Source organism: Periophthalmus magnuspinnatus, chromosome 24, assembly GCF_009829125.3.
Source record: "Periophthalmus magnuspinnatus isolate fPerMag1 chromosome 24, fPerMag1.2.pri, whole genome shotgun sequence".
NCBI classification, from domain to species: Eukaryota; Metazoa; Chordata; class Actinopteri; order Gobiiformes; family Gobiidae; genus Periophthalmus; species Periophthalmus magnuspinnatus.
In genome coordinates, this window is record NC_047149.1 from 26,070,306 (window position 1) to 26,133,972 (window position 63,667).

Below are 63,667 nucleotides of genomic sequence, written 5' to 3' on the forward strand. Positions count from 1 at the left end.
TATGTTATCTGTGAAGTTTAAACGTATTTAAGAGTGAATTATTACAGTTATTACAGTTTCCAAGTCATTTACTTCATAGAATTGAGACAGTCTGGAAATGTTTCGTTTTCATTCGCTGTATTTGTTGAGTATTTGTTGAGCCAAGCACTGGCCAAAACTGGAACTGTCCCCAAAAGTCACGCTCAGGCATTTTTACGCACGTCCTTTTACGCATACACTTTTACGCACGAACTTTTAAGGATGAACTTTTACGCAGGCCCTTTTAGGCACACACTTTTACGCAGGGACTTTTACGCAGACACTTTTACGCACACACTTTTACGCAGGCACTTTTACGCAGGCACTTTTACGCACACACTTTTACGCAGGCACTTTTACGCACGCAGGACACGCCACCCAAACGTCGTCAAATCGCCCACAATGAGTTAAATCCCGGCTGACAGTAAGTAGTCCTGCTCTTTCGGGGGACAGGCAGGTCGAGGGCTCGTGCGTGGATTAAACGGCTCGTGCTATCAGTCTAATTAGAACGAGACAGGAAACGTGAGGCGCGCGCTCAATCTGCCGGAGTGACCCTCAATTAGCGCCGCACGACACACGCTCCTAATGACCGCGTGGAGACTGGAAAAGTCACTCACACGTCTCCGGAGCGGTGTGTCAGGCCCAGAATGCACAGCGGGCCCGTGGAGGTCAAGTTTGGTCACGCGCTTTAGAAACAGGGGCGGGTTTTATGAACATATCAACATCAACGTGGATGAAATGGTCAGACAGGTTTTTACGCGCCATGATTCAGGACAAATGTAAGAATATAAAATGTAAATTGTGGGATTCCCTGTGAAATTATTAAAAATAGAATAAAAGTAACTCTGTAGGAGGCCTTTGAGGTTTTTGAATCACTGTCCTGTCTATGTTTAGCATCGTTGTCATAGCGATTGACAAATAAAATGATGAACCAAGCGTGAAACAGCCTGGCTCACCAAAAACAGCCACAATGTGAACTTGATCTCCTTTGACTAGCTCATAGTTCAGTTGTTTTATTGGTTCTAAATGGGCTAATATTTCAGTCTAAAGTTGGTCATGTGCGTAAAACACAAAAACACATCACACAAACGTCACATGCGTCTTAATCCGGGCAGATTTCAGCCTGTCACTCGTTTACCCGCGCGCACCAGGAGACACTGCATGATATTAAGTCAGTCTGAGGTCATAAAGATGTGGTTTCAACAGGTTCATGTTTCCTCAGAGCGCGGGTCCGAGTGGCACCATCCGGGTTTAATTAAGCACCAGCCCCTCCAGGGACATATGGGCCGGACAGACGCTGCGTAATCCCCCGGTCGCTTTTGAGGATGTTAAACAATAAAAGGGCCTCGGAGGTCTGCCCCGGGCCAAAGAAAAGAGCGCACATTCTGCACAGCTTTGCCCCGAGGCTGAGCATTCCCAAGCGGCTTCTCCCTGCGCCGCGGCCCGGGCTCCAAGCATCCCCCGCGGGCCATGAGGGAGGCCACACAGGGGGGGTCCCCGCGGAGCCCGCACCTGAGGGAGCGAGGGTCGTTACGTCATGAGGTGATTCTGCCGCAGCGCAAATGTGGAGTGATGCGTCAATCAGCTGTGTGCAAAGTGTGCGCCACTTCAGCAGCGTCAAACTGTAGAGCCACATTCTCCGAAGAGCAGGATACACGGTCATTGATTTTATTTAGATTTTTTTCATTTATTTCATGTCTCTTTATTTGTACAGGGACAGTCCAGTGAGTTTCATGAGTTCAGTTCAAACACAGAACAAAACAAAAACAAAAACAAACCAGTTAAAACATTAAAAACAGGAGCAGGTGTGAGTGTAAATCTCCACATTATTAAAGTCCTGCAGTGGCTCCAGTCTGTTCACTTTTACATGTCCTTCAAATGTTCCAGTTTTGGGAAGTAAATGAACCAAAAGTCGTCGTTTTTTTTCCCCAGTTCAGTTCTAGTGCGGTGAGTTTTCAGATGTAAACGATTACGAGATCTTGGATTAAAAGTTCTTTTCCACCTCTTCTCTTACCCCTCTCTCATCTCCTCGTTCTCTCTCCTCCACCCCTCCTCTCACTCCCTCTCTCCTCTCTCTTTATTGTTCAGTTTTTAACCGTAGACCATCATGAGATCTTGTATTAAAAGTTCCTGTTTCAAACTTCAACAAAAAGGTGAGATATTGAAAAACACATTTTTTAAACACATTTTTAAACACATTCAGTGTTGTTCTCGATGGCCGACCTGCTTTTCCACAGAGTGACGGTTTAAACTCATCTCCTGTTACAAAACAAAGACAACTAAACAAATGCTTTAAGTTTAATACAACACTGTGGGATTTTGTACAAAGCTATAACATCTCCATGGAAACAAGCAGGTGTGCCATCGGCCGGTGACCGCGACAACGCCAAGACGGTTCAAAAAGACTGAATAAAGCTCAGGGAAGATCAGACTCAAACTAACACAAACATTTAGGTTGAGAAAACGCTCCGTTCCACCTTGTGATGTCATCATGTGGCGATACAGGAAGTGCTCCGCTGTGTTTTTAAACTCCACACACCTTCATTTCTAGAATCATTTGGATCATTTCAGCCCAAGAATGGTCACTTATCTCGACTGAACTAAAGGTAAAAGGAGCTGTTAACATGAAAACTACCACCTGATGACATCACAAGGTGGAACAGAGCATTTTGAGCTTTGGAGATGTAACAGACTAATAATAAAGTGTGACTCAAACATGTGTGAATGAAACAAAACACAACTCCAGGTCTGTTTTGGAGAAGCTAACGACATTACAACATGGATTAACGCTACAATTTTCTTTAAAGTTTGTCTGGACGTGACATAATTCTGAAGGAACCAGTCGCGTTTAAAAAAAAAAGCGTTGGATAATCAGAACAAACTTATCTTTATCAAACCTGATTCACGTAAATGGACCGTCGCCGCTGAGAGTTTAACCGTAGACTATTGTTATGCAGAAGTGTGGCCTACATTCCCCGACCGCACGAAACAAAACACAACACCGAACGCAACACCAAACACATACATAATTCATAGACACTCACAATGGCGTTCTGTGCTCCTCAGACCGCCGTCTACCAGCGCGCCCACAGACCGTCTGAGATTTAAAGCAGCACGGTGGAACTTTTCTAGTGACGGCTCCTCGACGTCAACTTTGTTCTTTATCTTTGTTTTTACAGAGGAGCACCCAGACTCTCGTTTTCATGGGTGCTCTGTTTAAAATACAAGTGCAGGTGTGTGTAATTAGCATTTATTTGTTGTAACGCTAAAAATAAAAGCTTGAACGGGTTGTTGCTCCACAGATCTGACCCGTAACTTGGTCTGGTGGCCGCTTGTCTCCATGAAGGACTTTGTCACTTTTGTCTTGCCCCTGTGCCCTGTTCTACTACTTTATTATTACTTTTTTTTAAGTGTTAATGTCTATACAAACCAAAGGATACTTCCCACAGACACTAAGTAAGTGTGACTCCAATTCACTTTCTATTGAAAAACCCTGTGTCCTCTCTCTGTCCCTGCTGCTGTCAGACTCGTCATTTTAGTCTTAAATGTTCGTATTAACCCGCTCTACATTTTTTTTTTTCCGAGGGGTTTTTGTTTGTTTTTTTCTTTTGTTATTTTGAGGGTTTTTTATTTTCTTATTTTTTGGTTATTTTGAGTTGTGTTTTTTGTTATTTTGAGTTTTTTTTTTTTTTTTTGTTATTTTTATTATCATTTCTTTTACTTGTTTTGAGTTGGGGTTTTTTTTTTGTTTATTTTCTTTTTTCTTTTTTTTGTTATTTTGAGTTTTTTTTATTATTTTGAGTGTTTGTTTTTTTTACTGTCTCCTCTCTCTGTCTCTGCTGCTCAGACTCATTTTGGTCTTAAATGTTCGTATTAACCCTCTACATGATCCTGGGTTTTTTATTTCACTTTTGTGTCTGTAAATCAAGATCTGAACATTAAAAACAGACAAATCAGGTCCTTCTTTCCCCGAGGTCGCTCCTGTTAGCGTTAGCGACAGGTTTGATTGACAGCGTTGCTAAGTACCTGCTCCTTACTAAACTAACGGTGCAGGCAGGAAGGGGCGTTACCTTCAACAGCCTGGCTCCTGATTGGCTCTTTGGTTGCTATGATACTCTAAATCAGCCTCTACACCTGTAAGTTCTGCTGTTTTGGACAAGAACTAGGTGAACTTGTTTCTATCGCGTTTTACAATTAACAAAATGTAAAACTATTATCTCTGTTACACCTAATGTGAAGAAGCGCTATTCAAATAAACTCATCCAAAAACACATTATTCTGAAAATCACAAACACAACACAAATGGAGCTAACAGACGATTAGCACCAAAGCTAACACATGTTCAGATAATGACTTTTATGGCTTTGAGCTGAAGGTCTAGTTAATGTTTCTTGTGGCATTTGAGTTTTACAATCCGGGATTATTTCGATGGTGGAAACTCGGCCAAAAAACATCTCTGGGGTTTAAATGGGACCGGACCATTAGAGCAGGAATAATCTGACGAGGAAAGTGAACAGGACACGTTGTATTAACAGATTATATGTGTTTAAAGCCCGAATTTACCATAAGGTTAATGTGTAAAAGGGGGGAGGGATTACACAGACCACAGATTATCAAATTACTCTTCATCAAGTAACGATAGAAGTCAGATCATATAAGACGACATCGGGATTACAACAGATAAATAAACAGATGTATAATTTAGTTTTGAAGGTAAATGGAAAGTCAGGATTTTTGTATCGAATAAGACCAAAAATGTCTTGAACCAAAGCTTCAAATGAGGCTCATCAATGCTAGCAGTTATAGCAGCTAATCTGAAGTTTCATATTTTTAATTCTGAGCGCGAGTATCATAGCAACCAAAGAGCCAATCCAGAGCGAGACTGTTGGAGGTCACGCCCACACCACTGGTTTAAAATGGAGCGACCTCCGGGAAAGAAGGCGTCTGATTTGTCCTTTATTAATGTTCATATCTTGATTTACAGACACAATAGTGAAATAAAAACCCCAAGATCATGTAGAGGGTTAATACGAACATTTAAGACCAAAATGAGTCGATGGAGCAGCAGAGACAGAGAGAGAGGACAGATTTTTAAAAAACAAAACAAAAAATGTACTCAAAATAACAAAAAAAAACCAACAAAAAACAAAACTCAAAATAACAAAAAAAAATTAAAACAAAAAAAACAAACTCAAAATTAACTCAAAATAACACAAAAAAATTAAAACAAAAAAAACAAACTCAAAATTAACTCAAAATAACAAAAAAAACAACCCTCAAAATACCCCCCCACAAAAAAAAAAAAGTAAATAAAAAAACAAACTCAAAATAACTAAAAACAACTAAAAATATATATATATTTTTTAAATAAACTCAAAATAACTTAAAAAAAAACAACAACCCAGGATCATTAATACGAACATTTAAGACCAAAATGAGTCTGACAGCAGCAGAGACAGAGAGAGGACACAGTTTTTCAATAGAAAGTGAATTGGAGCCAGAAGTGCGCTGATGATCACTTCCTGTTCGGAACATAGCGGCTAGCAGGTTAGCTAAGTCCATTTATATAAACAGTCTACAGGGACAACTAACAAAAACTAACCTCCAACTGCTGTAGATTTTTTTCTGAGACGAGATTATAACTTGTTCAAAAGATCAATTAATATGTTTGTGTTGCGAGTGAACGCTCTTATTGTTCTCGGCCTCAAGCTGTGAAAATACAAAGGTCAAAGGTCAGGGGCCATACAGTGTCGTACAGTGGAGGAGTCGTCCATTCACAACTTCTGCGTTTGTTTTGTATTGATTAGTTGTGCCCTGGATACAAAACCACCAGTGCGACACTTTGAATAACAATCATAATTATTTCAAATAGAATCAGCTTCAGGTTCATGTTCTTATGCATATCTCTGACCTGAAGGGGGCGCTGGTGTAGTGGGATAAATGTCCATAAAGGAGTGTTTTTCCTGTGCATCAAGTCACTTTTCGGTCCAAATCCTGCTCGTCTCCATGAGGATGTTATCCTTTTTTGGGCAATTAAAACATCTGGTATTAAATGTCAGATAGATAAGTTTAATGCACATGTGTCAAACTCAAGGCCCGTGGGCAAAATGTGGCCCTCCGCATCATTTTATGTGGCCCTCAACAGGGTAAATTAAAGGTATGATGGTCTTAAAATGTGTCGTTTTAGCAGGAGATACACAGTTACACAGCCATATTTTTACATCTAGGCAAAAACATACGCAATATTTGTCACCTGAATAAGTAATAAATACAGAAACAGTTAATTAAAAAGTTAAAAAAGTACTTAGATTTATTTTACATCTGGCCTTTTGAGAGCAGCCATTTTGCTGATGTGGCCCTTGGTGAAAATGTGCTTGACACCCCTGGTTTAATGCCATGCTGTGGGACATTCCAGGCAAAGCAACATCTCTATGGAGACCAGGAAGTTACTGTATCTTTAGGAAAAAAAACAACAAAACACTGATTAACACTGTGAGAGTTGATCACAGAGCTCCACATTTGCCCCTAATAACTCAAAGAATGTGATTTATATTGATTTATTGTGATTCTAGGCCAGTGCCACATCCCGCCCCCCGTCATCCTCGTCCTCCTCCTCGTCCTCCTCCTCTTCGCCACACGCCTGACCACCTGCTCTGGGATTACAGCGCCATGTGGGTTACACGCGCCACAATGAAAACGAACGACCCACAACACGTACAAACAGATACACGTATATACACACACAACAGGATCTGACATGTAAATGGACAGAGCTAACCTGCTAGCCGCCGCGTTACAAACAGGAAGTGGTCATGGGCGCGCTTCCGGCTCCAGTTCAGACTCGTCATTTTGGTCTTAAATGTTCGTATTAACCCGCTCTACATGATCCTGGGGTTTTATTTCACTTTTGTGTCTGTAAATCAAGATATGAACATTAATAACAGACAAATCAGGCGCCTTCTTTCCCCGAGGTCGCTCCAGCTAGCGTTAGCAAATTGACAGCATTGCTACGTCCCTGTTAAACCAGTAGTGCTGGCGGGAAGGGGCGCTACCTTCAACAGCTTCGCTCCTGATTGGCTCTTTGTTGCTATGATACTCGCGGTCAGAATTCCAAATATATGAAACTCGGCTCCAGATTAGCCGCTATAACTGCTAGCCTCGATTAGCGTCATTTGCAGCTAAACACTGTGGGTGACGTCGCACTCACTCTGTCCACTTCTTTACACAGTCTATGGTCTAAACACTAAAACCATCTCCGCAGCTATATGACCCTCTGCGAGAAAAGTTCCGCAGTGTTGCTTTACCGTGATATCGCTGTGTGTGTTTAGTTACATCTGCTCGTCTTTGACCCATATCTGAGCCGCTGGCCTAGTTTTCACTCAAAACAAGACGCCAACGAGAGGTCGACTCTACGTTATGAACACGAGCACCTGCAGGTCGACAGTGACACAGACGCTCAACAGTCTGGAGTTTTTCTGAAATGCACAAGGCGGCCATCTTTAACTTTTAAAGGGCCAGTGTGACACTTTTCTCTGATCTGCTCTAATGTTTCCTCATCACAAACAGATCTGGGGTTGTGTTTCTTTGTTTCATTCACACATGTTTAACACAAACCTGCAGATTTAGGCTGAGTTCTTCTCTCAAACTGAAAACAAACTCTCTGTTCCACCTTGTGATGTCATCATGTGGTGATACAGTAAGTGCTCCACTGTGTTTTTAAACTCCACACACCTTCATTTCTAGAATCATTTGGATCATTTCAGTCCTGGAGTTGCCGCTTATCTCGACTGAACTAAAGGTAAAAGGAGCTGTTAACATGAAAACTACCACTTCATGACATCACAAGGTGGAAACAAGGAGGAAACAAGCAAAAGGTGGCGCCCCCTTTAGGCCAAACGAGAGGTCACAGTTTTTCAGTCTAATAAAAAAAAAAAAAAAAACATCCTCACTGTGTAAAAGTTACACTGTGTTTTTTAAAGTTTAGTCTGAGGTGAGTAAAGTTTGGAGACATAGACATATTTTGTGCTTCTACATGAGTAATATTACTTTAAAGTAGAAGTACTTTTACTCGAGTACAGGGTTTAGCTGCTGTGAGTTGATGCTTGTTGTGAAGTTGCCCTCATTTACCCCCTGGGCTGAGTCTAATGCCCCTCCTGTGGTGACCTGATTATGGAGGGTAAAGAGGGAACTGGTGGCACAATGAGGAGGAGGGGCTTGTAACGAGGGGGAGGGGCTTGTGTGGAGGGGGGAGGGGTTTGCACAAAGGAGGAGGGGCTTGTATAGAGGAGGAGCGGCTTATATCAAGGGGGAGGGGCAGGTCTTCTAAACAGCTCTTTGACAAATAAGGTTTTGTTTTTGGTGATTAACGGCTCTGAGGAGGAAGAGGAGGAGGAGAGGAAGAGAGGAAGAGGAGGAGGAGAGGAAGAGGAGGACAAGAAGAGGAGGAGGACAGGAAGAGGAGGAGGAGAGGAAGAGGGGAAGAGGAGGAGAGGAAGAGGAGGAGGAGAGGAAGAGGAGGAGAGGAAGAGGAGAGGAAGAGGAGGAGAGGAAGAGGAGGAGGAGAGGAAGAGGAAGAGGAGAGGAAGAGGAGGAGAGGAGAAGGGGAAGAGGAGGAGGCGAAGGAGAGGTTGCGTTGGAGAGGAAGAAGAGGAGAGTTCCACTTTTTAACTACATCTTAATTAACCTTAAAAAGACAAAAAGACATAAACAAAGTCAGAAAAGTTACGTAGTGCATCTTTAAATCTCCTTGGAGACAGTCAAGTGAAATGTCACACTCCCATTCAAATCAATAAGATCACTATGGAGACAAAAGTTACATAATAGAATAGAAGAATTGTAATTCTGCTTCCACAAATCTTTTTATTGGCCCTTTGTTTATTTTCTTGTGCTTTTTTAACATAATCTTTTACTGTTATTAATTGCATGCTGTTTTTAATAACCTGTCTGTTTTAATTATTTCGTTTGTCTTTGCTATGATTCACTGCTCCAGACTTAATGCTTTTCTACCTTTTTACCACACCTGTAAATGCACATTTATTTTTATTTTATTCTATGTCCTCTGTAAATTATTTAAATTTGCAAGGAGCCATCTGTACATCATGGCAACGGACAACAGATGAAAACCAGCCTCTTGGCTAATTCTGGCATGTTAAACAGTTACTGTTGGTCAACATTCATTCATTCATTCATTCATTCATACATACATTCATACATACATAAAATAATGCCACAATGTGGAATACTCCTGACACATCTCCATGGAGACTCCAATGAGCTCGAAACAACTTTAAAGTTTGTCCCAGCGGATTTGAACGACGGGTCAAGAAATGTGGCACAAAATAATAACCCCAGGACTCAGAAAGAGAGAGAGAGAGGGAAGAGAGAGAAAGAGAGAGGAAGAGAGAGAGAGAGAGAGAGAGGGAAGGAGAGAGAGCAGGAGAGAGGGAGAGAGAAAGAAGACACTGAGGGAGAGGGGAAGAGAGAGGGAGAGAGGAGAGAAAGAGACAGAGTGAGGGACAGAGAGTGGAGGAGAAAGAGTGAAGGATGGAGGGAAAGAAGGGGAGAGAGAACGAGATAGAGGGAGAGAGGGAGAGAGAGAGGCTGAGGGAGTGGAAAAGAGAGAGGGAGAGAGAAACAAGAGAAAGAGAGAGACGGAGAGCAGGAGAGAAAGAGAGAGGGAGAGAAAAGGAGAGGGAGATAGAGAGTGAGGGAGCAGTGTGGAGTCAGAAAAAGCCTGGGGTCATTCACGGCTTTCACTAATGGATCTGTCAACAAGACATTATTCAGATTAATGCAGAGAGGAAAGAGAGGAAGTGTGGAAAGAGGGAGGAGGGAGAGATAGGAGGAGGGGGGAGGAGGGAGAGAAAGAGGAGGAGTAGGAAGAGAGAAATAGATTATCATGAACATCATCAAACAGTGATAGAATCTGGGCTCATTTGTGATGTTTTCACCTTCACGATTTCCCCTCGTTTAGACCCAGATGTTAATTAAACTAAAACATTAATAAAAATAATTAAAGACGTGTAATGTGTCTCTGATCTGTCTGTGCTTCAGAGGGAGGAATATGGGACGGTTGCCGTGGCATTTGACAATATTGAACGGTAAAAAGTCCTCAAAATGTCACCTATAACAGGAAAACAAACATGAATCACCTTTTTCCCACTCGTTTGACCTGTGATATTTTTAAGACTGATTAAATAAGTTTAAGTACAAATATAAGTATTTACTGCAGAGAGGAGCAGAGTGACGCCTCCTCTGCGGCTCCTCTGCGGCTCCTCTCTGGCTCCTCTGCGGCTCCTCTGCGGCTCCTCTCTGGCTCCTCTGCGGCTCCTCTGCGGCTCCTCTCTGGCTCCTCTGCGGCTCCTCTGCGGCTCCTCTGCGGCTCCTCTCTGGCTCCTCTGCGGCTCCTCTGCGGCTCCTCTCTGGCTCCTCTGCGGCTCCTCTCTGGCTCCTCTGCGGCTCCTCTCTGGCTCCTCTGCGGCTCCTCTCTGGCTCCTCTGCGGCTCCTCTCTGGCTCCTCTGCAGCTCCTCTCTGGCTCCTCTGCGGCTCCTCTGCGGCTCCTCTGCGGCTCCTCTCTGGCTCCTCTGCGGCTCCTCTGCGGCTCCTCTGCGGCTCCTCTCTGGCTCCTCTGCGGCTCCTCGGCGGCTCCTGATAAAAAGAGTGTTTTCTGTCACAGCAGGAAACGAACGAGCCTCAGGATTAAACCTGAAGAGAAGAGTAACAGCTCAGACGGAGGAAAAGACACAGAATTATCTACAGAGAGAGAAAGAAGAGAGGGAGAGAGGGAGGAGAAGGGGAGGGAGAGAGAGAAGAGAGGGAGAGAGGGAGGGGAAGGGGTGGGAGTGAAAGAAGAGGGGGGAGAGAGGGAGGAGAGGGAGGAGAAGGGGAGAGGGGGGGAGAGGGGGGAGAGAGAGGGATGAGAGGGAGGGAGAGAGAGAAGAGGGGGGAGAGAAAGAGGAGAGGGAGGGAGAGAAAGAAGAGGGGGGAGAGAAAGAGGAGGGGGGGAGAGGGAGGAGAAGGGGAGGGAGAGAGAGAAGAGAGGGGAGAGAAAGAGGACAGGAGGGAGAGAGGGAGGGAGGGGGAGAGAGAGAAAGAGGAGAGGAGGGAGAGAGGGAGGGGGAGAGAGAAAGAGGAGAGGGGGAAGAGGAGAGGCAGAGAGGTAGCGAGAGAAAGAGAGGAAAGGAGAGTGAGAAAGAAAGGGAGAGAGCGAGAAAGAGAGAAGAGAGGAGGAGAGAGAGGAGGGAGAGGAGGAGGGAGAGGAGGAGGGAGAGAGAGAGGAGGGAGGGATGGAGAGGGAAAGTTTTGACCTGGGCTCTTTCTCTAAGACTTTGTGAAGTTCAAATGGACATGACTAATAAAATACTCGAGTACAAGAGTGAGTACTGCTGCCAAAATTGTACTTAAGTAAAATCATTTAGTGGTTTTTAAATCTGTGTATTCTCTGAGCTCTGGACAAACGGCGCAGATCCAGTGCAGTTAAAGGAGCTTAGACTGTACAATTTGGCTTAGATTTGAAATAGAACTAATTACAAGTACGTGCTTAGAAAAATATGCTCAAAAAAGTACAACTACCCCAAATATCGAGTTATTTTTTACAATAACGTGAGTATTATTAGTTACTTTCCACCTCTGCTTACAACCAAATCCATGTTTGCATCTATCCATGTCCATCTGTTTTGTTTGACTCAACTACAAGTGTTTCTATTGCTTAAAAATTGCCATCAAAAACATCCTTTCTGAGCGCGAGGTCGCCTCTCCACAGATCTGACCTGTAACTTGACCCGGTGGCGTCGCCTGGTGGTCTCTATGGACATGCGTAGATACTTTTAATGCCATACAGTGGATTGTTGCAAGGAAAACAATCACACGTCTGAATCGGAAACGAGCAGGTGACTCTACCAGGCCGAGATACAGGTCAGATCTGTGAAGAGGCGAGTCCACACTATGTTTTTCATGACATTTAAGAGCAATAAAGGGTCCTATATGACACAAAATGGCGTCTTGTGAGGTTTAAATCATGTTTTAATGTTGTTATCTCTGTTTCTAGTGAAGTTGTGGATTGGATTCTTCTGTCACTTCTATGTGGGCTGGTCATTTTAGAACTTTAGAACTTTATATGTTCTGTTCTTTGCTGCAGTTTTGTCTCAATATTCAAGAAAAGGCATCTCTTCTGGGAAAAAACGTGTTGGTCACAATCAATGTTCCCTCTAGTTTTTCACGAGTCTGAGCAAACACACAAACTCCCTGAGCGTCCCATGGACCAGAGCGACATCAGACGTGCACACTGTGGTCATGCTGCGTCACATCCATCCAAGTTAAATGTTTTATTAAAAGAATCAAATTACCGCATTTACATTTCTGTTATAAGACTTTTAATTAAGTGCTTTATCCACTTATACAATGAAAATGACAAAAATCTGACCTGTGTCGTATGTTAATGCTTTTGGGAGTATAAATATTTAATTTTAACTATGGCAAAACATGAACTTCAACCAAACCAAGACAAATGTAAACTCCAATGTTGAAAACACTTCACATTTTTATGATAAAGCTCTGACTTGTATTATGAGTATAAGTATAAGTTTATATGAGTATAAGTCGTTGTGTGAAGCTTTTGCTGTGACTGAGTGAGTTTGTCCTACTGTGTCTGGGACAGTCCTGACTCTTTTTCAGTTTATGACACGATCATTTGATTTTTACAACAATAAACTAGAGACAGTTTCAACGACCAACACACACAGAGGAATCTGTATCTGCAGCTGCTCTATTACTGTACATTTATATAACAAAACACAATATATAATGTGTATTTGTATATAAAATATATTCAAAACAAGTGGTATGGGTCAAAATAAATATATATTTACAAACCACACACTGCAAACAGTGAACAAACACACACTGGAAACTCAGAACACACTGGACATGATTGTACAGTGAGACAGTCTGTGACAGAGGCTCAGTGTTTAGAGTTTGGAGGAGGACGTCATTGTGTCCTTAGGCAAGACACTTTGGTATTAGCTAACGCTAATGCTAATGATTACACATGATATATTTGACCCACAATTAAGTGAATAGCAGAATAAATCACACTTACCGATCAGGAACAGCATCCAGTCCATCAGCACATCAGGTCCTCTGCTCCTGAGTCCATCATGATCTTCACTCGGCTCCATGAGCCGCTCCGGGTCCAGATGTCTCTAGTTTAACTTGTACAAACATCCACAGTGTCCTCGGTCCGTACTTCCTGTAATTTGTCCGTTTCGTCATGTTTAAAACGCAAAACTGCTGTAAAACAGCGCGTCACAGTGCGCCCGAGGGCGGGCCGTGGGAACGTTAAGGGGATAAACACTTAGCATACTTAGCATCATTAGCATCATTAGTATCATTAGCATCATTAGCATCATTAGCGTCATTAGCGAGTCTTCACTCCACATCGGCTAAAACTTTGGTAGCGGCGCAAATACGTCTGTGAATCACATAATTGTCTGGAGCAGCTCGTCCCGGTCTCACTCAGACTCACACTGAAAAATAGCGCAGAATGAATTGTTGTGTGTTTATTTTATTTTCAACTCCGGTTCGATTTTGTTGTGCGCGGCACAGATTTTCTGTGCGCGGAGACCGTGTCAGCAGTGCGCAACTGCGCATGCGCGCAGCTTAGAGGGAGCAGTGGTCACAATAATGGGTTGGTGATATTGACAAAAATTCATATCTCAGTATGTACATTTTTAATCATTATTCATCCATAAACATTTGACAGAACACAGACAAGTGAAAATACGTTCAACACAGAAAGTATAGACAAGTTAAAGGTCCCAAAAAATTGTCTCTTGTGAGTTGCCGTAGTGATAAACAATTTAAAAGGTTCTATATATTACGCAAAATTTTGTTTTGTGAGATTTAAGTCATGTTCTAACGCTGTTTCCTCCTCAAAAACAGACCTGGAGTTGTGTTTTGTTTCATTCACACATGTTTGAGTCACACTTTATTATTAGTCTGTCACATCTCCAAAGCTCAAAACGCTCTGTTCCACCTTGTGATGTCATCAAGAGGTAGTTTGTCAAGTTAACAGCTCCTTTTTATCTTTAGTTCAGTACAGATAAGTGGCTATTCCGATTCTTAAATGATCCAAATAATTCTAGAAATGAAGGTGTGTGGAGTTTAAAAACACAGCGGAGCACTTCCTGTATCACCACACGATGACATCACAAGGTGGAACAGAGCGTTAAACATGCATGAATGAAACAAAACACAACTCCAGGTCTGTTTGTGACGAGGAAACGACATTAGAAAAGATGAGAAAACAGTGTAACATGAGCCGTTTAAAGGTGCTAGCAGATGCGGCACACGGGCTACATTTAATGCCGTACTGTGGAACATTTTTTTCCAGCACAACAGATCCAAGAATTCATCCGTGAAAAGTTAACTCTTCAAATGAGGTCCTTGGGTTTTTCTTTGAGTGTACTTTGATGGGCAGTGTGGCAAAAAGCAGCGCTGCATTTTTCTGACAAGAGGAAAAACACGAGCCCACGGAGAGCGCGTATCGCTTACTCTTCCTCTCTCCTCCTCCTCCTCCTCCTCTTCTCCCGCTCTCCATCGCTCCTCTTTTCCCTCTACCCCCCACCGAGAGTTCTGCCAAGTTGACAGTTCCGAGCTCCGTGGAGAATGTGTCTCGCGCGCATTACAATCGCGCGGGACAGATTCCATTAGCGCTATCTGAAACGGAGCGCGAGGAGCGGAGAGGCGAGCGCGCGAGAGCCTTATCAGCGACGTCACCATAATCCGCCGAACGTACGGAGCGAGAGAGCGGGAGAGAGGGGGAGGAAGTTAAAGGAAAGGAGGAAAAATATCAAAAATAATGATGTTTTTTTTTTTTTTTTAAGTTCACGTTCATGTTTAGCAGAATGAACGCGCGCGGCGGACTTTAACGGCCGAACTCTCACGACTTCCGGTTTCCGCAGCGTCCGGATGACCGAAAGAAATCCGTAATGTTGTGACGTCATCTGTGTAACCTCTATTCTGACGTCTTGCTGCGGGTGTTCCTCATATATGTCTGTGGTAAAATGTTCAGCAGTTAGCGTGGTGACACAACGCGCACATTAGAAAACGCTGTCGGAAAAAATATGTTAAGATCGTCCGGAATACGCAAGAAAAAAACAAACAAAATGGATTTAAACGGCTCATTTGTGATCAATCCAGGAGGAGAACGGCGGAGAGAAACCAGGGGAACGACGGAGAGAAACGAGGAGAATGACGGAGAGAAACGAGGAGAACGACGGAGAGAAACGAGGAGAATGAGAGAGAGAAACCAGGGGAACGACGGAGAGAAATAAGGAGAATGAGAGAGAGAAACCAGGGGAACGACGGAGAGAAATAAGGAGAATGAGAGAGAGAAACCAGGGGAACGACAGAGAGAGAAACAAGCAGAACGACAGAGAAACGAGGAGAACAACGGAGAGAAACGAGGAGAACAACAGAAATGAGGAGAACGACAGAGAGAAACGAGGAGAATGAGAGAGAGAAACCAGGGGAACGACGGAGAGAAACCACGGGAACGACAGAGAGAAACGAGGAGAACGATGGAGAGAAACGAGGAGAATGAGAGAGAAAAACCAGGGGAACGACGGAGAGAGAAACGAACAGAACGACAGAGAGAAACGAGTAGAACAACAGAGAGAAACGAGTAGAACGACAGAGAAACGAGGAGAACGACGGAGAGAAACGAGGAGAACAACAGAAATGAGGAGAACGACAGAGAGAAACGAACAGAACGACAGAGAGAAACGAACAGAAAGACAGAGATAAATGAGGAGAACGACAGAGAAAGAAAAGAGAATGGAGGACATGATGAAACTGGAGGAAAACTGGCCTTGTGTCAGAGAAGAAGAGAGGGAGGGAGTGATTGAGAGAGAGAAGAGGGGGGAGGGAGAGAGGAGAGAGGGACAGGAAGAGAGAGGGAGAGAGAAAGAGAGGGAGACCGAGAGAGAGAGAGACAGATGGTGAGGAAGAAAGAGAAGAGAGAGATTAGTCTCACAGTTTGGCACAAAAGTATGAAAACACTCAAACAGAATCATTTTTCAAATTTGAAAAACACAACCTGTGTGCGTCCCCACACACGAGGTAAACACGCACAAAAAACAACAACATCTTTGACTGATCACTACGGTAACGCTCATTTACTCTTAACTCAGAAAAAACACTGGACAAGACGGCCACGTTATGCATGTTATATATATTTGTTCGGTGCTGTATCTCGGGTTGTTCCCTTGGCCTAATCATCAGAGGTATAATACTCCCTACAACAGGCATGAGCAGACTGGACTGGACTAAACTGGACTGGACTAACCTGGACCGGACTAAACTGGACCGGACTAAACTGGACTGGACTGATGTAAAGTCGATGTAAAGTTGATGTAAAGTTGATGTAAAGTCGATGTAAATTCGATGTAAAGTCGATGTAAAGTCGATGTAAAGCTGATGTAAAGCTGATGTAAAGTCGATGTAAAGTTGATGTAAAATCGATGTAAAGTCGATGTAAAGCCGATGTAAAGTCGATGTAAAGTCGATGTAAATTCGATGTAAAGTCGATGTAAAGTTGATGTAAAATCGATGTAAAGTCGATGTAAAGTCGATGTAAAGCTGATGTAAAGTCGATGTAAAGTCGATGTAAAGTTGATGTAAAGCTGATGTAAAGTCGATGTAAAGTCGATGTAAAGCTGATGTAAAGCCGATGTAAAGTCGATGTAAAGTCGATGTAAAGTCGATGTAAAGCTGATGTAAATTCGATGTAAAGTCGATGTAAAGCCGATGTAAAGTCGATGTAAATTCGATGTAAAGTCGATGTAAAGTCGATGTAAATTCGATGTAAAGTTGATGTAAAATCGATGTAAAGTCGATGTAAAGTCGATGTAAAGTCGATGTAAAGCGCTTTAAGCCTTGAAAGTGCAAACAACTATTATTTACAACTATTTAGAAACACATTTATCCAATCAGAAACCAGAATGAGCCTCACATGACTCTCTCAACACTCAAATCCAGCTGGTTTAAACCTAAAAAGACTCTCTCTGATCTGATTGGTCACTACCTCACTGGGTTCCCTTTGTATAAATAGATAAACAAAATTGAAAAAAGCAAAACAAAACACTAACACGAGCTTATATCTGCGATCAGGCGACTGCTGTGTCGTTCATTTCTACCCCTTTTTATTCTCACGGTTCAAGTTCTTATTCCATACCGTCCCCTCTTATATAGACCCCGCCCCCCTCTGCCTCCGTGCACCCCCACCTCTCCTCCGTCCCTATAGCTATTAACCTCTGTGCGCAGATCCCAGCCCTTGCGTTAGCGTAGCATGCACGGGGATAGGGTTAATCTGTGTGTACTGTTGGATATTTCACATATTATTGCTGCGTTTGAATAGAGCAGCGGCACTTTGAAGTCGGGGCCCTCCCTCGTCACCCGCTCTCATTCTGAGGGTTCATTTGCCCCCCTCTGCGCCCCCCCTCTGCGCCCCTGTGATAAGGGCTAATAGAGAGATGTATTTAAGAGAACAGCCTCACCTCACACAACGCCACAGCAGCGGTACTTTTACAACGGCACTGCCAAAAAATGAAGTTGAAAATAAACAAATTCTCCACATTGCTCTAAATATACAGTAAGTATCAAGTATTTTTCTTCCATTTATTCACGTAAACCCACAGAATGTAAAGAAGTGACTGAGTGAGTGCGACGTCACCCCCAGCGTTCAGCTAAATGAAGCTAATCGAGGCTAACGCTAACAGGAGTGACCTCAGGGAAAGAAGGACCTGATTTGTCTGTTATTAATGTTCATATCTTGATTTACAGACACAATAGTGAAATAAAAACCCCAGGATCATGTAGAGGGTTAATACGAACATTTAAGACCAAAATGAGTCTGACAGCAGCAGAGACAGAGAGAGGACACAGATTTAAAAAAAAACCAACAAAAAATACACTCAAAATAACAAAATAAAAAAATAAATTAAAAAAATAAATAAATCCAAATTAAAAAAACAACAAAAAACCCTCAAAATAATAATTCAAAGAAAGAAAATTTAAAAAACAAAACCTCAAAATAACTTAAAAAATATAATAGAAATAAACAAAAAAAAAACTCAAAATAAAAAATAAAATAAAAACCTCAAAATAACAAAAAATAAAATAAAAATAAAAGAAATTAACTCAAAATACCTAAAAAAAAAATGTAACCACGGGATCATGTAGAGGGTTAATACGAACATTTAAGACCAAAAATGACGAGTCTGACAGCAGCAGAGACAGAGAGATGGGACAGATTTTCAATAGAAACTGAATTGGACCCAGAATCTAGTATCTTTTGGTTTGTACAGACATTAACACTTTAAAAAAAAAATAATAATAATAATGTAGTAAAACAGAGCACCAGGGCAAGACAAAAGTGACAAAGCTCTACCTGGAGACAAGAGGCCACCAGACCAAGTTACAGGTCAGATCTGTGGAGCAACGAAGTGTTTTTCAAGGTATTATTTTTAGCATTAAAACCGATAAATGCTAACAAATAACACTCTTACACACACAGCTGCACTTGTATTTTAAACGGGGTGCTCTCATTGACTTCCTCTGTATAAATAAAGATAAAGAACAAAGTTTAATGCCAAGCTGTGTAACATTTCAGACAGACATTTAACCCCTACAGTATTTAAAGGGCCGGTACCTGTTTTTTCCTTGTGTATTTGAGCTAAATGTGTCTTGTCCCAGTCCAGATATATTTGTATAAACAGCTCGAGATCAAAATAAGTCCACCGTGTCCCGTCTGCGTCGAATTATAAAGCGTTTTATTCGTCGATAATCAGGAAGTACAGGCGGGAATGTCTTCTTCCTGCTTCTTTTCAAGTTTAAATAAAAAAAATAAAGTAAAATATGTATTAATTGCCCTGGATACATGTGCTCAAAATTAATAAATACATGAAAAAAAAATGAAAAAATGAATGAAATGAAGTGTATGTTAGCATGCTAGTTGTTGTCGTGCTTATAAACTCATCTCTGTGAGTCGTGAGGAAGCTCTGAATGTTTAAGTTAAGTGAGGAGTAACTTTCATAACGCGGCGTTGGTCTGGTCTCAATGTGACTTTTTTTAAACTGAGATTTAAATAAAATAAAAACATGGATAAATTAAAAGAACTTTACATTTTTAGCAGGATATTTACATTTTTTTTACATTTTTTTTATAATCTGAAGTACACAGAAGTACACGCTACAGAAAAATACATGTTCTACTCTCAAATGTAATCCCACGCTCTCTCTCTTCATATCTCTTCCTCTCCTTTGTCCCCTCTCTCCTTCTCTCTCGGATGTCCTCTTCCCTCTTTCTTTCTCTTTCTCTCCTCTCTTCTCCTCCTCCTCACTCCCCTTTCACCCATTCTTCTTCTCTCTCTCTCCCTTTTTCTCCCTCTCCACCTCCCTTTCTCGCTCTCTTTTAACCATCACCTCTTCCTCTCGTTCTCTCTTCCCATCTCTCTTTCTTTCTCTCTCTCTTCCTGTTTCCCCTTCCTCTCCACTCTCTCTCCCCCTTTCTCTCCCTTCCCACCCCGCTCCTCTCTCTCTCCCTTTCGTTTTCCTTCTCCATCTCTCTTTCCCTCTCCCCCTCACTTGTTTCCCCCCTACCTCTCTTTCTTCTTCCCCATCTCTCTTTCTTTCACTCCATCTCTCCCCTCACCCTCTCTGTCCTCTCCTCCCTCTCCATCTCTTTGTCAGTCACTTGAGAAGGTCTGGTTTTCTGTCCCTCTCTCACTCCCTCTCTCCATCTCTCTCACCCCTCCATCTCTCCTCTCTACCTCTTCTCTCTCCTCGCTCTCCTCCATCTCTGTCAGTCACATGAGGTGGTCGGGTCTCCCTCCCTTTCTCCTCTCTCCCTCCCTCTCTCCTTGCCTCCCTCTCTCCTTGTCTTCCTCTCTCCTCTCTTCTCCCTCTCTTCTCGCTCTCTCCTTCTCCCTCTCTCCTTCTCCCTCTCTCCTTCTCTCCTCTCTCCCTCATCCCTCCTTCTCTCCTCCTTCTCTCTGTCAGTCACATGAGGACTTCTGCTCTTCATTAGTGTCATTTAAAGGGAATTAAATCAGTTGTTCCTCAGGCTGTGATTGGTCACACTGAGCCGGCGCCACGGCAACAGCACAAACAGAAAAGACGACTCGCCCGTTTGTTTCACCGCTGCAAACGGAGACAGGAGAGAGAGACAGAGACAGGAGAGAGACAGGAGAGAGAGACAGAGACAGGAGAGAGACAGAGACAGGAGAGAGACAGAGACAGGAGCGAGAGGAGCGAGACAGGAGCAAATAGCCCCTTTAACACGCAACATCGCATAGAGGGGGCGGGGGCGGTGCAGGGGACAGAGGAGGTGCAGGGGACAGGGGAGGTGCAGGGGACAGGGGAGGTGCAGGGGACAGGGGAGGTGCAGGGGACAGAGGAGGTGCAGGGGACGGAGGCTCTGGCTTGGATTTCCTCTGATGAAATAAAAGCAGAAATAGAAGTAATAGTAAAGTAATGAACTGTGATCTGAATCAAAGTTTTACACCTCCCTCCTCCTTTTCTCCTTCCTCCTCTCTATTTCTTTCTCTCTCCTCTCTGTCCTTTCTCTCCTTTCCCTCCAACAAACTCAAAAAAATTATGAAAAAAAAGATATTTCTTCCTACATAAGAGTAAAAACAGCAGGGTTTTTTTTTTTTATGCATTAACCGTGAATGGGACGTGGGGAAAACAAACAAACAACTGATTTTTGTTATTTTACAGCTAAAAAGTGACATGTTGTGGCTTTAAATAGATCAGATCACATGATTATTCATTTGTCGTTGTGAGTCCAAAGTGCTCAAATAAAGACTCATGTTCTTGGTTCATTCTGCAGGTGCCTCATGTTCTTTTTCCTGCAGTGCGTGTGTTGACCAGCAGAGGGCGCTCTTCAAAGCCGACATCACTCCCTCTGCGACTCACGTTAATTAACCAGGATCAAAACGAACCGATCCCTCCTCTGAGACTTCAGCTGTGATTCAACTCCTCTCAAAGCAAAAGCACAAGAACGAACCACATGAAACGCAATCAGACGCTAACTGTGGGCACTGCTCTGTCTGAGACTTTGTTAGACTTTAATCTGAGTTTTATTTTAACACAATCTGACCAGAAAGAACTGACTTAAGTGAACTACAACAGGTGATTTGTGCAGTTAAGCAAGTCCCTCTCAAATAACATTACAGTCACAAGCTAGCATTAGCATTAGCATTAGCATTAGCCAACATTTTTTTCCGTTAGTCGCTCTCACTTTTTTGTGTAAAATCAAACTCTTAAACAGGATCATGGACACTCGGACTGATCACAGGCTCTGGAAAATGTGTTCTTTAAATCCAGTTTGTATTTTTTTCTTTTGTGGTCACTGTGTTGCCATGGTAACTGCTGAACACTCCACCATAGACATACATGCATACACCCCCAGCCTGATGCCACTGCAAAGTATCAATAAAATACTTCTTTCTAGAACAAATGGAAAAAACAGCAATCAAATATTCAGGGGTTTCAGCTCTGCTTCTTGTTACAGGCGACATTTTGAGGACTGTTCAAAACATACAGGCTTTAAAATGCTCATCGCTATGGTAACGGTCTAAAGTTTCATCATTCTGAAACCCAAGGATCGGCTCATTCTGAAATGATCAGAGAAAGACACAGCACAAAAATATACTTTTCAAAATGAGTTCAGAACCGGTCAGTGTTTCCACTCATCTATGATCCCTGATTTAGTCCTGGTTTAGTCCTGGTTTAGTTCTGGTTTAGTCCCGGTTTAGTCCTAGTTTAGTCCTGGTTTAGTTCCGGTTTAGTCCCGGTTTAGTCCCTGGTTTAGTCCTGGTTTAGTCCTGGTTTAGTTCTGGTTTAGTCCTGGTTTAGTTCCGGTTTAGTCCTGGTTTAGTCCTGGTTTAGTCCTGGTTTAGTCCTGGTTTAGTCCTGGTTTAGTTCTGGTTTAGTCCTGGTTTAGTCCTGGTTTAGTCCCGGTTTAGTCCCGGTTTAGTCCCTGGTTTAGTCCTGGTTTAGTCCTGGTTTAGTCCTGGTTTAGTTCTGGTTTAGTCCTGGTTTAGTCCTGGTTTAGATCTCTGTTCCCAAAGTGAGTTCTGCTGTACATGTTTATTTCAGATCTTTCTTGACACAAACATGTGACATATTTTATTTAAGGTCAAAGGTTAAAGACAGTTTGTTCTTACCTTTACTTTACATAAATCCACGCGACCTCCTCGTTCAGTTTTAAGTCTCTGATGTTTAACGACAAGAAAAACAGAAGCTCCATCTGTGTCTGAGGCTCAGTCTGTTCAATCTGACCCAAAACTCACAGGACTGAGGTCTCACTGAGGTCACACTGAGGTCACACTGAGGTCACACACAGGACTGAGGTCACACTGAGGTCACACTGAGGTCTCACTGAGGTCACACTGAGGCCACACTGAGGCCACACTGAGGTCACACTGAGGTCACACTGAGGTCACACACAGGACTGAGGTCTCACTGAGGTCTCACTGAGGTCACACTGAGGTCTCACTGAGGTCACACTGAGGTCACACTGAGGTCACACTGAGGTCACACACAGGACTGAGGTCTCACTGAGGTCACACTGAGGTCACACTGAGGTCTCACACAGGACTGAGGTCACACTGAGGTCACACACACGACTGAGGTCACACTGAGGTCTCACACAGGACTGAGGTCACACTGAGGTCTCACTGAGGTCACACTGAGGTCTCACACAGGACTGAGGTCACACTGAGGTCACACTGAGGTCACACACAGGACTGAGGTCTCACTGAGGTCACACTGAGGTCACAAACAGGACTGAGGTCACACTGAGGTCACACACACGACTGAGGTCACACTGAGGTCTCACTGAGGTCACACTGAGGTCTCACACAGGACTGAGGTCACACTGAGGTCACACTGAGGTCACACACAGGACTGAGGTCTCACTGAGGTCACACTGAGGTCACAAACAGGACTGAGGTCACACTGAGGTCACACTGAGGTCACACTGAGGTCACACTGAGGTCACACTGAGGTCACACACAGGACTGAGGTCACACTGAGGTCTCACTGAGGTCTCACTGAGGTCACACTGAGGTTCTCTTCATGTCTCTCCTCTTCAGTCTCACACTTGACACTTTCACATGAGGAAAGTTTTTTCAAGTGAAATTCTTCCTTGATTTTATCTTGGAAAAGTAAACTTCCACTTTGAAAAGGCGGATTGTAAATAAAAAATAAATGAGTTCAAGAAGAAGAAGAAGAAGAAGATGAGTGTTGGGGCTCAGCAGCGCCCTCTGCTGTGAGGCGCAGTGTTTGTTCTGTCATCAGTGAGACTTTTACTGTTTAATAATGAATCTGAGTCTAAACACGAACAAACACATTTCACACATGATCCAGAACATGGACAGAGGAAAAGGTCAGAGGTTTAGACTCTGAGCCGCACAGATTCACGGCTCCTCCGGCTTTAACAGGAGCCACGGGACAAGTCTGATATTATTAATAAAAAAATATTGTTCCATATTTGATTAAAACAGAAAAGGGGTTTATAAAACACACCAATGACAAATATGAACATTTATTATATTTATAATTAAGATTTGACAGGTGAGGCCAGAGTTGTTTTCTGAGTTTAAATGAAGTGAAATAGATTCATAATTATAAATATTAACAACATAAAAATAAACCAAACTCTGCTCTTTTAAACTCCGGTTAAACTGCTTGTTTTTTAAATATTCTGTGTTTTTAGAGGCCGTGTCTTTACAGAATGTCTCAAATCAGACACAGGCCCGAGGTGATTCTGACAAAACCTCATTTAAAACACTCGATTATTTCAGGAACAAATGATGCAACTCACAGCAAGAACATCCGTGTGTGGAGGAGAGCGCCCTCTGCTGGTGACAGAGCACATCCTGCAGTGTGTGGAGGAGAGCGCCCTCTGCTGGAGACAGAGCACATCCTGCAGTGTGTGGAGGAGCGCGCCCTCTGCTGGTGACAGAGCACATCCTGCAGTGTGTGGAGGAGCGCGCCCTCTGCTGGTGACAGGCAGGACTGTTTCAAATATGAACCAGTTGTTTTTATTTCCATCTTTTCTGCATAGTTCAGGGTTTATTTTGCCACGTTAACCCCAAAATGAAATGTAGATGTAATAACAAAGTCCAGACTGAACCAGGACTGAACCAGAGTCACTAAAACCTGGGATTTAAAGGTCCTGTATGACACAAAACTCACCCGACAAACTGAAACAGGAAGTAAAACCGAAACAAGATCTTTCTCCTCGGTCACAGCAAAATGTTCACTTCTTCTCAACTTGTTTTTCTTGATGGCAGTGCTGTTTCTATTTGTGTTTAACTCAACTACAAGTGTTTCTATTGCTTAAAAATTGCCATGAAAAACATTCTTTCTGAGGGCGAAGTCGCCTTTTCCACGGATCTGACCTGTAACTTGACCCGATGGCGTCACCTGGTGGTCTCCATGGAGATACGTAGATACATTTAATGCCATGTGGCGGGTCACTGCAGGGAAAACAATCACATGTTTGAATCAGAGAGAAACAGGTGAGTCTACCAGGCCGAGTTACAGGTCAGATCTGTGAAGAGGCCACACAATGTTTTTAATGACATTTAAGAGCAAAAAAAAAGTTCTATGTGCCACAAAACTGACTCTTGTGAGGTGTAAGTCATGTCCTAAAGCTGTTTCCTCCTCAAAAACAGACCTGGAGTTGTGTTTTGTTTCATTCACACACGTTTGAGTCACAATTTATTATTCGTCTGTAACATCTACAAAGCTCAAAACGCTCTGTTCCACCTTGTGATGTCATCAAGTGGTAGTTTTCAACTTAATATCTCCTTTTTACCTTTAGTTCAGTCGAGATAAGAGGCAACTCCAGAAGCTGAAATCATCAAAAATGATTCTAGTGACGGTGTGTGGACTTTTAAAAACACAGTGGAGCACTTCCTGTATCACCACATGATGACATCACAAGGTGGAACAGAGCGTTTTCAGTTTGAGAGAAGAACTACAGGTTTGTTTGTTTGTTAAATGTGAATCTTAAAAACAGTTTGAGAGCGTTTCCACTTTGAACAGGTTTATTGACATGTGTATAGCAGATTGTCTGTGCACCGATAATATCACAAGAAAAAAAACAAAAACACAAAATGAGACAAAACTGAGTTATACAAAACACTGAAAGAAACGAGTTTATAATGTGAGAAATACTGGAAAAAACGTCAACAGGATAAAGTCTGGGTTAAATGCTGAGGCGTTTCATTAGTGGGAAAAGCAACACAACATCAGAGTAAAGCATTTTATACAAACAAATATATTTAAAATGTAGTAAATCTATATTTGGAACGAGGTCGAAAACAAGAGAAAAAATAGAAAATAAAACACTATATAAGATGCAACAGTCCCATGTCAAAAAAGAATATCTCTGAGTTAAAATTTATTCAAAATATCATTAGAATTTGAGCCGTTTTGATTGGTTTCATGTGAGTGGTTTCATTTAATTATTTATTTGTTTATTTTTTTGTATCGCAGAGAATTCATTTTAAAATTACGATTATAATCTACTTAACGTAAAAACTATAAATGGGAAAAACATGAAAAACAAGTCCACGTTGCATCTTTTGAGCGTTTGTGACTCATTTTAAACAAATAAAATAAGAAAAAACAGATAAAAAACGATCATTTTAACTCATTTGATATCCGTTTTGTGCGTGTCCTCCATCCACATGCCAATAGTGACACAAACTGAACGGCGGCTGATGCCAAAGTTTTGAACCTGCTTAAAGAGACGCGTCGCCGTCACTTGAAAAACGCTTTAAGTTCCGTCTTTAAAACCTGAGCTGTTTCATCACATCTGCATTCATGCTTCTGTCAATACTGAAACTTTAAATGAAGCGAGTAGCGAGCAGGTTATACAACGCCAAAAAAGACCTGGAACCAGAAGAGAAATGTTGATAAAAGCTCGTCACGTTTATGTCGTTATTGAGACGTACGATGACGGGAGTTTTGTTTATGTGTTTAGAACAAATGTCTGTAAGTCGCAGTCACAGGTCTGTAAAATCACTTCTCTTTAAGGATAAAAAATTTAATAAATAAATAAAAAATGTAAAAAATGGTTTCTTTAAATGTCGTGAATTTAAATAAAATGTCCACCTGTAAAAAAATAAAAATAAATAAAAAAATAAACAAAAAATACAAAGGATGGTTTCATTATATTTTTGTGACTTTAAATAAAATAAAATAAAATAAAAAATGGCAGATGGGTTCCTTATATTTTTGTGTATTTACATAAAGAAAAAAAAAAAAAAAAAAAGACAGATGGTTTCAATATATTTTTGTGATTTTAAATAAAATAAAATAAAAAAATGACAGATGGTTTCATTATATTTTTGTGAATAAAAAAAAAAAAAGACAGATGGGTTCCTTATATTTTTGTGAATTTAAATTAAAAAAACAACAGATGTTTCATTATATTTTGGTGAATAAAAAAACAAAAAACAAAAAAAAAGCACAGATGGTTTCATTAATTTTGGTGAATTAAAAAAAAAAAACACACAGATGGTTTCATTATATTTTTGTGAATTTAAATAAAATATCCACCTGTCAAAAAAAAACAAATCCAAAAAAAGACATGCTGCTACACAACTAAAAAAGTGAAAATTCTTTATAAAAAAAATCTTGTGTTATGATCTGCTGAGTTAAAATATCCAGAAATCAGTGAAAAAACCGTGTATGTCTAAAAGTCAAATTCACCTAAACTCGTCATAACGGCTCAAATCAACATTATTATTCTGAGTTCCAGGCTGTTTTCTGTTTATTCATTTGTTGCAGTGTCCGTGGTGTTTTTAAACCCGGGGCCCTCGTCTCGTTAGAACAAACACTGTGGAGGCGTCACATTATAATCGTCACAAAACAGTTACCGCGGTGCTTCAAACTCCAGCTTCACTTTTTAAAACTTTAAATCTTCCAAGACGCACACATTCTTCAGAAAATTAAAATACAAAACTAAATAATTGTATTTTTTTTCTAAGCACATTTTGCCAAAGCACCTTGAAATACCGAAGCGTTTTGTGAGTTAGTGCAGCACATGCAAGCTCAGGTGAGTCACTTTCAAACATGAGATTATTATTATTAATGCACTCTGTAAAAACACAAGAGTTAAAATGACCTGGGCTTTTAAATATACAGATTTTTTGGAATTAAATTTACTTATTAAAATTTATTTGAGTTTACGAAATAATTGTATATTAATTTAAAGATCAGGAATATCTTAAATCGTTCAGGTTGCTATGGATACGCACACTTAAAAATGCTTTGCTGTATATTTTTTTGTTTATTTGTTTGTTTTGAGCAAATTGTGTAAAGTTTTAAGACAAAAAATGTTGCTTAATACACAGATTGACACAAAATATGTCAAAAAACTTGCCGTATCCATAATTCTGAGCCAGTTCAAGTCATTTTAACTCCTGTAAGTGTTTTTTTTTTTTTTTTTTTACAGTGTTTCGTAACATCTTCGGTACATGAGGCTCCGGACGCGGTCGCTCCGGACGCGGTCGCTCCGGACGCGGTCGCTCCGGACGCGGTCGCTCCGGACGCGGTCGCTCCGGACGCGGTCGCTCCGGACGCGGTCGCTCCGGACGCGGTCGCTCCGGACGCGGTCGCTCCGCCCACACACTGGACCGTCACCATAATATTGAGTTACAAAAATAGTAGATCACCATCGACTCCGAGCACCAGGGGGCGGCAGAGACACGGCCCCAGTATTTGGCTACATTCAATGCCAGAGCAATGTTTGTTCAGGCAGAGTGTTACAGCGCCCTCTGCTGGCGCCGGCGCCACTGCACAAACAAGGTGTCAATGGAAATGTGCCCTCCAGGTCTCTGCACCAGGACCAGGACTGAACCAGGACTAAACCAGGACTGAACCAGGACTGAACCAGGACTGAACCAGGACTGAACCAGGACTGAACCAGGACCAAACCAGGACTGAACCAGGACTAAACCAGGACTAAACCAGGACTAAACCAGGACTAAAGTGGGACTAGATCGGGACCAAACCGGGACTAAACCGGGACTAAACCGGTACCAAACCAGGACTAAACCAGGACTAAACCAGGACTAAACAGGGACTAAACCAGGACCAAACCAGGACCAAACCAGGACTAAACCAGGACTAAACTGGTTTAGGTTTAGTCCTGATTTAGTCCTGATTTAGTCCTGCTTTACTCCTGGTTTAGATGTGATTTAGACCTAGTTTAGACCTGGTGTAGTCCTGGTTTAGTACCGGTTTAGTCCCAGTTTAGTTCCGGTTTGGTCCTGATCTAGTCCCACTTTAGTCCTGATTTAGTCCGGGTTTAGACCTGGTTTAGTCCTAGTTTAGTCCTGATTTAGACCCAGTTTAGTCCCAGTTTAGACCTGGTTTAGACCTGGGTTACGCCTGGGTTAGACCTGGGTTAGACCCGGTTTAGTCCTGGTTTAGTCCCAGTTTAGACCCGGTTTAGACCCGGTTTAGACCCGGTTTAGACCTGGTTTAGACCCGGTTTAGACCTGGTTTAGACCTGGTTTAGACCTGGGTTAGTTCACAAATCACAAATCAAGAGCTAAATCTGAAAATGAACGAGTCCAAATGTCCAAACCGGTCGCTCCACATTTGTCCATAGACTTCGGCGCGAGCAGAGACTGAACGTCTGACACAGTGTTGGCAACTCACACAAACTCCACTTCCACCACACAGAACATCTCACAGAAAACAACAGGAAAACAAAGCAATCATAGTTAGAAAAATAGTATTTATAACACTAAAACATCGAAAAGGACCCACCCGCTCGCCCCAAAATAAACCCGTCCCACGACAAAACCCCTAACAAAATAGTCTTTTTTTTTCAAAACAGAAAAAGTAAGTTTCTGTTGAGGTTAAACTTCGGTCAAACGATCGCGTTAACACAGACCCTGTTTAGTTCAGGAACCAGAAGTGTGTTCAAACCAGAGCCGTGGATTTATGAGCCACGTTTTAGTTTTAATAGTGATTATAAAGTCACGACTCACCACTAGAGGGCGGCGCTGCACACAGAGCTCCAGCTGCTGCGCCCAAAGACAGAGCCCAGAGTGTGGAACAGCGCCCTCTGCCTGTCAGACTGAACACCCGCCTCTCCTCCCTGGCATTTAACACTAGATACACTCCACATTTTGGTGTTTTTTTGTTCTTTTCCTGTGTTTTGTGTTTTGTGTTTCTATTTGTATCTGAATTGTTGTGTCATTGGGCAAGGCACTACACTGCAAAAAAAAATCAACAATAATCATTAATGTATCTGACTTAAAACACACGGCTTATTTAAAGATTCGCTTGTGGGTTCAAGTTTATTTGACTGTTTATTTGACCGTACTTGCTACATGTCAAAAAACGGGAGTCATTTGTCAGAGTTGATTTTCGCAGATCGTTATTTCAACCTCAAGTGTCTCAAAAAAGGCGTTAACCGACGTTTTACACACGCCGTTTAAACAAAATGGATGATTTTGAACTGATTTCTGCAGAAGACTGTGACGTTATGACAGTGACGGACAGAGAGGTCACAAAGAGGTCATAAAGAGGTCATAGAGAGGTCATAGAGAGGTCATAGAGAGGTCGTAGTTGTTATTAGCAGCCACGTTCTGGTCAGTCTGCCCCAGGGCAACTGTGGCTACATGAGCAGTTTACGAGCACCAAATACCATGAACGAACAGTGACTGAAACAAAATGAACTAAAAAAATGAGCCTGATGTTCAAATACGACACCGACGTCAGCGTCTCGTCGTCGTAAAACGTTTCAGAGAGGAGAGAGGAGGTATTACACGAAATCTGGAACCAAATCAACTCTGGAGCGTTCTGAAGTGGATTTCTGAAGGATTCGTACATATTTTGAGTAATTTAGCGATCTCTCACGGGCCCTATTCAAACCCTCCTGTTAGCTAGGTGTACGAGACCACGCCCACACACCTACGTAACCAGGAAGTGTTCTGTAATACGCCGTTTTTGCCAAATATAGTATTTTTAAACCAGCAAAAGGAAACATGGTGATCCAAATATGTCATGTATATTATGTATTACCTCCTCTTTAAATAAAAAAAAGGCTAAATTATGACTCTTTTTGTGTGTCTTTGAGGTTTTTTTTCGCTTTGGTAACTTCACTTCCTGGTTAGTGTCATAACGTTAATGTATTTTGGTGAACACACTTCTGGTTGAGCCCTTAACCCGGAAACCCCTCTGTCCGATCTGCAGCCGATCGCTTCACTCCTCAGTGTAGGTTCAACGGGTTAGCGCCGGGTTAGCGCAGGGTTAGCGCATGTTAGCTTATTCACCAGAGTGCAGTTATTGCTTTGGAGAGTTCTGAAGTTTTGACCCGGATAAAATACCAACCCCTGTTCATGATTCACGCGTCGCACTGTGGAAAAACGTTTGCATCACTTAAAATCACGTGAATTCTCAAGATTTGAGTTGACGAGTTTTGACTCGACCTGGTTAGACGAAGATCATTTTGTTTATTCGTGATGTTTCTGACTCGTTCCACAATGTTTATACCATGGTCAGCGAGAATGCTAATGCTAATGCTAACTGACATGCATTAGCTTTACAGAACCACACAGCTAGTTCCAGTGTGGCGTCGATATGATGCTCGTCCAGATTTGCTTCCCCGCAATACTGCACGTGCTCAGAGCGCTACTGCACGTGCTCAGAGCGCTACTGCACGTGCTCAGAGCGCTACTGCACGTGCTCAGAGCGCTACTGCACGTGCTCAGAGCGGTGAAGCCAAGAAAACAGTTTGTATTTAAGTATAAAAAAGATCCTCTTATAGATCCATGCCTGTAATCATAAAATTATTAACTTTTCTTTATCTTGACATTGGCATTTTCTAGTCAAAATTAGCCTTTTTTCGTTAGCCTGATCAAAAATGTAAACTATTAATAAATGCTAATATTTACAGTAAAATAAAACTGTCAGGACGTTATGTTAACAGATCAATGGCAGCTCTGTCTTAAGGCCGTCTGACACGTCCTGGATCGATATTCGTCGCCAATTTTACTGGATCAGCATCAATAATCTACAGCAGTATCGGTATCGGTGCATCGCTAATCACTACGCTGTGAGCATCACCATAGAAACGGGTAAACAAATGAACGACTGTGAGGAAGGGCTCGCTAAAACAGAAATAACACAAACTTTGAACGTCCACGGGCCGGCGTAAGGACAGGACCATGGCGGGTTACTCGTTTGAATAAAAACTAAATTCTGAATCTTTTCTGGCGGTCTCCATGGAGATGTTATGATTGCTTTACCTGGAATGTTCCACAGTACGGCATTAAATAAAGAAATCCATCACCGTGACGCAAGCAGGTGACGAGACGGGGCAACTTTTTTCAGCCATTAAAACGCTGGTCCTTGAGTAAACATAAGTAGGGTCAGTTAATGCCATACTGTGGAACATACATTAGGCAAAGCATCGCGTAACGTTTCCATGGAGACGAGAAGTTGCATAAAGCAGCTTTGAAGAAATCCAAAACATAAAAACAAAGTGAAACCAGTCAGAAACAGAAGTCAAAAAGGCAAAAAAGAGCATTTATCCGAACTAGTGAAAATGACTCAAATCAAGATTCTGATCCACGTGATTTAAACTCGTGTAAATCTTGGTTTTACAGTGTGCTCGACAGCGCTCCCGGTGGTGCGTCAGTGCTAGTGCTACGGCGTGAGTCTGCAGCTTTGAAGACACACGTGGTCTTATCGTGTGGGTGCTACAGTGCCCTCTGCTGATGCTCACTGTGCAAATACAAACGTTTACACCGGTACGTCTCCGAAAACCAGACTCCGGGACGAGAAATCCGCCTCTGCGTGCGAGTTTGACGAGACCGGAGCCGATTTGAAACGGAAAATAAATGGGAAAAGTTAAAGGAAATGTCTGTAGCCTGAGCTGAGTTATGAAAACGGTGCAATCACAACCCTTAATCTGCAAATCCATGGGTTTTAGAAAATAAAAAAAACTGTTAAAGTGATTAAATCTGCCCTATTTTGCTTGTGTCTTTATGGTTCTCATCTCTATGGATCATTCTGTTATAATTTACACATTTTAAATCACAATATTCATCTAAAACCACGTAATAAAAGAAACAAATCCACTGACTTCCACATTAGAAAACTACTGTGGTGTCCAATGGAGCTGACGTCGCCGTAAACGTCGTCGCAACAAAGCGCCGCCTGCTGTAGCGCCCCCTATGGACTAGCGAGCTGTTGTTAATTTGCACCAAAATGACGACGCGACGCCTCCGAATCCCACGAGTATCGACGATTACCGGAGAACACAGCACGTACACAGCGGCGGGCGTGTACAGGTGGAGGTGAAAACAAAATGGCGTCTTGAAAATAAGCGATTAAAGATTTATGCAAACGCGAATCGCTCCAAATACGACGACAAAGTGCGCCCGCTTCCCCGTACGTTTCTCCGTGGCTCAGCATTAGCAGAGGGCAGTGTACGTGCATAGATTAAAACAACGATGAGCTGCATATTTTTTAGCATCCCAAAATGACACATGGACGGAAGCATTAAAATCTGGTCTCTCTCTCGTGACGATCGTAAGAATATAACTGTCCAGAACGTATACAAATATATATCACCAGATTATATTAAGACACTATAGAAAATCTGTGGGAGCTTTTCATAAAACATTATAATGAGTAAATGCTAATGCGCTAATGCTAATAGTGAGATGAATGGGTAGGTTAAGGCTTAAGTGTTATTACTGGAGGGAAAACACCAAACGCGCCGCAAAAAAACAGGTCTACATGAGGTACAATCAATCTGAAATGAGTTCTGACTAATATGGCTGCGTTTGGACGTGTTATTTCAAGTTTAATTTCACCCTAGTAGCTAAATACGTGGTACAACTGGCTCTGTGCACAACACCGCCCTCTAGCTCACTGTTAGCGTCACTACTTCCTGTTCAGTTTTAGCTCTATAAGGTTTGTGTCCAATCACGCTAAAATGAATAAATGTTTAAAGATGAGGCGGTGGACAGGGAGCTGCGGGTGGGTTAGGGGTCAGGGGTCAGAGGTTAAGGTCAGAAAAGTGGACAGGGGGCTGCAGGGGGGACGTCACTGGACACGTTAAACACGACCCAGATAAAATTAATACTTCGTCAGAGGACAGTTCTGCGTTTAGAAAGAGAGGTGTTTATGTCTCAATGCTAATGCTAAAGCTAACGCTAACTTTGAGGCATAACAAATATTAAAACATCACCAAAAACTGAAATACTCGACTTAAAAAATAATCGGGTGGTTTTTATTTCAGTTAATTTGAATTTTAATATGTTTTTTAATTAAAATCAGGAAATCAATAATAATAATAAAGTAATTAAAGTGTTAGCTTTGAGACTCAGTGAGCTAGCTAGCGTGCTACCGTGCACAGAGCCTCTTAAAGGGCCAGTACTTCACGTCAAACCACGACTCAGGAGCACGTTTCAGTTTGAACTAACGTGAACTCGTCGTTTCCTTATAGTTCTCAAAAAAATCCCTGCCATTTGCTTTTTTGTCGCTCTTGAAACTAACGTCACGTGTCAGGGAGTTGTTTTCCCATGATTCTTAGCAACAATGTGCCCGATTTGACGAAACAATAGCTTCTGTATGAATTATTACCTGAGTTATTACCTTTCATTTTTAGAATAAACCAAAATCAGGCACAGGTCTGGGTTTTTAAACAGAAAAATGACAAAAAAAATGGGTTAAACTGTGCAAATAAATCAAACGTACTCATTAAAGATTAGCATTTTAGCTCATGTAGATGCATATTTTTGCGGCGTTAAAGTGCAGACTCATTCATAATTTGGTATTTTGTACAGTACTGTTAAATGTAATGAATATTTTAAGCAGTGAGTGATGAACAGGGGAAGGACTGAAAAAAGACCCAAGCTACGCTCAAGACAACAGACCGTAAAGCACAAGTACAGAGCGATTATGTGACTAAAGCTCCCATATTCTGCTGCGTTTTCACTTTTGGACACCTTAAAATTGGTGTAGGGTTTGTTCACGTTGGAGAATTAGACGATGTCGTAGTTTCAAACGTAGGGGAGGGGCCTGTAGTCAAGGGACGTTCAGTGATTTTGAAAGAAATATTCAAACTATAATCCATCTGTGTCTGTTTATTTCTTTGGGATTTGCTCCACAAACTTTCCATACCGTATATTCTGAAGTATAAGTCGCACTAACCAAAAAAAATGCATAATAATGAAGAAAAAAAAACATATTTCACATATAAATCACATCTGAGTATAAGTCGCACCCCTGGTCAAGAGAAAAAGTGCGATTTATAGTCCAGAAAATACGGTTTTCTCTCATCTCATGGCTTAAACTCCTCACAATTGACAACAATCTTTGGGGTTGAAAAATGACACGACTTTCTGAAGCTATTGTGGGGAAAAAATAATGGTTTTTGCTTTAGTTTTGTTTGTTTGTAATGACAGAACACGTTGATTCTTGAGGTAAATATATCTGTAATCTGACAGTTCAAACCGCTAATCTTAGCTCAGGTTAAACTACAGGGATTAAACGTTAAAGTTGTGGCGTTACGTGAACAAAACCTTTTCAAGATTTAAGGTATTTAACCTCCTGAGACCCGAGCTCTTTGCTTGGACACATAAATTTTGTGTAAAAAAAATGAGAAACAATTGTGCCTCTAGGAACAATGTGTCTCATTTGTGCTGCTGACAGGTGCAGGAAGACATTTAAATAAAATAAAAAATAAAATAAAAAATAAAATATAAAAAATAAAAAAATATAAAAAATAAATGTAAATACAATAAAAAAAAATAAATATAAAAAATTAAAAATAAATAAATAAAATTAAAAAATAAATGTAAATACAATAAAAAATAAAATAAAAAATAATAAAAACAAATACAAATAAATAATAAAATAAAATAAAAATAAAAAAAATATATTCTAAACTATTAGAAATATTCAAAATTGAACATGTTGTTGTTGCTGTTCTTCTTCTAAAAATTTGCACTGTGGCCTAAACAACCAGGTCTCAGGAGGCCAAACTCAAACAAGCAGCAGTTTAAATATGGGAACTTCTTTCACGTGGAACATTATCCTCGTTTTGACGGTAGCTTGGGCGTGCGTAGCTGTGAACGTGGTTTGGCTCCGTGGCGTCAGTCGATGGGCCCCTGGAAGATGAGTCTGGTCCACCCCGGCGAGCTGAGGGCGCAGGAGCAGAAGGGGCAGATGGGTCTGAAGGCGTGGGTCCCGTGCGGGAGCGGCGTCTCGGCCCAGTAGCGAGCCGTCTTCTCCGAGCACACGTGACCGCAGGGGACGAAGGCGTGCGTGGGAGCGCCGGCGTCCACGTACACGGCCGGCTCGCAGCCCAGCCACAGCGGGACGTAGGGACCCACGCTGCGGCACAGGGGGCACTCTCTGCGCGCCGTGGAGCCGTCGCTTTCCCGCGGGTCGTCCTCGCCCTCCGACCTCTGGCCCCAGTCGTGGCGGCCGTGAACGTGACCGCATGTGAGGTAAACCCACGGCTGACGCTCCTCCAGGCTGTGAGGACGAGAGGTTTAGTTTAGATTAATCCTCCAGCGGGACCTTTTAGCTTTTTGTGCAGGTAGAATCACTGTTATATAGAAGAGTAAGAAAAGTAAAAAAGTTAAACCTGAGATCGACTTGTTCAAGATAAATTTAACCAACAATGTGGCCCTGAAATATTCCAGATCACTCACTGACCACAGAAGAAGACGCCATTTTTATTCTAAAGTGAAAAAACCTGTTCCAAAGCCTCACATGGGCCTAAAATGTAATCCATGTTTACATTAATGAGCCCGTCACACCACAGGGATTTTCAGTCTTAAACAACTTTTAAACAACAAACAACAAAAAGTTTAAACCACAGAAACAAGAAGGATTCACCGAACACCACAATAAAAAACAAGAGAACAAAGATAAAACCCCTCTGTCGACAGGAAAACCACACAGAGACTCTTAAGTGGAACAAAGAGCAGAGGACTGTACTTCTGCTTTAAGAGAAGAGGAGGGAGAGGAGAGGAGGAGAGAGGAGGGAGGAGAGAGGGGAAAGGAGGAGGGAGAAAGAGAGGAGAGAGGGGAGAGGGAGGGAGAGAAGAGAGAAGGAGGGACGGAGGGGAGAGGGAGGGAGGAGCAATATAGACAAGAGAGAGGGAGGGACAGAAAAGGGAGGGAGGGAGGGAGGGAGAGAGGAAGGAGGGGAGAGGAGAGGGGAGAACGGAGGAGGGAGAAAGAGAGGAGAGAGGAGAGGGGAGAACGGAGGAGGGAGAAAGAGAGGAGAGAGGAGAGGGGAGAACGGAGGTAGAGAAGAGAGAAGGAGGGATGGAGGGGAGAGGGAGGAGAGAAGGGAGGAGCAATGTAGAGAAGAGAGAGGGAGGGACAGAAAAGGGAGGGAGGGAGAGAGGAAGGAGGAGAGAGGAGAGGAGAAAGGAGGGAGGAGAAAGAGAGGAGAGAGGAGGTAGAGAAGAGAGAAGGAGGGACGGAGGGGAGAGGGAGGGAGAGAAGGGAGGGAGGGAGGAGCAATGTAGAGAAGAGAGAAGGAGGTAGACAAGAGAGAGGGAGGGACAGAAGAGGGAGAGGAGAGAAGAGAGGAGGAGAAAGGAGGGAAGGAAAGAGAGAGGGAGGGAGAGAAGAAAGAAGGAGGGAGGGAGGGAGGGAGGGAGGATGGAGGGAGAGAGAAGAGAGGGAAGTAGAGAAGAGAGAGGGATCATTGCACTTCTGCTTTAGACTCAAAACTCTGTTCTTCTTAAATTTGCTGCAGTTGTTCATATAAAAACTTTTAATACAGAAGGATGAAAATAAACAGGAAGTAGAGTCTCTATCGTTGATCTGCAGCAGCTTCAGCCTGATCCTCGCTGTGCGGAGGTAAACAGACACACGAGGATCTACACTCCCCTTTTTACTTTTTAAGATCACTCCAAACTGGAAAACAGCGCCGTCTAGTGGACTGGGGGGGTCATGACATGGATGAGAACACCGCAGTTTAACTTTACAACTTCGTCAAATTATTTCCTCCATTTCGTTTGTATCTGGAGCCTCTGTGTCCGTCGCTCCGTCTGCAACTGATGCTTCGTTTTATTGACTGTTGCCGTGGTGATGCTTTGTGGTTTACGACATGAAAGAGCGACTCAGAATCACACAAGACACGACACGAACGAGCGGGAATCACAAAATCAGAAATCACAAACGAAGATCCAAAGTCGGGGCGAAGCAAACCGGGTCCTAAACACGGATGGGACGATAAACAATAATATCGTTTATCGTGATAAAATGGTCGACAATGATCGTTCGTAGCGCAGTGAAAATCAGCAACAAAGATAATCGCCGTTGTGTCACTAGAACGTGCAGAAAAAAACGGCTTCTCCCTGATGATCTCCTATAAATCGCTGTGGTTTTCACTTGGAAAACTGTAATTATTCATATCCAGAACATTTTTAAACGGTCAGGAACAATAATTATCGTGATATAATCGTCTCAATATCATCCCACGCTCAGTCCTAAATCAGGCAAATAATCCTATTGTGTGTGACGGGCCTTAGACAGATTTAAATACCAACTTCCTCCTAAAACTTCCTAGATTTAAATGTTAATCATATTTTATATTTTGTGAATGACGTGGATAGAAATGTAACTGACACTGTGGATATTGTTTTCCTGTTGGTTTAAATTCATTGTTCTAAATCATGGGCGTCAAACTCATTTTCACCGAGGGCCACACAGTTTAAATGTCACTAAATGTAAACGAATGTCATGTAAATAAATGTAATTACTTTTTAACTTAATAAAAAAATAAACTGACATTTTTAAAAGTGTCTGGTCAGAACCTTCAGCTCTGCTTCAAATCCGGACTTTTACAGCCTTTTAATTATTGGACAATTTGTTATTTTTCTTGCAGACTCACTTTTTCATACTTAGCTCCGTGTTTGGTGTCAAAATGTCGACGTCCTTCTGTTCCGACAGTTTAATCTTCATGAACATTTTGTGATGATTATTTGCAAATATTTCTCAGTTCCACTTGCTGGGAAAATCTCATTAGTTTATTGTCAGTGCAAACATTAAAGCAGCACAGACTTATTTTAAAATGACAGTCAAGCCTTTTCATTTATCTTATCACAGGCCACATAAGATGACGTGGCGGGCCGCATTTGGCCCCCGGGCCTTGAGTTTGACACGTGTTCTAAATGGAGAGACTCTTTCTGCTTTCAACATTTTATGAACATTCAACATTTTTTAAACTATTCCGCTCCTCCCTGAAATTGCTCAGGTCTCAGGTCGTTTTGTTTTCATGTTTTTTTTCCTCGTGCTGTTTGTTTCTTTGTCTCTACGTGTTTTTGTATCGATAACGTTTAATTTAAATAAAACACTTCCTCTTTCCGCCGTGTGAAATCGTGTCTCGTGACGTCCCGGCCCGTGCGTCGGTCTCACCTGTGGCTGCGGGGGAGGCTGGGGAAGGCCAGCGTGCTCAGCCCCACGGGACACTGGGGTCTGGAGGCGTTGAGCTCCTGCCTCAGAGCCTCCAGGTGTCTGAGGGTGGGGGCTCGGAGTAGACCCTCCCCCGTCCTCCACAGCAGAGTGGCCCCGCACAGATCCACCAACGAGCCGTCCCGTAACGCGCTGCTCTCGCCCTCCGCCTACAGGACGAGAGAGGTACAACAACAAAAATGTGGTAAACAATAAAAAATGTGTCAAATTTATACTAAATATTAAACTTTATATAAATAAATATTGTGTTTTTCACCCTGATAAAAGTCACCACTTTAGTCAAGGTTTTAATCCACTTTGAACTGACTAGTCCTGGTTTAGACCCATTTTAGTCCCTGGTTTAGTCCCTGGTTTAGTCCCTGGTTTAGTCCCTGGTTTAGTCCCTGGTTTAGTCCCCGGTTTAGACCTGATTTAGACCTGGTTTAAACCTGGTTTAGACCTGGTTTAGACCTGGTTTAGACCTGATTTAGACCTGATTTAGTTCTGGCTTAGTCCTGTTGTAGACCTGATTTAGTCCTAGTTCAGTTCCAGTTTAGTCCTGGTCCAGTCCTCAGTCCAGTCCTCAGTCCAGTCCCCGTCCAGTCCTGGTCAAGTCCCGGTCAGGTCCCAGTCCAGTCCCGGTCCAGTCCTTAGTCCAGTCCCGGTCCAGTCCCCGTCCAGTCCTGGTCAGGTCTCGGTCCAGTCCCGGTCCAGTCCTCAGTCCAGTCCCGGTCCAGTCCCGGTCCAGTCCACTCCTCAGTCCAGTCCCGGTCCAGTCCCGGTCCAGTCCTCAGTCCAGTCCCGGTCCAGTCCTCAGTCCAGTCCCGGTCCGGTCCAGTCCTCAGTCCTCACCAGTTTCCCTCGGGTGGGTCCGGACCGTGTCTCTCTGAGCGCGTACACGTCTCCGCACACAGAGATCTCCCTCCACAGCCCCTGCTTTGGGTCGTCGGGAAACCCCTCGGGATGCATCACCAGGACGCCGTTTGTGGTCAGCCCGTCCATGTGACCGTCAGGGTTTTTCCATTTCGTTGCTTTTTCCTGCAATGAACAAAATATAAAAACTAAACTTTGGAAAGAAAACGTCAGACTATTGCACATTTTTGCTCTGGGGAATAAACCAGATCTGGACACAGTCGGTTTAGTCAAGTGAACTTTGTAATGTTTCATGTCGCAGGTAAACCACGGAGATGTTCACGCTTTGCCTTGAATGTTCCACAGTATGGCATTAAACTTGTCTATTTCCATGGAGACAAGCAGGAGATCAGCATCAGACCAATTTACACACAGCTACAATTCATATTTAAATTTTAAGCAATAAAAGCTCTAATGATAAAGAAATGTATGAACAACAGCAACATCGTCGATCAAACCTGTGGATTTTAATGTTCATATCTTGATTTACAGACACAATAGTGAAATGAAAATGAGTCTGACAGCAGCAGGTACAGAGAGAGGACACAAAACAAAAAATAAAGTCAAAATTAAAAAAAAAAAAAAAAAAAAAACACAACAAAAAAAAAGAAAAAAAAGAAAAACAAATACACCAAAATAACTAAAAAATAAAGAAAATAAAGTAAAAAAAAACTCAAAATAACTAAGAAAAATACATAATAAAATAACTAAATAAACTAAAAATAAATATAAAAAAAACAAAACCTTAAAATAACAAATTAATAATAATAATAATAACAAAAAAATGAATTAATAAAAAAAAAAAGAAAGAAACTCAACATTACTCAAAAAAAATGAACCCCAGGATCATGTAGAGGGTTAATACGAACATTTAAGACCAAAATGAGTCTGACAGCAACAGGTACAGAGAGAGGACACAGTTTTTCAATAGAAAGTGAATTGGAGCCAGAGTCGATGGAGCAGGAAGTGCACACATGATCACTTCCTGTTTGGAACGCGCCGGCTAGCAGGTTAGCTCTGTCCATTTATATAAACAGTCTATGAATACACCTTAGTTAAATTTTGAAATAAAGAGTAAAATCATAAAACTTTACGCTTATGTTGCAGTGAAATTAAACATTTAGGTAAAACTCACATTGTATATTCCTCCATCATCACAGTTAAATTAAAATCACTGTTCAAATAGTCAAATTTGTCAAATCAAAGGCTTAAATTAGTTTTGATAAATGTCAATGACAAGTTTAAAATTTGAGAAAAAATGTAACTACGTTTGTTTGCATTATACATGTTTAGGAAATTAACTCTGAAATCTATTGTTATTTATATTCATTAGAAAAAATACAAATAAATAAATAAATCACGATCATGTCCAGACACAGAGAGAACACACAGACTTCAGTTCAAGAGAAGAAACAAAAAGCTCTGGAGAAAAAAACGTGGGATCCAAACCGTGATCCATCGTCCTCACCCCTAAGAAGATGTTTTTGGAGGAGTCGAACCCGGCGGCGTAGATTCGAGCGGTGTAGGGCGGGTTTCGCTCGCACACGACTCTGCAGGCGAAGCGTGAGATGGTGCTGGGGGCGATGGACGGGTCCTCGCTCTCCTTCCCTCCTCCTGAAGTGTCCGTCACAACGAAGTCGATGGGGCTTTCCGTCGAGCGGCCGATCTGCGGGAAGGAGGATAAAGACTTTCACACTCAAAAAGATGCAATCAGAGACTTTCTGTTATCCGTAAGTTAAAAGGACTTCACGTTTCACCACATCTACTGCTTATTCTGTCCACCAGCATCGTCCAACCTGTCTGTAACCACTATAGTATATTTAGTTGGTTGGGCTATTGTTTATGGCAATTAACGCATTAAGACCGACAGAAGAACAGGCTGCTCAGGAGCTTGTTCATGAATGACACACAGAACAGATTGGAATAAAGTAAAATATATTTGGCAGAAGTGGCATACCATTTAATCAAATTACATTGAACAAAATTAACCATTTTAAAACAACAACAAAAAGAAGGCAGTTCTTTGTCAAATATTTTGACTTCGTGTGAGAGTTCAGTTCAACCCTTTTTTTTAAAAGTTGTGTGACTTTGTGCAAGAGTTCAGTTTATTCCTTTTTTTAGGATTCAGTTCAGGTTCAGTTTGTAATCACACAAATCTGTAATCCACAGTTCGCAGAGCAAAACAAAATATATTAGTCCTACCAGCTCGCCATCAGTAGAGAATCTCTGTTCAGTCCCATGAAAAAAAACCTGACCATTGAGTCGTGTGTGAGAAGAATGTAAAAAAAAAAGTTTAAAGCTGAGTAGTTGTCATCCAGTCCAAACATCAGTTGCACAGACACAGTGAGAGCGGAGTGGGAGGGGCGGAGGAGCAGACAGGTACAGAGCTGCTCCAGTCATTTATTCACCAACCAATTGAGTGAGCCAATCAGGGTCGAACACTGATTAGGTAAGGGCAACCCTAGATGGAAGGGGTTACATGTCCTACTGCACTGTCCACCGTGTTTTCTTATCACGCTCACAGTTAAAAACCCTAATTCTTTCACAAAAATAACCCATCTAGCAGCAAAAATCATTGGTCTCCCTCCTTCCAGTCCGTCACGGCTAAACTCTAAAGCCATTACTCATATATAACACAGGACCACACTCACCCACTGCACCGGTACTTTACTCTACTGCAGGGGTGTCCAAACTATGGCCCGGGGGCAGAATGCGGCCCTCAGACAAATTTTTCTTGGACAGGCTTTCAGTAGAACTCGCCCAATCGATCATAATCAATACTTTTTATGGCAAATTTGAGTAAATCCAGCAATATAACCTAAATAACATCACACCGTATTGTTACACAGACCTAACATTAAAGCCTTATTAAAAGTATGAAATCAAAACTAGTTTAAATGCACCGTCTGAATCATCCACTGTACTGACCACTGGCCCCTCCAGGTCGAATATTTTTCAAGATACGGCCCTCGGTGAAAAGAGTTTGGGCACCGCTCCTCTAGGTCGACGACACAGGACTCTCAGATGTGATAAAGCGCGTTTCAAAAATAGTTTCATACCCACGGCCGTTATTAACCCGAACAATCTATAGACCACAAAACTCTGATTATTATGATGCACTTTTATTTATTTACTTGCCTTGGGTCTGTCCGATGTGTGTGACGTGTTTGTGTTTGTCTTGTGTGTAAATGGCGTTTTTCCCCGTGTGAACATGGGACAATAAAGTAACTAACTAACTAAAGAGGAGAGTTTTAATGTGATCGAGTCGTCCATTTTAAAACTATATCAGTGTTTTTTTGGTGATTTGGTTCAGATCCGACAGAAGCAGAATGAGTCTTATGTTTGCGTTGCCAGTTTCAGCTGAAATCCAGTTGGTTTAAACCTAAAATGTCTCTCTCTGATCTGATTGGTCACTATTTAAACTCAGCTCAGGGAGTGAATTCTGGAGGTTCTGATGTTTTCCCGTGAGTCCTGTCCATAAACTGAGAATGAGACTCACTTGGATGTGTCTCTACTGTATTTTCCGGACGATAAGTGTCACTTTTTTCATAGTTTGTCCAGGTTGTGCGACTTATACTCAGACACGACTTATACGTGAAATTACTCAAATATGTAATTCCACGTCTTCACCACACGAGGGCGCTCTAGACGTGCACCAGTATCTGCTCCTCCTGAATCACTGAACATTTAAAATTCCAATATTACGGTGATTTAAAAGACAAAAGAGAAACACTGAACAAAAACGCCCCTAAAAGAAAATGGTATTCTGCAGATTACAAGCCGCACGTGGTAAAATCTGCAGCGAAAAACGTAGATGGAGCAGCAGAAAGAAAGTTTGGAAAGAGAAACTTGTGAAGGATCGTGAAAAAGTGGAAGAATTTAATGGATTTATTGATTTGGAGTGAGATCCAGAGTAAACTTGTTGCTTGTTTTTGCTGTTTTATTTATCTGATTAACTGTTAATTTCTTACGTTGTGCGTTTGTTCTTTATATTTTACATTTACGCCCTCTAGTGGTGAGACGCACGGAACAAACTATTTTAAATTAGTTCCCGTCCGACCCTAATTAGTGACGCGCTCAGACGTCAGCGCTCGTTTCCAAGATCAGAAATGAACTAAAACGTATAAAAAATGAACAACCTTTGACATTTTTATTGATATTTATTTATTTAAGACGAAGCCCCAGATGAACAATTATCCCGTCGTGGATGTCGGTTTCACGAGGTTTGTGTATTTTCATTTTGTAAGAATTTCATTTTAATATTTATTTGATTGTGTTTCTTTTCGTGTCTCTCGGGTTGTAACGGGGAGAATAAACCCTGTTTTTTTCTACCTCGAGCTCATATAAAATCCTTGAGGTGCTACAGTTAAAACACCAGACACGTGTTCAGTTCTGTCTGTGCTTCAGCTCAATAAATATAAATGTGTTACGTTAGCGTTAGCATTAGCATTAGCATTAGCATTAGCATTAGCGTTAGCGTGATGTACTGAGATTCAGCCTGTTGTTCCACATTTATTATTATTATTAGAACTTGACTTTAAAGATAAAATGTCTGTTCTTGGTCTCGGATTTTGTAAAATAAATTTCCCCCAAAAATGCGACTTATATATCTTTTTTTCTTCATTATTTTGCATTTTTGGGCTGGTGCGACTTATACTCCAGAGCGACGTTTAGTCTGGAAAATACGGTATCTGCAGGTCAAGGGTCTGGACACACAGGGTCAGTTGTAGAACCTTTTTAAAACTGTAGAAACGCAGACTAGAACTGTTCCTTTAAGTTTGAAGTCTCTTAAAAAAGCCCGGTGTTTTCTGCTGCTTAAATGGTAAACGCTCACATTTTTACATCACGTTTTTCCACCTTCACATCACTCTGGACCAAATCTCAGTCTGATTCCACAATAGTTGAAAATATTTCTTTCATCTGACTTCAGTGATGGACGTTTCCCAAAACCAAAATAGCTCCGAGTCTTTAAATAGCGACATTTAACTGAATAAATCGTGTTTTTATAGCGGCTAAAGTGAACACTCCTCATATTTTACCTGGAACATGTCTGTGTTGTTGTCATGGCAATACTCCACCACCACAGTCTGGTTTCTGGACAGAGTGAAGGAGATGCTGTGCTGCCCCCTGCTGTGCACCGCCTGAAACAACAACAAACACAGTCGTAGATTATTAATGTTGAGCTTCAAAAACATATTCCACGTGACTCATGGAAACCGAGATAATAAGGGACCGTTACTAAAACTAGGTCATTTTGTTTTGCGCTTTAATTGCTTTTTAGTCCCAAAAAACAACCTAGTCCATTTGAAATTGCCATAGTTCAAACTTATTCCTTGTCATTTGTCTGTTATTAATGTTCATATCTTGATTTACAGACACAATAGTGAAATAAAAACTCCAGGATCATGTAGAGGGTTAATACGAACATTTAAGACCAAAATGAGTCTGAAGCAGCAGAGACAGAGAGGACACAGTTTAAAAATAAAAAAACAAAACAAAAAAAACCCCACTCAATTTAAAAAAATAAATTAAAAAAACTAAAACCACTCAAAATAACTAAAAAAAGACAAACAAATAAACCTAAAAAATAAACAAAAAAATAATAAAATAAACTAAAAAAAACCCCCTCAAAATTAAAAAAAATAAAATAACAAAAATAAAACCTAAAAAAACCCCTAAAAAAAACAACAAAACTCAAAATAACTAAAAAAAGACAAACAAATAAACCTCAAAATAACATAAAAATAATAAAATAAACTAAAAAAAACACCTCAAAATAAAAAATAAAATAACAAAAATAAAACCTAACAAAAAAAAAGCAAAAAAAAAAAAAACCTCAAAATAAGAAAAAAAAACAAAAAACAAATAAATCTCAAAATAAGCACAAAAAAAATAAAGGAAGAAAATAAACTAAAAACAAAAAAACCCTCAAAAAAAAATAAAAAAAAAATAAAAAAAATTAAATAACTAAAATAAAACCTAAAAAAAAAACAAAACAAAAAAAACCCTCAAAATAACTAAAAAATAAAAACCCCAGGATCATGTAGAGGGTTAATACGAACATTTATGACCAAAATGACCAGTCTGAAGCAGCAGAGACAGAGAGAGGAGCCACAGCTTTCCAATAGAAAGTGAAATGGAGCCAGAGTCGATGGAGCTGGAAATGCACACATCACTTCCTGTTTGGAAAGTGGTTAGCCATGTCCATTTATATACAGTCTATGCTAACAACAGATAGCATGCTAACAGCTCACCAACCAGGTTCGCAGAAGACAAATACGGTTTATATGAGAGAACACAGAGCTGCTTTTGAATTATATCTGTCCTGGGGCAAGAAAACTTTACTTTATTACCACATTTTCTGGATTATAAGTCGCACTTTTGTTGTATTTTGTCCAGGGGTGCGACTTATACTCAGATGTGAATTATATAATATTCCAGAGCGATGTATAGTCCAGAAAATACGGTACATGAAAAAAAAGGTACCGTCTCTTTAATAGTTTTGGACGTGTTTAAAACCTGAACTGTGAATTCTTAAAGCGATAGTACGTAACTTTCTGGAGGTGGAACTCGTCACCTGCACGATTCCACGTAAATAAAACGTTAAAACCACACTACGGAACATTTTCCAAGGAGAGAGATACGTTTTATGCCACACTGCGGGATATTACAGCCAAACGAACAACATTTCCCTGGTACGGAGTAGAGTCAGGTTTGTGGAGATGCGTGCCAGCTCACAGTAAGGATCCGTGTTGTTTTTTTTAAATGTTTTTCAGTGCAACAAAAACAAAAGTTACACACTAAAACTTTAACACTTGTAGTAGTTTTGAAAATAAAATTACCTGCGCTAACCCCGTCTGTGTTTCTGTCTAAACTGGAAAATAAACCTGAACTTTTTAAAGCCCTCCGAAACCGTTGCCGTGACATTTGGCATTACGGCGAAATGGCATCAAAATGTTCCCGTCTGTACCACACGCTCGGAATAAACCCATTGTTCCCCGTCCCGAGTCGGACAATAAAAATTCTATTCACTTCGCAAACAAAAGCCACACAGAAACAATAGAAACGAGACATTTAAGTGAATCGGGTTTAGTCTCTTCCTTCGGAGCGATTGTGCAAAGCAGGAACACAAAGCAGGAAGTGCACGCAGGCAAACATCCTCTCGGCAACAGCTGCGCACGACAAGACCCCGAGTATCTGGAAAAAAAACGCCTATTTGTGCGTCATTTTTATTAGAAAATATTCCATTCCATTGAAACTTCCTGTTATCAAAGATCTAAACTACAGGGTTAGCACAGGGAGGGCATCTGATACACGGGGAGGGCATCTGACACACACACACAGGGAGGGCATCTGACGCACACGGGGAGGGCATCTGACACACACACGGGGAGGGCATCTGACGCACGGGGAGGGCATCTGACGCACGCGGGGAGGGCATCTGACACACACACGGGGAGGGCATCTGACGCACGGGGAGGGCATCTGACGCACGCGGGGAGGGCATCTGACACACACACGGGGAGGGCATCTGACGCACACGGGGAGGGCATCTGACGCACACGGGGAGGGCACCTGACGCACACGGGGAGGGCATCTGACACAGGATTAACAGTTTTTTTTACGCAGAATAAAACAGGAGATTCTCTTATTTGTGGAGGAAATGATGTCACTTTAAATCAGAAGTCTCAAACTCGCGGCCTGGGGGCCAACTGCGGCCCGCGAGACGATATTTTGTGGCCGGCAGGACAATATGAAAGTTTAATGTTAGTGTGGCGTTACCATGTTGTGCGTAGAAGATTCCGCCAAATCGGTAAACCCCAAACACACGAGTACTGCCGACACAAAGACTCAACAAATAACAACGTAGATCCATAAAATCACTTTTTTTGCGGAAATACTTCACCCAGACTCCGCCTCCTGCCCCTGATAATCTGAGTTTGAGACCCCTGATTTAAACAGAACATCATTTGCGATTCGCTAAATTGCTCGATCCAAATTTCAGCTTTGATTCGTTTAATCTCGAGCCTTTTACAAACATTTAAAAACAGATTCTGGACGAGTACCTTGGTGTCCTGCGGCGTGTTGAGGATGTGAACTGTACTGGGTTTGACTCCGTTGGCTTTGGCTCGACGGTAAAGAGCGAAGCGGCTCTTTCTCCGGCCTCGGTCCCCACACGGCAGGGAGCCATTGTACCTGAAACAGCGACACATTTAAACGTCACAAGTCCCGTTAAAAGGCAAGGACTCATTTAGGACCGTAGGGCGACGGTGGCTCAGTCGGTAGAGCTGAAGATTAGCGGTTCAAATCCTGCAATCCTGATCATTTGTGGGACATTTTATATAATCGCCAACAAAGATAATCGCCGTTATATCACCAGAACATGCAGAAAAGAATGACTCGGGGGCCCAAGGGTTTTAGGGGCCCAGAATTGGACCCTCTTCCTATTAATTTGTATTACGGGGGCCCCACGTGACTCTTATTGCCCCGGGCCCCCAAATTTTCAGTGGACGGCCCTGCTCATCCTTAATATTCTCTGTTAAAATGATAATTATTCATATCCGTAACAACTTTAAGGCACAATTCACACATTCTCACATCAGTGGACACAGACACCGGGGGCGAGGAGGGTTAAGTGTCTTGCCCAAGGACACAACAACAACAACAACAGTATTAATCTATGGGAGCGGGAATCGCACCGCCAACCTGTGAATCAGTGCATCTCACTTCTGTACCGATGATGTTTTTGAGAGCGGGATTCGAATCGACCTTCAACCTTCACCTTCACTTACTCGATTACACGATTGCGGTTCAATAATCATAATCGTAATTGAAACTGAAACCGCAAAGAGCCGCCCTGGGACGTCATGTGGCGGCGTTTTCTCGTCTTAGGTCGCGCTTGACGAGCCGGCGGCCTTTAAACACGTAAACATGAACTACAGACAGGAAATAGAGCTCAGAATAATGGCAGACAATCTCATTACGGCACAAACAGCACAAACCTCTGGACGCTAACGGCTCCCAGACGGAAACGGCTCGTGTGATGTAATAACCCCGAGCCTGGAGCTGTGGAGCGGCGTTTCTCTGTTTGAATCAGAGCAGCAACTGACCTCCCGCAACAGACGAAATCCGTGAAGTATCATCTTTATTTTTTACATTATTCTCTCTGTTTTTGTCTGTAAAACCCCTCACCACACACTTTATACACTTCTCACACAGGCGTTAACATTTTCTCACATTTCTCTCTCGTTTAAACTCTCTCAAAGTTCAAACCTTCGTAGGCGTCTTTGTCGGTGCAGAACGTTTCATCGACATTGTGGGTTTTGTCGGTGGAGAAAACAAATCGCAAACGTACAGCACTTCAGAGTCACACTGAGATCCAACGTTTATATAAATTCGTCTGAACACATTCTGTACTGGACAGGAGACACGGCACGGAGGAGACTGATGGACAATGGTCTACAGTCCAACAGCCAATCAGGACGCACGACACAATGGTCTACAGTCCAACAGCCAATCAGGACGCAGGACACAATGGTCTACAGTCCAACAGCCAATCAGGACGCACGACACAATGGTCTACAGTCCAACAGCCAATCAGGACGCACGACACAATGGTCTACAGTCCAACAGCCAATCAGGACGCAGGACACAATGCACGTAAACAGCAAGGACGCAAAAAGGTGAACCGAGATACAGCGAGGGACAACTGTAAGCTGCGGTTTCTTTGTAGTAGCAGTCCCGTTTATGTGGGAATACCGTTCATTTCTCGCTAAAATATTACATAGAGTAGAACGGTTTGTGTCAAATGTTCAATGTTTTTGTGCAACAACAAGTCAACACTGCACCGATTCTCTGGGAAGCTTCAAAACAAACTGAAAATAAAAAAATAACTCAAAATAACTTAAAAAATGGAAAAGATCAAGTCAAAATAGCAAATCAAGTCAAAATAGCAAAAAAATAAATAAATAAAATTAAATCAAAATAACAAAAAAAAAAACAAAAAACAAAACTTAAAATAACAAAAGAAGTAAAAAAAATAAAAAATAAACTCAAAATAAAAAAGAACTCAAAATGACAAAAAAGAAAATCAAAATAACAAAAAAAAGAAAATAAAAAATGAACTAAAAATAACAAAAATCGAAAATCAAAATAATAAAAAAATAAATAAAACTTAAAGTAAAAAAAAAAAAAAAGAACTCAAAATACCTCAAAATAAAAACCCCAGGATCATGTAGAGCGCGTTAATACGAACATTTAAGACCAAAATGACACGGCGGCGGTGGCTAGCGGGTTAGCGATGTCCATTTATATAAACAGTGTGTGGTGTGACCCTGAGCCTGGCGCTGTGACTGTGACAGTGGAGCTGTGTTTCTCTGTTTGAGTCAGAACAGCTGGGGTCTGTCTGAGCTCACTGTGTCACTGGATCAGACGATTTGGATCAGACTCAAAACCACTGAACAGATTTACACGAGCGGAAAACCGACGTCTGATGTTAGCACGAAGCAAAATACTGTAATACACAAAACTGACTCTGATTAAGATTTAAAATGTGTTTAGTAACAGTAATATCCACATCTGCTGCATTGAAACAGCAAAGCATCATGGGGTTTGTAGTTTTATTTCATTTTTACTGTGCCACTCAAACAAAATAACATATTTAGGGATAAGAAGAAGTTTGATTTGATTCTTGTTGGACTAAAGACATGTTCCGCCGATCGATTGGTTGATTAAAAAGGGGGCGTGGCAAAAGCATCTCCATGAATCTGACTCAAACTGCAGTCACAAGGCTCCACCTGCAGGGGGCGTTCATGCAAAAACTACTATTTATGCAGAAAAAAGACTAGTAAGCAATGTATTCATGAGTTTAATCTGTATTTTTACATATAAATATTAAAATAAAATGCAAAATGTTCTCCTTTCTGCTCTTGTCCCATATAAATACTTGTAAATACTTGTAAAAGTCGTACTTTTGCTGGACTAAAGTGCTGCAGCTGCATCAGTGTCACTGGACGATTCTAAACTCAATCTGTCAGTTTGTGAATGAAGCAGAGATGAGTCAGCGCTCGACTCTGACACCAGACGAGTTTAAACAGACTCACTACAAGAGGAGGGAGAGAAGAGGGGGAGAGAGGGAGAGAGGCAAAGGAAGAGGGGAAGAGCGGGAGAGGAGAGAGGAAGAGAGGGAGGAAGAGGAGAGGGGGACAAAGAGAGGGTGAGAGAGTCAGCGCTCGACTCTGACACCAGACGAGTTTAAACAGACTCACTACGAGAGGAGGGAGAGAAGAGGGGGAGAGAGGGAGAGGAGAGAGACAGAGAGGGAGGAAGAGGAGAGAGGAAGAGGAGAGGGGGACAAAGAGAGGGTGAGAGAGTCAGCGCTCGACTCTGTGACACCAGACGAGTTTAAACAGACTCACTACAAGAGAAGAGAGAGAACAGACAGAGGACAGAGAGAAAGAGAGGGAGAGAGAGAGACAGAGGGAGAGGAGAGGGGGGAGAGGGGAAAGAGGAGGAGGAGGGGGCAATGGAGGCTGAAAGAGGAGAGAGAAGAAGAGAGGAGACAGAGAGAGAGGGAGAGGGAGTGAGGGGGAAGGAGAGGGGGAGAGAGGGAGAAAGAGGAGAGGGGGACAGAGAGAGAGGATGAGAGAGGCACAGATGAGTCAGCGCTCGACTCTGTGACACCTGACGAGTTTAAACAGACTCAATACGAGAGGAGAGAGAGAACAGACAGAGGACAGACAGAGAGAGAGGAAGAAGAGAGGGAGAGAGAGGAGACAGAGAGAGAGGGAGTGAGGGAGGGAACAAAAGGGTGAGAAAGGAGAGAGAGGGTGAGAGAGACAGAGAGGGAGAGATATAACGAAATGGGGAGGGAGAGAGCAAGAGCGAGCGAGAGAGGGAGGGAGGGAGGGAGGGAGCGATGGAGGTCAAAAGGGGAGAGGGAGGCTGAGAGGGAGAGAGAGGAAGACAGGAGAGAAAGAGAGGGAGTGAGGGAGAGCATGGGGGAATGAGGAGAGAGAAAGAAAGAGAGGAAGAGGGGAAGAGAGGGGGAGACAGACAAAGAGATGGAGAAAGCAGAGAGAGGAAGAGAGAGACAGAGAAAAAGTGAGTGAGAAGGGGCAGAGAGCGGAGAGAGGGAGAGAAGGATTAAGTTTCCAAACACAGACTGTGTAAAGTCTCACATCAGGAAAGAGTCTGCACTGAAGAGAAAGAGAGAGAAAGAGAGAGACAGAGAGAGAGAGAGACGGAGAGAAAGAGAAAGAGAGAGAGAGAGAGAGAGAGAGACAGAGAGCGGCAGTTTAATCATGAGTCTGGTTTTACACTTCATATTTCAGCCTTAAAATGTCGTTTAGGTCAAGACCAATCAGACCAGAGAGACGGATTTCATCTTTGGAACTGGCAGCACAGATGAGTCATGTGACGCTCATTCTGCTCTCTGATTGGATAAAACACCAAACGACAAAACAACAACAACACAGCCGTGATGTCAGTGCTTTTGTAATGGAGGATTTAAACAACGGACTGTGTAAAGAAGTGGACCAGAGGACACAGTTTTTACATAGAAAGTGAACTGGAGCCAGAGTCGATGGAGCAGGAAGTGCGTCCACGATCACTTCCTGTTTGTAACGCGGCGTTAGCAGATTAGCTGTGTCCATTTATATAAACGGACAATGTGTTTACCTCATATTTTAGGACTGTATAACTTTGAAAAACAAGCTCCACAGACCCTCCCTCTGGTCTCTCTGGGTCAAATGAATCATAAATTAATAATAATGAGTTAGAGCCGAGCGGAGGAGGGAGGGGCGGGGCAGGAGGGAGGGGGCAGGAGGGACGGGGCAGGAGGAGGCAGCGTCTGGACAAACCAGGACAAATGGAGCCAAAGTGAACCAGGCGTGAGCTCAAATCTGCCTCCACTAAAAACACACTATGAAATATTTAACCCTCTGCCTCTTTGCACTGAATCAGCAGTGAGTCCATCATCAAACTGAGGCTGAATGGACGGGACGGGGGACTCCAGGGGGACTCCGGGGGGACTCCGGGGGGACTCCGGGGGGACTCCGGGGGGACTCAGGGGGGACTCAGGGGGGACTCCGGGGGGACTCCGGGGGGACTCCGGGGGGACTCCGGGGGGACTCCGGGGGGACTCCGGGGGACGTGAGGACACCGCTGCTTTGGGTTAGTCCTGGTTTAGTCTTAGTTTAGTCCTGGTTTTGTGCATTTTTCTATTAATCAACACAGAACCAACATCAGAATCAGGACAGAGGCAGAGCAGGCGACAGGAGTGAGAGATTTGAGCACAAAAAAAACATATTTAATTAGTCTTTTATTATTATTAATGTAGAGTAATTTAAATGATTAAGATTATGCAGAATTCCAAAGGGTAAAGTCACTCTCAGTTTGTCTTAGATTTGGTCCTTTCTGTGATGAGTTTGGAGATAAATTTAATTCTCACGTTTCTGTCACATAAATAAATATAAACGGCTCTTTGACGTGAACGGATCCAAAAGATTCGGATCCAATACAAGAGCCGAACGTCCCATGAACTGTTGGACTTAACCAGGACTAAACCAGGACTAAACCAGGGCTAAACCAGGACTAAACCAGGACTAAACCAGGACTAAACCTGAACTAAACCAGGACTAAACCAGAACTAAACCAGGACTAAACCAGGACTAAACCAGGACTAAACCAGGACTAAACCAGGACAATAACAGGACTAAATCAGAATGAGAACAGGACCAAGTCAGTCTGGGCTCAAATAAAATACTGAGTTAAAATTTTAGGTCCGGTTTTGACCTGGTTTAGTCCTGGTCTACTCCTGGTCTAGTCCTGGTTTAGTCCTGGTCTACTCCTGGTCTACTCCTGGTCTAGTCCTGGTCTAGTCCTGGTCTAGTCCTGGTCTAGTCCTGGTCTAGCCCTGGTTTAGTCCTGGTCTACTCCTGGTCTACTCCTGGTCTACTCCTGGTCTACTCCTGGTCTACTCCTGGTCTAGTCCTGGTCTAGTCCTGGTCTAGTCCTGGTTTAGTCCTGGTCTAGTCCTGGTCTAGTCCTGGTCTAGTCCTGGTCTAGTCCTGGTCTAGTCCTGGTCTAGTCCTGGTCTAGTCCTGGTCTAGTCTTGGTTTTGACCTCGTTTAGTCCTGGTTTAGTCCTGGTGGTGGGACATAAATAGATCAATAATTTTCCATTTGTATTTTATGAAATATTGGAGAGTTATTGCTGACATTGGAAGCATTGAAAAGACCTTATTTAGACCTGGTTGAGTTCTTGTTTAGACCCGTTTCAATATTCAGTCCTGGTCTAGTCCTGGTTTAGTCCCATTTGATTTGGTTGGTTTAGTCTGTTCTGTGGTGTAAAAGTTTCAGCGTTAGTGGCGTGTGAATAATGGATTAAGTCAGGAGTAAAAGAGCTGATTTAGACCTGGTTGAGTTCTTGTTTGGACCTGTTTTAGTCCTGGTTTAGTCCTGGTCTAATCCTACTTGAGTCTTGTTTAAGTCTTAGTGGCATTTGATTTGCTGTTTGTATGTTAGAAACAGACGATGTCGGGAGCATTGTAGAGAGATGGTCTAGCCCCGGTTTAGTCCCGGTTTAGTCCTGACTAGACCTGGTCTAGTCCAGGTTTAGTGATAGTCAAGTCCTAGTCTAGTCCTGGTCTAGTCGGGGTCTTGTCCCAGTCTAGTCACATTCTAGTCCCGGTCTAGTGATGGTTTAGTCCCGATTTAGTCGAGCTTCAGTCCCACTACAGTCTCACTCTAGTCCCGGTCCTGTCCCAATCCTGTCCCGGTCCAGTCTCAGTCTAGTCTCAGTCTAGTCTCAGTCTAGTCTCAGTCTAGTCTCAGTCCAGTCCCGGTCCAGTCTCGGTCCAGTCCCGGTCCAGTCTGGTCCCAGTCCAGTCCCACTCTAGTCTCACTCTAGTTTCAGTCCAGTCTCAGTCTCAGTCCAGTCCAGTCCCGGTCTAGTCCAGTCCCAGTCCAGACCCAGTCCCGCTCTAGCCCCGCTCTAGTTTTAGTCCAGTCTCAGTCCCGGTCCAGTCCCGGTCTAGTCCAGTCCCGGTCCAGACCCAGTCCAGTCCCAGTCCCGCTCTAGTCCCGCTCTAGTTTTAGTCCAGTCTCAGTCCCAGTCCCAGTCCCGGTCCAGTCTCGCTCTAGTTTTAGTCCAGTCTCAGTCCCAGTCCCAGTCCCGGTCCAGTCTCGCTCTAGTTTTAGTCCAGTCTCAGTCCCGGTCCGGTCCAGACCCAGTCCAGTCTCGCTCTAGTCCCAGTGCAGGTCCAGACCCAGTCCAGTCTCGCTCTAGTCCCAGTGCAGGTCCAGACCCAGTCCAGTCCTGGTCTAGTCCAGACCCAGTCCAGACCCAGTCCAGTCCCGGTCTAGTCCCGGTCCAGGGGGTGTGGTCTGGTGCCTCAGATGGAGCTGCGTGTGTTAAATCATCAGAGGGTCACATGATCTGAGGCTGTGATCCACACCTGCACAAAGCACAGTGCATTCTGGGATATGTGAAGTGTTACCTGAGTGACGCTGGTGTCGTACACGGGGCCGACTCTCATTTCTGCGTCTAAAGTCTGATCCTGATCGATACTAGAACGAGTATTGACACTAGATACTCATTTTCCGCAGGTATCGATACTAAAAAAGCCCCACTGACAGAAATGAACCTTTCCCGAATCTGTTCAAAACGATTTTGAGCTGTGACAGAACAAGTTTAAGACACGTAGACTCGCATACACTCTCTCCTCCTATTGGTCGACGTCAGCAACGCTCTGAGTGAGTGACAGGTGGGTTTAACCAATGAAGTGTGAGCTTTGAGCAGAAGAAGACGACTTTATTTACCGATTCAAGGCAAAAAAGACGACGTTTTATCTGAATAACTTTAGATTATAGCACTGAGCCTTTCACAGAGAGATGTTAACTCCTGTGTTTGTTCCGTTTATTCCCCTGTAGAACCCCAAAACCACACGGAAAAAAGAGGAAAAAGAGTGACTGGTGACGGGGAACTGTACAGCGAACACTCCCAACAGAAGCATTTTTTTAATAATTCTACCATACTATTTTTGATCTAGCTCAAAATCATTCCAAAACTATTCAAAAAGATCCAACTTTGTCCTTTTTCTGTTGATTTGTGGGATTTCTGGTGTCATGATCCCGGTCGTTCCTCCTCCCTTCTGTGTCTGAGCCTGGAGCTGGACGGAGATTTGGAGATTTGGAGATTTGGAGATTTGGAGATTTGGGCTCCTCCCGTGCACACACCTGGACCTAACCCGCAATCAACCGCACTCTGAAAATCTGTAAATAAACACTGTTAAACCTTTCCCCGAGTCCTGCGTCTTCGGTCCCTCCCGTCAGACGTTACGACACGTGGAAACTGATACTTTTGACGACGCACATTTTGTCCTACATCGTTTTTGTCGCACTATTTCCTTATTTAGTCTTAATACTGCGGCAAAAGAAAAGCAAAATCTGTCAACTGGACAAATCGTTGTAGGAGTGAAGACGTTTCGCTGCTCGTCCGAGACACTTCTTCTTCAGTTCTGGTCAGATTACGGACTTTTTTTTTTTTTTTCTTGCCGAGAAGGAGGGTCTAAGTCCAGGGGGCGCTCTGCTCTGGGACATTTCTCCATTTGCTTGTTTTCTGTTCATTAATTTGCTCATCGTTTACAAAAATACACGGAATTGACTTGAAAAACGTATTGTTTACAGTTTCTGTGTGTAGTTTAGGTCTGTTGTGCTTCTCTAAGTGTGCGCTGTGCCCGAGTCCTAGTTAGCATAGTCATTCAAGCCCCTAATGAGTGATTTCACACCTATTAGCTGATAAGTCTAAGCCAGTAATCAGACCAGAACGTCTTCACTCCTACAACGTTTTGCCACATTTTATTTTTCTTTTGCGATGGATCAGACCTGGACGACTGAGGAATTACACAGACATCTCAAGAATTATTTTTATTTTTTTTTGTATTGATCAAGATCTGAGTCTGGATTTTCTGACGTCCCTAAAGCCTCAGCCGTTCCTCTTTCTCTTGTGAATTCAGGTTAGATCTGAGATGAAACGTTCGGTCTGTCACTGGTTTAGTCCCTTCTTTAAAAAGACGCCTGTCTCCGGCTCCGCTCATCAGTATGCGTCTCCGCTCTCGGGGCTGAGGCGCGAGGAGGCCGGCGGGTCAGTTATCTTTGGCTCTCACGCGGCGCTCGGAGCCTCGTAACTGTCCGCGGAGATGGGAGCTGTGGGTGTCACGAAATCAAAATGAGAACAACAATATCGTCTAATATCACACCGTGGGCGTTTAGGTGGAGCCGGGACGTACCGAGATGTCGTTTTGGAGATGCAAAATTAGAATATTGTCTGTATAATACTCCCTACAACAGAAGCATAGACTGAGACCAGACCACAGACTGTTTATATAAATGGACATAGCTAACCTGCTAGCTGCTGCGTTGCAAACAGGAAGTGATCAAGGCTGTGCTTCCAACTCCATCGACTCTGGCTCCAATTCACTTTCTATTGAAAAACTACGGCTCCTGTCTCTAACTGCTCCTGTCAGACTCGTCATTTTGATCTTAAATGTTCGTATTAACTCGCTCTACATGATCCTGGGGTTTTTATTTCACTATTTTGTCTACAAATCAAGATATGAACATTAATAACAGACAAATCAGGCGCCTTCTTTCCCTGAGATCGCTCTCGTTAGCGTTAGCAACATGAAGTGCGCCCATGATCACTTCCTATTTGGAACGCGGCGGCTAGCAGGTTAGCTATGTCCATTTATATAAACTGCAGTCCACGATCTGGAGCTGCAGCCTGTTTCCCTGATTTCAGAGGGCGTGATTGACAGGCGGATTAACCAATCAGAGAGACGCATGGTCCGTTCGTGTCCAAACAAACATGGCTGCTTAAATGTAAAAAAGTAAAAAATACAGCACAGATTTTTGCAGATTCAGCAACTGATACACGTGGCAGAAATCAGCGAACGCGGCTGGACTGACTCAAGTTTGCACAGTGGCTTTTCACCCTCTGTCATCCAGGTCCAGATGGTTCCGGATGTAGAAGGGACTGGCTGGTCAGGCAAAGTGGACCTCCGTACCTCCCATGTGTAGGAGGAGTAGGAGGAGGATTAGAAGGAGGGCCGTGTCTTGTCTATAATATTCAGTGTTAATGGTCAAATCGATGCTTCCTGACCTCCTGCATGTGCTGGCATTTCTGCTCCCCTGGACCTCATCACGGAGCGGCGCCCAAGGGTGCTCCTGCTGCGAGCTTGTGGCTGTCATCCGCACATCTGCACATCTGCACCCTCCACTGCTGCTGCCACTGCTACTACTACTATTACTACAACTACTACTACTACTACAGCTGCTGCTTGGCCTTTTTCCAATGAGACGACATGTACATAGTAGTAAAAACAAAATCACAGTCTTACACATGCGTAAAATCTGCATATTTTCAGACAGTGATATCATTTCTACTGCTACTTTAACACCCACCATAGTATGACATCATTGGGTTGCATTGCTGCTACAACCATTGATGAAAAGAGCTCACATCCGCTGCTTCTACACAGAATTAGACGCATTTAACAGACAAATACAACGTCAAATGTGTTAAAGATACAGTCTGGATGCGTGATTTTTGATAAGTTTGAGGGGGAGTTACACACAGGCGGTGTAGTAAGGGGGAAACCGAACATAAAGCGCGTACTACAATGACATTACTACTGGCGAAACATCAAGAAAACGGCTAAAAGAGGAATTACGCACGGGGTTTTACGCACGATTCTGGCTCAAACGGGGGCGGTTTGGATTTAAACCGCTGATATGTCCCTGTAGAAATGCTTTGTAGTGATTAAATTGGTGTAAGACTTACCCAAGAATGACCAGTTCGCCATATTTCACCGGATCTTTCACGGGCACATCATCGTCTGCGTCTTTTTTCGGTGAATTCATCAGACTTGCTCCGCGTAAATATTAAAAAAATAGATGTATATAAATCAAAGCCAGTTGGAATAGTAGTGTATAAAACAATGCTCACTGCTGGAAGTGATAGGAGGTCGCTGCTGTTAAAGTTTGGCGCTAGTTGCGTAAAGTTGTGCCCCGCGTTGCGCACGGATATTGGTTCATTTTGCATCGTGAATAAGCATCTTTTCGAGGCTTAAATGTCCATGGGCAAGCGGACTTTCTATGGAGACAAATCTGTTCAGTAGCATCGCGTACAACAACGGCGGATAAACGCAGGGAGTGGGACGTACCATCTGAGAACACGGGGGACCAAAAAAAAACACTACTTCTAATCTACGCCATGTTTTTAAGCGATGCGTAAAGTTTGGCGCAAATTACGCACGAATAAAACGCGCTTGTTCCATTTCCCTGTGCGGAAACGGATCATTTTGGAGGAATAGTACTGCAGTTTAAAGTTTGTAAACTGGTATCCCCCTAAAATGGAACAAAAATGCACGCGCTGAGACAAGGAACAGGCTGGCAAACTAAAGGGATTTTTCGAAATTTGGAGGAAGCGGCCACATCTTTTGCTTATGTTGGCCACATCTTTTCTGTGATATTTTAGTGTTTAACTTTTGCATGAAGATGAATAAAGAACACAGTGGGTACTTCATAGTCTGACGTAAATGACGCTGCGGGGGGAGTGGGCTTATTCCGCGGATGTGGGTCAGACAGGCGGGATTCGGCTCCTCTTGTGTCTCGTGCGCCGCATAGGGAGTTGGGAACCGGATGAGCGAAGCCTGAATTCGTTCTCACCCTCCTCCCGTTCAGAGTAAAAAACAAAAGTGTATTCAGACCCCCCCCGCTCTGTCCCCCTGTCCCCTGTCCTTCTCCAGATGTAACGGACACTGCTGCGAGGAGAGGAAGTGGCGCGTTTTGGCCACACGGGGGCAGTGCGCTTCAAATACTGAACATTTGGCTCCTTGTCCAGGAATCTCCCTCGTGTTTCCCTCAGAAATACTTTTATGAATTGAATTATGGTGGTAATTGTGGACAGGATATAAATGTAACGCACTGCTTATTCTGTCTCCCATCATGCAACAGTCAAATATCACACTAAGGGAAAATAACAGCTCTGTAAACCCTCACTCTGGCTGTAAAACACTCAACTTTGCTTTAAATTTCTTAATGTGTAACTCTCATTCTTGTATTAAACACTGGTACAATCTCACCCTGTTCTCGCCCGGACTTTGCACGAGACTCTTCTTCAGACATTACTCACTTTAAATTTTGCTGGACGCTGCCTTTAACCCAAATGTTTTGCTGTAAATGACAATAAAAATCTACAGAATGATCCTTGTGTCTCCGTCTGTTCTTTATGCAACAGAAACAGACACAATCCTTCAGTTGTTTTGTCAGTGAATCAGTGGTGATTTAATTGAATTTCTCAGTCAGTTGAGGTTTGATCTGCCTTTTCACTTATAAATGTGCAGTTTACACATATCTATTTATATATTGTAGTTTTTGCACGAGACCCTATAATTTTGAGAGTATTTTGCACATTTTTTTACTTCCAATCATCTTTCCAATCTAAAGTTGCACAGCCTGAACATCATTAACCAGATTTTACTGCACTTAAGTAAAGTACAAATACCTCAAAATTCTACTTAAGTACATTTTACAGTGATTTTACTTTTATGTCAGTACATTTGAGAGCAGTATCTGTACTTTCTACTGCACCGTATTTTTGAACTGGACTGAAAAGTAAGTACTTTTCATGTGATTTTTAGGGTTATTTTACCGTGTTCGTGGAAACATCCTGAAGAGTTTGAGCTTCAGCTTTGAATAAAACAGAAATAAATACATGAAATCAAAATAAATACACGAAATCAAAATAAATACACAAAATAAAAATAAACACACAAAATAAAAATAAATACGCAAAATAAAAATAAATACGCAAAATAAAAATAAACACACAAAATAAAAATAAATACACAAAATAAAAATAAACAAAAAATAAAAATAAATACACAAAATAAAAATAAACACACAAAATAAAAATAAATACACAAAATTCATAAGAAAAGTTCAGATTTTTATTGTTTCTGTGACTAAAATATGTCTCATTTTAATCCATTTCACTACATTTAAAACTTTATCAAATTAACAATGCTTATGTGGAATAATTTTACTTTTTACTGTCAAAGTACATGTAAGAGTACTTTTTTTGTTGAAGTAAAAGTACTTCACTACTTTTACTTCAACAATTTTCTTCATGTGATGCTTTTACTTTTACTTGTGTAACTTTTTACCATCTGTACTTTTACCTGAGTAACAAAATGGCTTAAAGTTGCATTGTGTAACCTGTCTATTGGAGGACGGGTCAAACACCTTTCTGTCTCCATGGTGACCTCAAATGTTCCACTGTATGGCATTAAGCACATCTATAATTTATTCAAATACATTTTTTTTATTGTAAGAAAAACATGCACTCCTGTAGTGAGTGTGCTTGCCTCTTCACAGATCTAACCTGTAACTTGGCCTCTGCTTGTCTATGAAGCTTGTCTGCATTAAGAGGGATAAGTTTAATGTCACACTGTGGAACATTCCAGGTAAAGGCTCCGTATCTGAGCAGAGTTCATTCATAAACTGCTCTGGTCTGAGCGGGGGACGTGCTGTGGCTTGTCGTATTGTCTTGACTCTGGCGAGGTTTGATCCGGTTTCCACTTGGTTTCAGGGAGAACAATCCACTATTGTTGCTGCTGTCACGCCAACATCAACCCAGCGACTAACGGTTCAATTCCAGCTCAGAGCTCACGGTTACTGTCCTTGGGCAAGACACTGAAAAATAGTGCAGTTATAAAACAAAAAATGGAAATAAAATGTTGTTTTCTGATCTGGTCTAATGTCGTTTCCTCGTCACAAACAGACCTGGAGTTGTGTTTTTTTTGTTTCATTCTCACATGTTTAACGCACAAACTCTGCACATTTAGGCTGAGTTCTTCTCTCAAACTGAAAACACTCTGTTCCCACCTTGTGATGTCATCATGTGGCGATACAGGAAGTGCTCCGCTGTGTTTTTAAACTCCACACACCTTCATTTCTAGAATCATTTGGATCATTTCAGCTTCTGGAGTTGTCAATCTACTACTGGACTAAAGGTAAAAGGAGCTGTTAACGTTGAAAACTACCACTTGATGACATCACAAGGTGCAACAGAGCGTTTTGAGTTTTGTAGATGTAACAGACTAATAATAAAGTGTGACTCAAACATGTGTCAATGAAACAAAACACAACTCCAGGTCTGTTTTTGATGCGCTAACAACATGACTTAAAGCTACAAGAGTCAGTTTTGTGTAATATAGCACCTTTAAAGCCACACTGTGTAACATTTCCGGTGGGTTGTCCCCTTGACTCACTTTATGACATTGGAATGATCGATCTGGCTTTGAATTACAGGTGTTTTAATCCTCAAAAACACCTTGAAAAACATGCATTCTTACTGTGAGAGCGCTCGCCTCTCCACAGATCTTGGCCTCGTGGTGCGACCTGCTTGTGTCCAGGGAGATAAATACGTTTAATGCCGTACTGTGGAGCTTTCCAGGCAAAGTAGTAACATCTTCATGGAGACAAATCAGTGGAGTTACGCAATCTAAATGTGACAGACATGAAAATTATGATTCATGTGTGAACAATCTGAAGAGCTACGCCCTCAGCACAGTAAACACACACACACACACACACACATGCACGCACGCACACACACACACACGCACGCACACACATTACAGCGTGGGTGATGTAGGCTTGTGGGCGGAGTCTTGGACAAAAATCACACTGCTAACCATAAGGACAGTTTGACCAGGGCCCAGGAGAGATCCCTATATTACTCAAACATGCACTTAAGGTATATAAAACGTTATAACATTTCTGAAAGCTTATGCAAAATACATCCTTTTTAAATCAGTCCTATTGAGCTTGTGTCTCTATGGTTCTCATCTCTGTGGATCATTCTGTTTTACACATTTTAAATCACAATATTCATCTAAAAACACTGAATAAAACAAACAGTTCAAGCTGATGTCAAGTCAGAAAACTGTGGTGTCCAGTGGAGCTGACGTCAACGTAAACGTCAAAGCGCCTCATGCTGTAGCGCCCCCTATGGACAGATACACATCACACTAGAGCAGCACATTTTTATACATTTGGACCAAAATGACGACACGACGCTGCAGAATCCTACGAGTATCAACGATTAAGAAAATAAAACTGGAGAAGGAAGAGCGGACGTCACAGTGGGCGTGTCACAGGGGGCGTGACCTCTTCTTTTTCTTCTTCCTCTTCTTCTTCACACAGTAGGCTACTTCCTCTTCTTCCTCCTCTTTCTCTTCTTCCTTTTCTTCTTCTTCCTCCTCCTCCTCTTGATCCTCTTCTTCTTCTTCCTCCTCCTCCTCTTGATCCTCTTCTTCTTCTTCCTCCTCCTCCTCTTGATCCTCTTCTTCTTCTTCCTCCTCCTCCTCTTGATCCTCTTCTTCTTCTTCCTCCTCCTCCTCTTGATCCTCTTCTTCTTCTTCCTCCTCCTCCTCTTGATCCTCTTCTTCTTCTTCCTCCTCCTCCTCTTGATCCTCTTCTTCTTCTTCCTCCTCCTCCTCTTGATCCTCTTCTTCTTCTTCCTCCTCCTCCTCTTGATCCTCTTCTTCTTCTTCCTCCTCCTCCTCTTGATCCTCTTCTTCTTCTTCCTCCTCCTCCTCTTGATCCTCTTCTTCTTCTTCCTCCTCCTCCTCTTGATCCTCTTCTTCTTCTTCCTCCTCCTCCTCTTGATCCTCTTCTTCTTCTTCCTCCTCCTCCTCTTGATCCTCTTCTTCTTCTTCCTCCTCCTCCTCTTGATCCTCTTCTTCTTCTTCCTCCTCCTCCTCTTGATCCTCTTCTTCTTCTTCCTCCTCCTCCTCTTGATCCTCTTCTTCTTCTTCCTCCTCCTCCTCTTGATCCTCTTCTTCTTCTTCCTCCTCCTCCTCTTGATCCTCTTCTTCTTCTTCCTCCTCCTCCTCTTGATCCTCTTCTTCTTCTTCCTCCTCCTCCTCTTGATCCTCTTCTTCTTCTTCCTCCTCCTCCTCTTGATCCTCTTCTTCTTCTTCCTCCTCCTCCTCTTGATCCTCTTCTTCTTCTTCCTCCTCCTCCTCTTGATCCTCTTCTTCTTCTTCCTCCTCCTCCTCTTGATCCTCTTCTTCTTCTTCCTCCTCCTCCTCTTGATCCTCTTCTTCTTCTTCCTCCTCCTCCTCTTGATC

At 42.5% G+C, this 63,667-nt stretch overlaps 1 protein-coding gene across 1 annotated transcript; it reads right to left on the reverse strand.

Annotated features, from left to right (window-relative positions):
* Positions 1–35,135: 35,135 nt before the first annotated feature.
* Positions 35,136–58,699, reverse strand: LOC117392751 (E3 ubiquitin-protein ligase pellino homolog 2). The gene is made up of 7 exons (XM_033990884.2): positions 58,309–58,699; positions 47,532–47,661; positions 44,505–44,606; positions 40,934–41,131; positions 39,406–39,591; positions 38,518–38,723; positions 35,136–35,613 (listed from the first exon to the last, which is right to left on the reverse strand). Exons 1-7 carry the CDS (start codon positions 58,386–58,388, stop codon positions 35,229–35,231), a joined length of 1,287 nt encoding a protein of 428 aa, XP_033846775.1. The 5' UTR covers positions 58,389–58,699; the 3' UTR covers positions 35,136–35,228.
* Positions 58,700–63,667: the final 4,968 nt, after the last annotated feature.

Excerpts from the sequence above, each read along its gene's own strand:
- LOC117392751 (XM_033990884.2), bottom strand. The coding sequence starts at position 58,388 with ATGAATTCACCGAAAAAAGACGCAGACGATGATGTGCCCGTGAAAGAT. Across the intron at positions 38,724-39,405 it reads GACCCACCCGAGGGAAACTG|GCGGAGGGCGAGAGCAGCGC; the intron begins GTGAGGACTGAG and ends CTCGTCCTGTAG. Across the intron at positions 35,614-38,517 it reads AGCCTCCCCCGCAGCCACAG|CCTGGAGGAGCGTCAGCCGT; the intron begins GTGAGACCGACG and ends TCGTCCTCACAG.